Source organism: Capsicum annuum, unplaced genomic scaffold (assembly GCF_002878395.1).
Source record: "Capsicum annuum cultivar UCD-10X-F1 unplaced genomic scaffold, UCD10Xv1.1 ctg78695, whole genome shotgun sequence".
In the NCBI taxonomy this organism is placed as follows: Eukaryota; Viridiplantae; Streptophyta; class Magnoliopsida; order Solanales; family Solanaceae; genus Capsicum; species Capsicum annuum.
In genome coordinates this window covers 98,910-170,998 of record NW_025889208.1, presented here as the reverse complement: position 1 = coordinate 170,998, position 72,089 = coordinate 98,910, and the positions used below count along the sequence as shown (strand labels likewise).

Below are 72,089 nucleotides of genomic sequence, written 5' to 3'. Positions count from 1 at the left end.
TCATATTTATACATTGAAAGATATTGTATAGTCTTTTTCTTTAATATAATCTTTTCTTTTCATACGTATGCTTAAATAATTTTATTTATATATCTCCACATACTTTTATATATCTTTATGATAATATAGATATTATATGTAATAAACATTATATATTTGCATTTACAAATATTAATTTTTCCTTTTTCTTTTAAAATAAATCTAAGTCTGGCCGGGAACCACATTTGTGGATTCTGAAGGGTGTCTAATCTCTTTCCTTCAGAATAATTTGAACTCTTAACTAGAATCTAAAATCGTTTCGTAGATTAAATAAAGTCATACTTGCTAAGCAAATAAATAGGTTTCCTATTTTTCCTTAAAAATAGGTGGCGACTCTGTATAAATTAATTCCTTTTTAGAGTCCACAATGTCGTGCTTGTTTTAACCTTGGGTAAAAATCGGGTATGACAGTTTGGTGACTCTGCTGGGGATGCAAGGTCCTAACCATTACAGATTCAGGTAAATATTTATATTTTTCTACATTATTATTTATTTTTTTCTAATTATCTTGATTTATCTTGTTTGTGTGGTATAAACAAGACAATTTATGAACGGGAAATCAAGAAAGTCTAGCAATTCGGGAAGAAAGTTTATTGCTTTATATAAACTTTCTTCCCGTTCATATTTCTTTCATTTGGGAAAAGCTGACACAATCACACATGCAACTAAGGTGTGTGTTGTGCACCCGCAAATTTCTTTCAAAATCCTAAATTTTAGGAGAGTTGGCGTATGTGCGGGGTGTCCGGATCTTTTTTTGTGTGCCTGTGTAGCTTTCTCACTCGAGTAGTCTGATCGGAAACCATAAGTCTAGCAAATCCACTCTTCATAGAATAGAACTAAACCAAATCTTTTTAGGTACATACATTATTAGTCATCTTTATCCGAATGCCCAAAGGGTTCATGACCCAAGTGGGACGTTATGATAATCTCTATACATATTTGAAAAATGATTATGTATATAAATTAGTTATTTGCTCTAAATTGATTTTACTTTAGTAGGAAGGTGTAATCCAACCTTTGTTTTACATGACGGATCAGTTAAAAGATGCACCTTAGCAATATTATCGATAACTATGTATAGATTTGAACTACGTTTTGACCTGATTCTTGTTCTGACAAGATACGTAGGCAACCCTACATTAGGGTTCGGTCTTTTCACTATTTCTGAATAATTTCTCTGGAATTCAACTGGGGCAATTTTTTTAAAACAGTTCAAAGACGCTCTCCAAAAGTCTTCAAGAGCGCAAATTTCCAATAACATTAGTGCCTAGACGGCCTACCTCCAAATCCTCACCCAATTTTGATTCGAGAATACCTTGCTTCTTCTTTCAAACATCGTAAATTATTAAATTTACGACGTATCAATCCTTACTTTCAAAGCAAGGGTTCCATACTCTTTCATTCATAATAATCCTACCAACTGTGGCGAAAAAATGTCATAATTCCTTCAATGTCTGACTTTCTCAATCTTGCCAGCATACCGAAGATGTGTCAAAGCTCTCCTCATGCTTGACACCCATTCTCTTAATTATCTGATTAAAATAATTTTGATGCTAAAAGCAGTTCTTTCTTGATCATCTTTCACATTACTTTCATAGATGACCATCACCTTTTTACAATTATACATTGCACATATAAATTTACAAATTTGTCTGAACTATGCAGACCCGATTCTTATTTTTACAAGATACGTAGGCAACCCTCATTTGGGTTCAGTCTCATTATTTTTTTTCAAATGAATAAAAATTCAAAATTTTAACTTAGTTGGTACCAATACAGCTAAGAGTGTGCATGAGAAAGAATAAATTGATATGATGGAGAGGATCAACTTCGTGGTAAACCATAGATTCCTTTGGTACCTTTTAATCAAACCTGAGTAATACTCAAAAATTTTCTTGCATATATCTAAGACAAGAACAAATCCAACCTCATCGTTTTAAGTGCATTGTGTAGTGAGCTTTAGACTAGTTCATTGCATTGCATTGTTGATTCATAACTTGGCCTAAATGTCTGTTGAGGCAAAATTTTGAGTTACACTTAGTTTGGGAAAGGATTGTAGGCCTTCTTTGATCCAATTGTGTCTTTCACAGCCCACCAAATGACATTAATCCCTAGCATTCCTCCTTGAGCTTGAAACCTTTTCTTGGACAACCGCATTTGCACCTATACCTTTTTGAGTGCTTACATGCACTATCCCCCTCTTGGCCCTACCTCCTTGAGTGCAGTAAATACGTACAAATTACAGACAATGATTCAAGATCAAAGACGCAAAAGACAAAGAATATACTATCCTAGATAAACAAAAATGAAAAAAAATAACTTCAGAAGGAGCAAACCCCCTACAAAAAATGAAGAAAAGATAACTCTGACAAAGGCGGAGAATCATCATCCAAAAAAGGAAGTAAAATATGTTGAAAAAAAAGGAAAAACTCCAACACAAGTCGAAGAAAGTACAAAACAAGGGGCAAAGAAGCACAACAAAGAAGATCGAGTGTCACAGCACAACAAATGTCAAAAGCACGGATACAGTGCAATGCTCATTGAGGAATTAGTCACTTTCAACCCAAATATCTTTCTATCCGTCTCCAAACCTACATTACAAGCCGATAACAAGTCCTACAAGATCCTACTCTAAGTGTTCTCACATTAGTAGATACTTACATGAAGGCCAAGCCTATGGTATCACAATTACATTCATTGAATTTCTTTCTGAGAGTAAGTGTATATCTCTAGACATCTCTACATTCAAAAAAAAAATACTCAAATAGGCATGAGGATGAGACATTCTTTCTGGAGAGGATACTTGAAACATGAGAATAGGCATAGTTCAAAATCTTTATTTGAAGCAAAATGAACAAATCTTATCGATACTTAGGCATGTATGAGGTTCCACGTGAAACTATAGGTGTTATCCTGAAGTCGATCTCGGTTAGCTGGGAAAGAGATGGGGAATTCTTATGCACACTACTAATTGTAGGTACCAACTACGATCAAGGCACATTGGACTGTCACTCCGTTCAAAGTGATATGTTACATTTGATATAGGTAGTCCACCTTTCAATGAGACACATTAAACTGTCACTCCATTCAAAGTGACATGTTATATTCAAAATAGGTCATTTGTCTTTCAATGAGACACATTGGACCGTCACTCCGTTCAAAGTGACATGTTACATTCAAAATAGTTCGTCCGCCTTTCAATGAGACACATTGAGTCGGCACTCCTCTCAAAGTGGCATGTTACATTTAAAATAGGTTGTTTGTCTTTCAATAAGACACATTGGACCGTCATTCCATTTAACAGGGCATGTTACATTTAAAATAGGTCATTTTCCTTTCAACATTGGATCGTCACTCCGTTCAAAGTAGCATATTACATTCAAAATGGCTATCCGCCTTACAATGAAACACGTTAGACAATGGACCGTCACTCCAAATACTAGTCATGAATCCTACACTAAGGCAAATTTTGGGAAGCGCCTCAAATTTTTTTATATTTTTCACATTTTAAACTACACCGACCTGATCCTCACACAACTAGAGGTATGTAGGCAACTCTAGGCTATAGTTCAGTTGAATTTTCATTAAAAAACATCATTTTTTATCAAGCAAAATTGATTACACGTCAACGTTTTCATTTGAAGACTTTTGGACCGCCTTTAAATGAAAAAGGGCCACTGTTGACACCCAATTTTTGCTCTCCGTGCTTAAAATTAATGTCTTCAAGCCTCCTGATCGTTAAAGAGCACAAAATATAATTTTCACATATTATTTACAATTGATAATTTATTATTGATATTCATCCTTACTTTAGAATTTTATCAATTTATCTTCATATTTTTACTTCTTATAATTTATTGATAATTCTCCGTATATTAGGATTTTTATCAATTCATTATCATCTTTAACATTTTTTTCACAATTATGACATCACTTTTTTTATAATATTTTCAAATTAGTTACATTTCAACAATTTCAATATTCTTTATATTTTTCTGTAATTACACATCAATACCTATATTTTTGTGTATTTATTACAATTCGCAAATATTGAGTTGGATTAATTATTTTTACAAAGTATAACACAAAAAAAAAAAAGACAAACTTCGGAGGGTAGGTTTTAAATTTCTACCCTCCCAGCACAAAAAAGGGGAGACCCACAATTTCTTTTGAAATAACAATATATATACACCCAAAAATACACACAACACACACTAATCAGTCGTCCATCCCTCACTCTCTCTTTCCTCTCTCTATAATTTCTCTCTCAACCAGTCATTCCACCACCGGCGATCCGTCGTCGATGGACCAGCCACCTTCTTTTTCCCTTTGTTTTTTCTTCTAGCTGCCAGCGAAACCCCAATTCTGGTAGATCAGTCGCCGCCTCTCTTTACCCACTTCCTGTTGCCTCGCCAGAGTTGATAGCCAGCGAGTCCAAGCTTCCGGCCACCGCGCCGCCACCACACAGTGGCCTCCGCCACACCCCTCGGCCTCCGCCACACCCCTCTTCTCTCTTCTCTTATTTCTTCTTTTTTTTCCTTACTCCCAAAACCACCTCTTCAGCCACACCACCGTCGCTCCACTGTCGCTGCTGAACCACCACCGTCACAGCGTCTCATCCCATCTCCATTGGGTTCATTTTTTCTTGTTTGTAGGAAAAATGGTTTTTATCACACATGAATATTGCTACTTTTTTACTTTTGCCACTAATTATTGTTGTTTTGTTGAGGTTTTCAAGTTGTCTGTACATCATTTATTGATATTTCCTAACAGACTCGTGGTTGTTCTGTCATTTTATTTGCTACTTTGTTGTTTTCTTGGTTGCTAGCTGCTAATGTCTTTGCCTTCGTCTGATTATCACATGACATTGTTCATTTTGTTTTGTACTTTTATATTTTATTTTTTGCTCATTATAATTTTATTAAACAAATAAATACTACAATACTCTGGCCAATGAGAAAAATTTTCATCGATTTTTGAGGTCTTTACAAATAAAAAACGGATATTACGTATATAAATATGTAATAAAATAAATATTTTGGCGATGACGAAATTTTTATAACAACGGAAAAGGTTTTATGATTCGTATCATGGCAACGCGATTTAGGACAGCCAACAAATTGAGTGACCACTTTGTAGCCATGGAGTATCTAAAATTTAATCTGAGCCCAACTTTTAGCAAAAATTATATATAATCTATAATATATTAAAAGTGTGAAGACCCTTAGAAAAGTGATTTGAACTTTTTGTCCTTCATTTAAAGATTCTCCGTAGACAAAACCGTCTTTTTATTATTTTTAAAATTTATGATTTAATTATTTTTATTATATTAACTAAACTCCTAAAATATATGGGACTTCTAAAATATATAGAAGGAGAATCAATTAATATTTTCTTTTGTACTGATCAATTAGAAAGATACTCCTAAAATAGGATAGAAAAATACTCCTAAAATAGGACTCGATTAAGGAAATACTTTTATAAATATTGAGATGCATGTTAAACTAAAGAAAAAACGGGTTTACTTATTGAAAAAATATGATTGAAGCTCATCTAACTTGATTCAGTTGTATGTCTAGATTGGTGGATGCTTAATTTTCTAACCCTCAACTTCTTCTCTATTTTTGTCAACATAATAGAATTCAACGTAGGTGTGTGTGTGTGTATCTTTTTTGTTTTCATTCAAGTCGTTCTTTAGTGTCAAAATTTTTGCTTAGACAAGAATTATTTTCATCAAAACTGAAGCTTTGTGATCACTATTGTAGTATTTTGTTGTAGTTTATAGGTCGTAGATGAATTTACAGATGGTAGAGGAATGTCGGTCAGCGTCGTAGATGAATTTACAGATGGTAGATGAATGTCGGTCGGCGTCGTAGATGAATTTACATATGGTAGATGAATGTCGATCGGCTTTGAGGAATTTCTTTAGGTAAAGGTTAGGTTTAATTGTATTATTTTTATATCTCTGTTTTGAAATTATTATTTTTTTGTGTAAAGGTAAAGTTTAGTTGTATTATTTTGATATTTCTATTGTCGTATTATTTTGTTATAGTTAGTTTACAAGTGATAGGTGAGTGTCAGACGGCTTTGAGGAATTTTTTGTGTAAAGGTTAGATTTAATTTTATTATTTTGATATCTCTATCATCGTATTGTTTTGTTCCAGTTTACAGGTGGTAGATGAATGTCGATCGGGTTTGTAAAATTTTTTTGGTAAAGGTTAGGTTTAATTAAATAAATTCTCCAAAAGATGTTGAATTTAATTATTGTATTTATCTTTATTATTTAAACAAATATCCTATTTAGTATAACGTTTGAACTCAATAAAGTGAGGTACACGTGCAAGGGGCGTACATCTAAACTATTAATCTTAAATACATATATGCACACATACCTTTAAAATTTATTTTGATAATTATTTATTTGTTACTAACATTTTTGTTACAAGTGTTTATATAGGTGTTTGGAATACTCGTCGGTAAAGACATTTAAAGAAGACTTTAAATTGTGTTGTACTTTTATATTTTTATACTTGTACAAATGTTATCATAGTGAAATATTTATTTTTGGAGCGTTGGGAGGGGATATTATTTATTTATACAATCTTCACTGTGCATTTAGAAAAATTTAGGTCGTTAATATTTGTATTAAAAAATTATATTAATTTATATACTTAATCAATTAATTCACATTTATACATTGAAAGATATTGCATAGACTTTTTCTTTAACTAGTCAAATGTACGTGTTTTGCATGTGGTTCTCACGTAAATTAATAATAAATTTTTATAAGAAAATAAATTATTATATATATGTTATAGTATTAAGTAAATAACTTTTTTTAAAAATAATGTAAAACTTTTAAGATAAAACTATACTTAAAAAAAATGATAACTCATCACCACATTTTTTTCTCATTCGTTATTTTTCGAGAAGTAATCTTTGTTTCTATAATTTTGCACTTAAATAAATAGTTAGCAACATATATAATTTGTAATAAATTAAATCTACATATGATTGATATAAAGAAAACTATAATATTGGGAGAATAATCTCTTTACGTTGATGTGAAAGGAATAATAATCAATTTATAAAGTTCAAATTATTTTCTTTTAAGAAAAGGTTTCTTAATTATGGAAAAAAGTTATTTTTATTTTGGAAAAAGTGACAAACAATTATGCTATTTATTTAAGGTATTATTTTATATAACAAATTATTTAGGATAGTTTCTTTTTCTATTTACGTGAAACATGGAAAATAGTTTTATATGTTTTAGGAATTTATATTATAAATGTAATTATATAATAAATTAATGATGTGAAAAGACGATTTTATCTATTGCGGAGACTTTTAATGAAGGGCAAAAAGTTTAAATCACTTTTCTGAGAATCTTCATATTTTTAATATATTATAGATATAATCTTTTCTTTTCATATGTATACTTAAATAACTTTATTTATATATCTCCACATACTTTTATATTTTTATGATAATATAGATATTATATGCAATATACATTGTATATTTGCATTTATAAATATTAATTTTTTCTTTTTTCTTTTTTAATAAACCTAAGTCTGGCCGAGAACCACATTTGTGGATTCTGAAGGGTGCCTAATCTCTTTCCTTCAGAATAATTTGAACCCTTAACTAGAATCTAAAATGGTTTCGTAGATGAAATAAAGTCATACTTGTTAAACAAATAAATTGGTTTCCTATTTTTCCTTAAAAATAGGTGGCGACTCTGTATGAATTAATTCTTGTTTAGAGTCCAAAATGTCGTGCTTGTTTTAACCATGGGTAAAAATCGGGTATGACATCCAATATCCCACAAAATTATGGATATTCATAAAGAGATCATCCTATGTTCGAGAAATACATTCCTAGCGTCTCTTGAATTACGAAGAAAATCAAGATCATAAGTTCAAGAAATACGCTACTAACGGCCATCGAATTGCGAATAAAATCAAGGAAGACAAAAATCACGAGAGAAGAATCAAGGGCGGAACATATTTGCGTCATATCGTTTATCAATAAAAATATTATTGTTTTTTCATATTTTTATTTGTGGTTGAATTTTATTTTACATGAATTAAAAATTTGTAGTAAAAAAATTGGCACGCCTAGTAGGACCAAATCTGCCCTTCATCTCTTCTCTCATAAAATAAATCTGCAAATATGTAGTCGTAAGATCGTAAGGATGGAAGCTCTATGGGTACTTCAAGACTTGTATTTGAGTTTCATCAAGTCTACACTTCGACAAGCCTTGAAGTAGGGGGCATTTGTAGACATCGAAATTTTATGGACTCTACAAGAAAAATTCAATTTCTGTTGGAGTTCTTGAAAGATACTATACCCTAAACCTAGCTAGGTGGCTACTCTCCTCTAAACCCTAAATTACGCCTATATAAAAAGGCAAATATTTTCTTAAATAACCATCTCCAATATCCCATAAAATCATGTATATTCATTAAGAGATCATCCTAAGATCGAGAATTACACCACTAACGGCCCTCAAATTACGGAGAAAATCAATATCCTAAGTTCTAGAAATACCTTACTAACGACCCTCGAATTACGAAAAAAATCACTAGAGAAGAATCAAGGGAGGAACAGATTTGTACCAACGTTGTTTATTAATAAAAATATTCTTATTTTTTCATATTTTATTTGTGGTTGAAGTTTATTTTTCATGAATTAAAATTTAATGAGAATAAATTGTCATGCCCAGTAGGACCAAATCTGTCTTTCATCTCTTCTCTCTTAAATTAGATCTGCAAATTTGTAGCCACAAGACCGTAAGATGAAAGCTCTATGATTAGTTCAAGACTCGTCTTGAGTTTCATCACGCCTAAACTCTGACAAGTCTTGAAGTAAGGGGCATTTGTGGACATTGCAATTTTGTGAACTTTACTAGAAGAATTCAATTTCTATTAGAGTTCTTAAAGGCCACTTTACCTTAAGCCTAGCTTGAATGATACTATACCTTAAACTCTAACTCATGGCTATACAAAGGGTAACATATTCCCTTTAAGTGACATCTTCAGTATCCCACAAATTAATGGGATATTCATAAATAGATCATCCTAAGTTCAAAAAATACACTACTAATGACCCTTGAGTTACAAAGATAATTAAGATTTTAAGTTTGAGAAATACGCTACTAACGACCCTCGAATTCCAAAGAAAATCAAGAGAGAGGAAAATCACGAGAGAAGTTTCAAGGGAGAAACATATTTGGATCATATCGTTTATCAATAAAAATATTGTTATTTTTTCATATATTTTTTTATGGTTGAAGTTTATTTTCCAAGAATTAAAAAATTGTAGTAAACAAAATGGCACGCCTAGTAGGACCAAATCTGTCCGTCATCCCTTCTCTCATAAATTAAATCTGCAAATCTGTAGCCGCAAGACTGTAAATATGAAAGCTCTACGGGTATTTCAAGACTCGTCTTTGAGTTTCATCAAGTCTACATTTCGACAAACCTTGAGGTAGGGGTATTTGTAGACATCGACATTTTGTGAACTCTACAAGAAGAATCCAATTTCTATTGGAGTTCTTGAAAGATACTATACCCTAAACCTAGCTTGGTAGCTATTATTCTAAACCCTAAGTTGCGGTTATATAAAGAGGTAAATATTCCCTTTATAAAGAGTTATCTCCAATATCCCATAAAATCATGGATATTCATAAAGATATTATCCTAAGTTCAAGAATTACGCTACTAACGATCCTCAAATTACAAAGAAAATCAAGATCCTAAGTTCGAGAAATACACTACTAACGGCTCTCAAATTACGAAGAAAATCACGAGAGAAGAATCAAAGGAGGAACATATTTGTACTCACATTGTTTATTAATAAAAATATTCTCGTATCTTCATATTTTATTTGTGGTTGAAGTTTATTTTTCATGAATTAAAATTTGTTGGAAATAAATTGTCACACCTAGTAGGACCAAATCTGTCGTTCATCTTTTCTCTCATAAATCAGATCTGCAAATCTGTAGCCACAAGACCATAAGATGGAAGCTTTATGGTTTCTTCAAGACTCGTATTTGAGTTTCATCAAGTCTAAACTCTGAAAAGCCTTGAAGTAGGGGGAATTTGTGGACATTGAAATTTTGTAGACTTTACGAGAAGAATTCAATTTATGTTTGAGTTCTTAAAATGCTACACTAGGTTACGCCTAACTTAAATCTTAAAATCTAACTCATGTCTACTGCCTACATAAAGGGTAACATATTCTCTTAAAGAGACCTCTTCAATATTCCACAAATTAATGAGATATTTATAAGAGATCAAACATCTCCAATATCCCACAAAACTATGGATATTCATAAAGAGATCATCCCAAGTTCGATAAATACGCTATTAATGGCCTTCGAATTACGGAGAAAATTAAGATCCTAAGTTCAAGGCCCTCGAATTACGAAGAAAATCAAGAGTGGAAAAAATCACGAGAGAAAAATCAAGGAAGTAACATATGTGTATCATATCATTTATCAATAAAAATATTGTTGTTTTTTATATTATTATTTGTGGTTGAAATCTATTTTTCATGAATTAAAATTTGTAATATTTAAATTGGCACACCCAGCAGGACCAAATCTGCCCTTCATCTCTTCTCTCATAAATTAAATCTGCAAATCTTTAGCCGCAAAACCATAAAGATGGAAGCTCTATGGGTACTTCAATACTTGTCTTTGAGTTTCATCAAATCTACACTTCGACAAGACTTGAAATAGGGGTATTTGTAGACATCAAAATTTTGCGGACTCTACAAGAAGAATTCAATTTCTGTTGGAGTTCTTGAAAGATACTATACCTTAAACCTAACTTGGTGGCTATTACTCTAAACCCTAAATTACGCCTATATAAATAGGCAAATATTTCCTTAAAGAGCCATTTCCAGTATCCCAAAAAATCATGGATATTCATAAAGAGATCATCTTAAATTCGAGAATTACACTACTAACAGCCTTTGAATTACGGAGAAAATTAAGATCCTATGTTCGAAAAATACGCTAGCGAAAATCACAAGAGAAGAATAAAGGGAGGAACAGATTTGTATCCACATTATTTATCAATAAAAATATTCGTGTTTCTTCATATTTTGTTTGTGGTTAAAGTTTTTTTCATGAATTAAAATTTGATAAAAATAAATTGCCATGCCAGTGGGACCAAATTTGTCCTTCATCCCTTCTCTCATAAATCAAATCTACAAATATGTAGCCGCAAAACCATAAGATGGAAGCTCTAGGGTTACTTCAAGACTCGTCTTCGAGTTTCATTAAGTTTAAACTCTAACAAGCCTTGAAGTAGGGGGCATTTGTGGACATTAAAATTTTGTGGATTTTACAAGAAGAATCCAATTTCTGTTAGAGTTGTTAAATGCTACTTTACCTTAAGCCTAGTTTGAATGCTACTATGTCTTAAGCTTTAACTCATGCCTATATAAAGGGAAACATATTCTCTTAAAAATACATCTCCAATGTCCCACAAATTATTGTGATATTTATAAAGAGATCAAACATCTTCAATATCCCTCAAAATCATAGATATTCATAAAGAGATCATCATAAATTCGAGAAATACGCTACTAACGACCCTTGAATTATCATGGATATTCATAAAGAGATCATCCTAAGTTTGAGAAATACGTTACTAACGACCCTCAAATTACAAAAAAAAAATCAAGAGAAGGAAAAGTCACGAGAGAAGAATCAAGTGATGAACACATTTGTACCATACTATTGTTTATCAATAAAAATATTATTGTTTTTTTATATTTTTATTTGTGGTTGAAGTTTATTTTCTATGAATTAAAAATTTGTAGTAAACAAATTGGCATGCTTAGTGGGACCAAATGTGCCCTTTATCTCTTCTCTCATAAATCAAATCTGCAAATCTATAGTCGCAAGACCGTAAAGATGGAAGCTCTATGGGTACTCCAAGATCCGTCTTTGAGTTTCATCAAGTCTACACTTCGATAAGCCTTGAAGTAGGGGGAATTTGTGGACATCAAAATTTTGTGGACTCTACAAGAAGAATTCAATTTCTGTTGAAATTCTTAAAGGATGCTATATTCTAAACCTATATTGGTGATCACTCTACTCTAAACCCTAAATTACGCCTATATAAAAAGGTAAATATTTCCTTAAAGTTACGGAAGTAGTATATATTTGGATTTATTTGATTAATTATTAATTGTGACTTATTTGATAAAACTAGATTTAGATATTCCCCAAAATTTTATTTAGATGAATAACGTACCAAAATTATCAAAATATAAAGAATTAAAGCAAATAATATCTGAAAAACGTAAAGAATTAAAAATAAGGATAGAAAGACTACAATATAGCATAATTGGCGGAGTTAGTAAAAACTCAATAAATGCACAAAAAGAAGAAATATCAAATTTAGAATCAACAATAGATAGTCTAGAATATACATACCAACATGATCTATTAACAATTAAATAAAAATGAACAAAGAAGAATTTATAATAGATGAAAAAATATATGAAAACCATGAAGGATTAAAAATAAAAATAATATTTTCTAATGTAGGAAGAAGGTATAAGACAATAGGTGAACATTTATATTTAATGTTAGAAAAAGAAGAATTAAAATTAGAAGAAACTAAAAATAGCAGGATTGCTGAATTAGAAAAAGAACTACAAATGCTAAAAGATTTGTATGAAAAAAGACAGAAAGAAAAAGAAGAAAAAGATAAAGAACAAAAATTATTAAATGGGATAAATCAATTTAAAGAAAAATTAGAAATAAATACAATAGATATTGAAGAAACAGATAATTATGATTCAAAAGATAGTGAAATATATACAGAAATCTTAAAAAACACAAAAAATTTAGAAATCAATGAAAAACAAGAAGTAATTAATGAAGAAAACTTAGAAAATAGAAACACAAAAATAAATACTCTAGATAAAAAAGAAGATGAAAATATAATACCTAGAACATCAGAAATAAGAAAACCTACATATTATAAGAATAAGTTTAAAAAACATAATCTAAAGGATGAATATGACAAATGGACACCAAAACAAATAGTTAATAAAAATTATAACTTTTTAGACTTAGATTGTGTAATAGATACAGAAAAAATAATACAATTATGGATAGGATATATGACAAAATAATTATTAGATAATAATATAAATATAACAGATGTACCAGAATATATAGAAAGAACACTAATAGAAATAGTGAAATTATGGTTTTCAAATCTAACTGAAAATAGTAAAAGGGTATTAAGAACTGACAAACCTACAAAAGAAACATCATCAACAACTACAACTAAATTAACACATATAGAATTATTAAAAAAATATGAAATAGCTATAAAAGACGAATTTAGCAGCATGACAACAACAGAAGAAGAACAAAATGAAGAGAAAGATACAAATAGAAATTTAATGTTAAAATTAGCAATATGTAATATGTTTTACATAGATGAATATACTTGCGCATTTAAAGAATAGTATTATAAAGGAACATATAATACAGAAGAAAGTAAAGAAATAAGAAAATTATATTTTAATAAATTACTTGAACCATTTAGTTCAAAAATAATAAAAAGTTGGGATGAAGTAAAAATAGTAGATACTCTAGGAGCAAGAATAAAATTTTTACAATAATAGTATAGAAACCTATGTGAAAAATATAGAGAAGAAATAAAAATGGAAAAAACATTAATAAGAAATTTAGCATGTTGCAAAGATAAAATAGCACCTCAATTTGGATGCGAAGAAAGATATTATAAGAAAAGAAAAAGATATAAGAAATATAAGAAATACAAAAAATCAAAATATAAATATAAGAAACCAAGAAAAAGATATTATGTAAAAAATTATAAACATAAAAGACCATATAGGAAAAAGAAATCTATAAAAGAATGTACTTGTTATAATTGCGAAAAATTAGGACATTTAGCTAGAGATTGTAAATTACCTAAAAACTTAAAAAATAAACAAATATCAGAAATACAAATAGGAAATACACAATATATGCAGATAGATTATATAGATTACGAACTAGAAAGTGAAGATAGTATATATGAAATTTCAGAGAATGAAACAGATAATGAAATAGATAGTGAATTAGATAAATTAGATGATTGAAGAAGATATAAGAATAAATCAAATAACTGAAGAAGATATAAAAATAATAACAAAGGAAGGATATTTAAATGAAGAAGGAACAGATCAAAAAATAATATTTGATAGTCATATATTTGATGAAATAAAAGGAAAAAATTAGATTTAAAATATTTAAAGTACCAACAATAAAAAATATATTTAGTAGAAGAAAAGAAGAATACTACGTTGTAAGTCAAAAAGAACATGTAATAGATTGTAGATATGTAAAAGGAAGAGCTAGTATACCACTAGTAACAAAAAAAATAATTAATAAAGAAATAAACGATATAAAAAGTAAAGACCCAATAAAATATGTACACCTTGGAAGAACAGATATATTGATAAAAGCATGTTTTAGAGAAGGAATAGATACACCAATAGAATTATACCTAGCAGATGATAGAATTATAAAACCTATAGAAAAAAGTATAATAACTGCCATAAAAGAAATTTAATATACCAAAAATTTAAATTTATAATAAGTGTGAATTATTCAATAGCAATAATAGATAAAAATATAGATAAATCATTAGTATTATATTGAAAAATATCAGGAATAGAACTAACCCATGAAGTAAAATATTTACAGCAAGATGTAAAAATCTATATGTATTAACAACAAAACATAAAATAACGGAAAAAAATAAAATTAACAAAATACAAATAGAAAGTCCTTTCGAACAATTTGTAAAAACAATTGATAATAATGATTATAGTTATAGAGACATAGATATAGAAGAAAATTTAGAAATAATAAATGATAGAATAAGTACAACAAAAAGAATAGCTTATGAAAAATCAGAATCATCAAGTTCATCAAAAAGAACAAGTTATGAAATAAGTTCAACAACTAATTTAAACCAATATTACATAACAGGAACAATAAATGAAAAAGAATATTTAATTCTCTTAAATACAGGACAAGAAGAAAATTATATAGCAAGATATCTAGTAAAAAATGAGGAAATAAAATCTGACAATAATATATGCCCAAATCTACCAAGAAACTTAATAAACACTAAAAATATAGCAGAAAAAAAAAATAACAATAGGAGTTAGAAAAATAAAAATAGAATTTAAAATAAAGGAAGAAATGCAAAAAGCAGACATAATATTAGGAATAAAATGGCTAGAACAAGTAAAACCATATAATATAGAGCATACACAATTATCTATAACATATAACAGAGAGAAATTATTCTTAAGAAGAACTTTAACATGATATGAAAATATATGTATTAATGAAGATAGTAGTAGAAGGAAATTACAGTAAATATTATACGCCTATGATAGATACAGGAGCATAAGCTAATTTATGTAGATATAATTGTTTACCAAAAAGTAAATGGGATAAATTAAAAATACCAATAATAGTTAAAGGATTTAATAATGAATGAAGCTTAATTACTTATAAAGCTAAGAATGTAAAAACACAAGTATGAGATAAAATATTAACAATAGAAAAAATCTATAATTATGAGCTAACTTCAAAAGATATACTTTTACGAATGCCGTTTTTAGATAAATTATACCCACATATAATAATTAGAACGGATTGGTGGTTTACAACACCGTGTAAACAGAAAGTAAGAGCAAAAAGAGTTACTAATAAAATAAGAAAGAAAACTGATTGGATAGAAGGAAGTGAAAAAAATTACACAAAAATTAAAAAATATAAAAAATACTGAAGATACAATAGAACTAGTCGTATTTTCAATAAATAAAAAGGAAATAACTATATTTTCAATAAATAAGATAGAAATAATTAAGAAAAAATTAGAACAATTATATAGTGAAGATCCATTAAAAGGATGGGAAAAACATAAAACTACTATAAAAATTGAATTAATAGATAAAAATAGTATAATAACTCAAAAACCATTAACATATAATTTTGACGATTTAAAAGAATTTAAAATGCATATAGATAAATTATTAGAAAAACAATATATACAAAAAAGTAATAGTAAACACAATAGTCCAGCATTTATAGTAAATAAACATAGTGAATAAAAAAGACGAAAAAGTAGAATGGTTATTGATTATAGAAATTTAAATGCAAAAACTATGACATATAATTACCCAATACCAAATAAGATATTAAAAATAAGACAAATACAAGGATATAATTACTTTAGTAAATTTGATTGTAAATCAGGATTTTAGCATTTAAAGTTAGAAGAAGAATCTAAGGAATTAACCACATTTACGGTACCACAAGATTTTATGAATGGAATGTACTACCATTTGAATATAAAAATGCACCAGGTAGATATCAACATTTTATAGATAGTTATTTTAAACAATTGCCTAATTGTATAGTATATATGGATGATATACTATTATATAAAAAAACCAAAGAAGAACATTTAAAATTATTAGAACAACTTACGGATATAATAGAAAAATCGAGAATAAGTTTAAGTGAAAAGAAAGCTGAAATTATGAAAAAATAGATAGAATTTTTAGGAATACAAATCGATAAAAGTGGAGTAAAAATGCAACAACATATAGTACAAAAAATAATAAATTCAAAAGAAGAAGTAGATACAAAAAAGAAATTACAATCATTTTTGGGATTAGTAAACTAAGTAAGGTAATATATACCAAAATTTGCAGAAAATCTAAAGCCTTTATAGAAAAATTTAGAAAGGATGTAGAATATAATTATAACGAAGAAGATAAAAAACAAGTCCAGAAAATAAAAACACTTTGTAAAGAATTACCAAAATTACAATTCTCAGACGAAAATAGAAAATTTATATATATAGTAAAAGCAGATACTAGTGAATGTAGTTATGGAGGAGTACTTAAATATAGGTATGAAAATGAAAAAATAGAACATCATTATAGATATTATTCAGGAACGTTTAATGAAACAGAAATAAAATGGGAAATAAATAGAAAAGAATTATGTTCATCATATAAATATTTATTAGCATTTGAGCCATATATTGTATATAACAAGTTTATTGTACGAACAGATAATACACAAATACGTTGGTGGCTAACAAAGAAAATACAAAATTCAGTTATAACAAAAGAGATTCGGAGACTAGTATTGAATATATTAAATTTTACATTTACAATTGAAGTAATTAGTACTAACAAAAACGTTATTGCAGATTACATATCAAGACAAAGCTACACAGACTGATATCATTCAAAACCCTAACTACACTTTCAATGAAAGTGGACAGTATGGGTAATGAAATAGAAAAGCTAAAGACTAATGAAGATAAACTGAAGTCTATAGCTACAAATCAGCTAACTCAGCAGTGTGCAGAGCTACGTCGATCGGAAGACATTAAAATTTCAGAGCTAGAAGGAGACGTTAAGACACTCCGTAAAATTCATAACGTTTATCAGTCTACAATTGCAGGTACAAGCAAAGGAGTTATTGGACAAAGATACCAGAATATGAATTTAAATAAGACATTTGAAAAACCATTTACACCAAAAATACAAAAAGACCTCTTGAACATACCCCCACAAATTACCACATATCGAGATAGTCTGAACCAAGATAAAAAAGTTTATAACTACATAGCCCAAAAATACATAGAAAATATTTACCGAGTACAAACTTTTCTAAACCTTAACCCCAGAGCAACAGATATCAAAGAACCCAACACAAACTATATAACCCAAAGATTACAAGGTCACAACAAGCTAATTGCATTACCCAAAACCAACCCAAGCTTAATAAAAACTTGTTTTGATTATGGATTATTAAATACCATATACACCTAAGATGGAGAAGAACTATCAGCTATGGAAGAATTACAAAAAATATTCAACACCTATAAAAGAGTAACCAAAGAAAATCTATTTTATATAAAGTGTTATACTGCACCAGCAGAGATATTATACGACAAGATAAAACCAGTTATACAAGTTGTAAAAATAGGATTAACCAGAGATATAATAATACCAGAAGATATTTTGCAGCAGCCAGAGATACCCAGAATCGAGATACCTAATTTTTATGCGAACAAACGACTTATTGGACTAGCTACAATTATTCAAGAACTAGCAAACAATTATACCAATGGAAACCGAATATGGAGCTATTATTCAAGAGACCATCAGATGATTTATTTAAATTCAAAAGAACTACGACAAACAGATATGGAAGATGTTAGACAATGGATAATGACATTACTTAACCCAGAAAAACAATCTACTACAAGGGCAATTAAGGGAGGATTTATTTCAGACGGATTATTGACAAGATATTGCAAGATAATTGGACACAAAATTCAGACCATCAATGTTCGAGATATAATGGAGAAGATAATATTGTCCCAGATGTACAGCTAGAATGAAGATAAGCATGCCATCTGGAAAGAAGATAAAAAAAAAGCAGATACGATAGAAACAACAACGAAGGAAAATCAACTACGGATAAAGAAAAGAAGACAAAAGTTATCAAACTCATAAAAGATATGAAAAGGACATATGACTTATAATTTTCAACATGTGAATTATTATAGCTTTTGATTTCTTTTACGTAAAAGACATTGTATAGTTAGTCTTTACTAGGTTAGGTAGGTACCATTATTAGCCTACTATAGACTTTTTGACTTTTTTAAGTTTGTAAGACTTTGTGTAAAAGATTAGTCTTTTCTAGGAATAGTATGTAGATACATGTAAAGTTTTTAGGAACGTGTAAAACATTAGTACGAAAAACTATGTAAATCATCCATTATAAATGAAGACATCGAAGGCAGAAAGAAGTAAACTTTCATGCGTTGAAACAAAAAACTCTCTCTTGTCTACAACAAATAATTTGATTATTTAAAAAATAGGTATATTTCAATGGAAAAATCTATGGAGGAACAAAACTTAGAATTATCAAAACTACCAGAACAGGTATATTCATTTACTAGTATGAATAGCTAAATTCATAAATTCCTAACAATCATGATATGATAAAATAAGTTCATGTTAGTTGTTTTATAGTAGAATTATTCAAAAAAATAGCATGTCAAGAAGTTTATTAGCAAAGTGGAAAATGAGAAAAATCCCTAATAACTATGTCATCCTAATGGTGAAACCGGTGAGGCAAGAAAGTCGTGATTAGGGGGTAACCAGAGTAGAGGCGCTGTTTAAGGGAAAAGTATCCAGATTACCATGCTAATAGTGACTGAAGAATATGTTATTTAAGAATAATTTAGTATATAACAATCTAAAGTGATCATATTTTGTTAGGTGCATGATTGAAGGGAATATTTTGAAAATAACAATTTTATGGAAGATGGATAAGTATTTATCTGATGCAATGGTAGATAAATTTAAAATACTCGTTTTATATGTACTTAAGGATATAGAAATAGTATATATAAGAAAAATCATATTGGAAAAAATATTTGATAGATATTTTATGACTAGAATTAATTATATACCACACCTACCGAACTACTCTTATAAATACTTACATACCAAACCCACACACTAACTATGATAAATTATGTATATTTAGAATTTTGAAAAATAGATATAAAATACATATAATTTCTTAGTGAAAATATAGAAGAATTAATGAGATTAAAACAAACAACTAAAAAATATTATAATAAAGTATTTAACCAATTTTAAATGATAGATAATCTTAAAATATTAATCTTATATATACTTAGAGATATAAAAATTATAGATATTAAGAGAATAATATTAGAAAAAGTATTAGACTATGAAACTGAAACTATAAACTGGATAGAATAGTTATACCTGGATAATTACTCAGATGGATATTATTCAGATTAAGAGATGTTAGAATATATTAGAAAAACTGGAGAAAATCAAGATAATCTAAATGAAGAAACTAATTATAGAAACCGAATTAGAAAAATAATGGAGAATCTAAAAGAAAAATTAATATGGATAGAATGAACCCTAGAAAATTTAGAAAAAAGTACATGTGATAGTTTATATAATTTTAAAAAACTCGCTACGAGAAGAACAACACAAGATAATAAATAACATTGAAAATCTAGAATTAGATCTACATTACATTACAATTAGGATAAATTATTATACAGAAATTTGTAAATCCACAATTACTACAGGATAAAATGATAGATTATGAATATTTAAAATATTGGAGAGAAAATATGGAAGAAATAATATTATTAGAAAAAATTATGAAAGATAATCTAATTGGATATTTTGAAACAAAAGATATAGAATATTTAGAATACCTTCAAAATAATATAGAAGAATTACAAAAACTAAGAGAAAAAAAATAAAGAATACTATAGTAAAACATTTAACCAATTACCATATAATCACCCCCAAAATATAAATATCGATAAAACTAATATAAATAAACTCAAAATAAAAATATTTAGAGAAATTAAGAAATATTCACACATAAATACAAATAGATCTATTATATTTATAATAGATATATTTTACTATATAAGTTATCCGCACCCCCTACAATTATTTACTATATTTGAGTAACAAGGAAATTAAATTTGATATGACTCCCACTTCGTGGCAATAACGTGGAAGGTCAACAACTACCAAACCACCCTACTTTTCGAAAGGACGGTGCCCACGTAATTAATCTATTACCCCTTTATTTTTACTTAGAGATAATTTATCACTTCATTACTGACTATAATCATTTCTCAAGTATGAATGTTTTATATTTCAAGGATAATATCTAAAATTAATATTCTATTTATTATTTTTCCAGGAATGTCAAGTTAATAATGAATAAATAAAATCTAATTTTGGAGCATGTAGTTAGCTAAGTCTTCTTACCAATGCCTTCTCAATTGGCTCATTACATTAGACTTAGTAGGGGTAACTTACATGAATTTTGAATTGTTTAAGAGTTATAACACTTTATTCTAATAATATGTTAAATTACATCATATTTTGGATTTTTAAATTTGTGACACATATTTCTAACTTTGATACATATGCATTATGATACATTTGTGTTTTAGCGGTTAGTTAAATAAGGAAGTAACTAATTTTCAATTATTAAGGTGAGTAAAATTAGACACAAATCATGAAAATGACACATCTAGTTCCAGATGTATCACAATGATACATTTCGTAAAATTACTCACTAATCATTGAAAATTCAATTTCACACCAAAATAAATAATTTACATTTGTCAAATATATGTTAAATGTATCAAACATTTATAAATAAATTAAAAATATGAATCACTATCACAAACTATATGCCACATTGTTCAATTTCTTCCCTTTTCCTTAATGGGTAATGACTTAAAAATTGAAAAAGAATTCAAAATTGATAAAAGAAAAGTTGATAAAAAAAATTAAAAAAGATTATGAAATTGGTGAATCAGTAAAGGAGATGAAAACTGAACCAATTGACGATAACTTGGAAGGGATTTTTTGAGATGAAATATTTGAAAAAAAAATCTTCAAAGGAAAATAGATTGCATGCATTAATTGTGAAGTAAAAGTAGTGTGAGTTTTTATTTATATGTATGGGGAATAAAATATAAAATATGAAATTTTAAGTAATTATTTAAACGATAAGTAATTTTGGGTAATAAGGTCTAATATGAAATTTTAAGTATTTATTTAAATGATAAGTAATTTTGGATAATAAGGTTTTAGATTTGTGATTTTATGTAATTATCCAATTAGAAGTGTGTTTTACGTCCAGGGGAGTTAAGTTTGATAGTGCAGTAATCCTTACAAAGATAAACCAAATGTTGTGAACATTTGGTAAGGTAAGAAAGTTTTGGTTAGAAATAAGTGATAATACTCACAAAAATATCAGAATTTTGATCGGATTTTTAGTTGAGCATTCTAAACTTTGAGGGGATTCTATTACCCCCTAGACTTTTTTAAAGTAGAATTAATTCTCCCAAAACACTATTTTCAGTTTTGGAGTAGAAAATGTAATACACGCGCCAATCTCGCATTGATACGTGTATTTTTTATTTAAAATTATTTTTTATTTATTTGCTTCTCTATTTTTATTTTCTTCTCCATTTAAAATTAATTCCTCTCCATTTTGGTCCACAACAGCAATATCTCCATTAGAATTTTAAAATTCTCCATTCTTCTCGATTCACTATGGTTTGTAAAATCATGTTTTTAATACATTCACATTTGGGTTTGTAAACATGGTTTGTAACCCCATATTTTTAATACATTCCGTCCTTGCATTTTTTACAAAAAGTAAAGTTTGGAATTTATTGTCGGAAAAGCTCAAAATTCCGGCGACTTGCAAGGTTCTGATGAAATCACAAATTCTCAACGCAAATTAATAGCTGGGGATACAGGAAATAATTCTATGGCAAAATCCCCAATTATTACAACTTTCACTGATTTCAATTTCAAAATTCTAATTTGACAAATTCAAAGAAAATTGATAATTTGTCGGCTTTGATTCAAAATTTTCAACAAGTTTTAATCGAAAATGATGTTGGAAATGTTGGTAAGTCAAAAGCTCCTTCAGAAAATGATCATAATTCATCCAATTACGATTTTTTTACTACTACTTTGATTAATTTGGTCGGAGATGATGCTCGGGTGATCGTAAATCAAATTGGTCAAAGGAATTTGATTGAAAATGAGATGGGGAAATTGAGGACCGGCCTGGTTTCCTCTCTTATTTTCTCTCAATTTCTCACTGTCTCTCTCCCTCTCTCAATTCTCCCCACTTTCGATTCTCTCCGATAGTGTGTGTATGTATCACTGTGTGTGTAGTGTTCTCTGGTATGTGAGTGTGCGCGTTCGTTTTTCGATGGCAGTGTGTGTGTATGATCAGTGTTTTCCGATGGTAGTATGTGCATGACAATGTGTGTGTATATATATGATTATGTGAGTATTTTAATGAAAATAAATATAAAATAAAGGTTTATAATGAAAATTGTGGGGCTATTTGACAAAAAAAAGAAGTTTATAATGTTTTTTTTTAACACTTTCACTATATGCAATGGTTCAAGAAAGTTACACAATGGTTCAAGAAAGTTTAGTATACATAATTAAAAATTTGATCAAAGTTCAAATATTTTTGTGATATTATGCTAGAAATAAATATACTATGATAGCACCTAAAGATCTGGTTGACAAAAAGCCAAGATACTTTGCTTGCGGACAAGAGGGCCAAATTGATCTTTTATTAATTAATCAGAATAATTGGATCAAAGAAAAAATAGGATTAGTCAAGGATTGACTGAACTGACAAGTCGTCGTTGTGCCAAATATGATGTGCTAATTTATTTAGGCAGAGCCACTGGATTTGAGTCATGCTTAGGAGTTGTGAATGTTAAATCATGCTGGGGGTTGTGGGCCATCTCATGCCTTCTGCGGAATTCTCATACCTTAAATTACTTATTAACCAACCAAGTATCCTTCCTTCATTTTCTTACTTCCTTTGACTCACAAATACAATGTCCATTTTCCCTCGTCTCATGTCTCTTTCTTCTTGTTTTCTTCACATAAATGGTTTTTAAGGATTTGAAGTTGCCAAGAATTGGTAAGAGAGGTTTCTCAATTCTGGGTCGTTTTGATTTTGTTCTCCCCTCTAAATTCTGGTTTTTTAAGTTGTTTCTGGTTTTGTTTGTAAAAATATTCATAGGCATTTTCAAGAACTGTGTAGGTGTTGATTGAGTTAGTACATGATGACTTCTAAAGGTATTCAGAATAGTTCCGTTTGGTACGCGGGATATGGGGAAGTGGAATATTCCAAAATTAAATTTGGAAATAAAATTTATGTTGCATTTGATTGACGGTAATACATAATTTTATACCGTCAACCAAAAGCAGTATAAAATTTGTTTCAAACTTAACCATGGAATTTGAGATTATTTTATCTCATCTCCAAGGTGGTATAAATTAGTTCACAGATTATAATCTCAACATAATTTAGTCCGCATACCAAAAGATAAAGATTTAATTAACGTGCTTGTTCAGTCATGGAATCGTTTGATGTGATATGTTTTTCTCGTTAATTTCTCTGCTTCCAGTTTGTCTTGATTGCTAAGGTTAACTGAATTTCTTTGCTGAATGTATATGAGTTTCAACTTCTTGGTTTTGTCTTTGTTGTGGTGTAAACAATACACATAATTAAGATATTTCCTGTTTAATAGCTACCAAGTTTGGTAAACGCATATCTGTGTGCTAACCAGTTATTTCTCATTTGTGTAATAGAGCCTTCCCCAGACCCCACTTGGTAGGAATATACTGGGTTTGTTGTTGTTGTGTAATAGAGCCTCGACAACACGTGGTTAGGTTATGGAAGAAAAAGATGAAGCGGTGACAAAAGTGGAAGGCCTAAGTGCTCTGCCTCCATTAAACTCTTCCACCATTGCAGTAGCTATCAATGGTAAGAAAAAAAGCAAACATGTAGTCAGGTGGGCTTTGGACAAATTTGTTCCTGAAGGAAAGGTTTGCTTCAAGCTGTTACACGTCCGTCCACGCATAACTGGTGTGCCTACCCCCAGTAAGTTGTTTTCCTGCACTCTATTGTGTTTAAATATTGACTTAGTCAAAAGATTTATGGTGTATGAACACTTGCTTGCAGTGCTGCTAATTCTAGTTTAATATTTGTGATTATGCAATATAAGTTTAGGCCAGAATATGGAATATCCTTCTAGTCTAGTGCTTTAGATAACCTTATCCATTATGACGGTTTATCTTGCAAGGGAGATGTTATGTACTCAGTCTGTTTCAATTTGTTTGTCCTACTTTCTTTTTTAGTTCATTTAAAAAAGAATACTTCATCCTTAATTTGACATCTCATTAATTTCAACATCTACAAGACATGTTAAAGGATAATTCGACATATCTTCGTTTAAAATGGCGATTCAAAATCTTTTTCACTTGCTTAAACTCCGTGCAAGTCAACCCAAGACAGACCAATTGAAATGGAGGGAGTAATTCATAAATATCTGATGCTGTGGTTTAGTGGAGCCAATTTCAGTTTTGTAGTTTAACTATCCTTCAGCCCCACTCAAAAAGGAAAAGGAAAGAATAAGAAAGAACTTTGTTTGCACACCCTTTATACTTGATAAATTAGCCTCTGAATCCTGGAACAACGAAAATATGTTGTACTTTTTCTTTTTGGATGGTGGGGATTTTAGGCCCTTTTTTTGCTGGAGCATGCCATGTCACCTTTCGTATCTACATGCACCCTAACTTGTGGCAATATAAGAGATGTAGTCTTGATTCCTTCTCAAACAAGACCTTCTTCAGAAACAAAAGGCAAGGAGGAGGGAAACTATAAAAAATAACATCTAACAGCTCCTTGAGGAAGTAACTTCACCAGAGCTTCCTTCTCATATACTATGTCACATGAGCCCTTCATTTGCCTCATTGTACCTGTGTCAGATATTTATGGTGTATTTTCTGCAGATAGTCCAAAATGCATACACTTAATATTATCATGAAGCTGCACGTACCACTGCGAGATGCTTGTTTACACACACTTCCTAAATACGCCCTGTGAATGAGTTCACCTAACATGGTTCATATGCTATTTCCATGAGAAAACTGTCAATTTTCTTTGTACATCAGTGCTCATTAACTCAAAAATATGGAAACCAGAATTAAGTCCTGCGACTATTATATGTTAGGACTATGACGTCTATATTTATCCTTTCTACGTCTATATTTATCCTTTCTTTAGTGGGAAACTTTATTCCAATTTCACAAGTGCGGGATGATGTAGTTGCTGCTTTCCGGAAGGATGTCGAGTTGCAAACAAGTGGAAATCTTCTTCCTTACAAGATGTTATGTACTAACCGAAAGGTACATATAAATATCAGAAAGGAGGAAAATCTCCTAAAGTTAAATCACTGATCATCCAAAATACATGCAGGTCCAAGTAGAAGTTTTACAACTTGAATCAGATGATATCGTGAAAGCTATAGCACAGGAGGTCACCAAGCATAATATCATCAAGCTTGTCATAGGTGCTTCATCTCGTAGCATCTTTTCTAGGTATAGAATTTATGCTGTTTCACATTTTTATTATAAGCTACCGCCCATTGCCGACACTCCAAGTGGCAATCTCTTTATTTTTATTTTAGTTATTTCTAAGGTATATATTTTCATCAACTATATCCTTGTGGTCGGGCCCTTCCCCAAACCTTGCGCATAGCGGGAGCTTATATATATATTTATCGACTCAGATTATGTAGTCCTTAATCCTTATTGCCACGCTGCAAATTTGCGATACTCAAGAAATGCAACAACCTGTGGGTATCTTAAGATACAATGCAGAAGAGAGGAATGGCACATAATATGGACAAAAAAGTTTATTTATTTGACATACATGCCATCTTCAGAAATGTACTTGTGGTCATTGACTTGTAATATCAAGAGAAATATTGATTCTAGAATAGGGGGCCTTCATATGGACTCACTTCTTATGAGCTATGAGATCCCCTCTCTGAAATAAACCTGACATTTTATCTCCTTAGATCATATGGTTGTTTTGTTCTTGATAAAGAAAAGGACCTTGAGCCTAACTTAACCTCAAAAGCTAGCTCATGAGGGGAGGATTGCTTAGATCATATGGTTGTTTTGTTCTTGATAAAGAAATGGACCTTGGGCCTAACTCAACCTCAAAAGCTTGCTCATGAGGGGAGGATTGCCCAAGACCATATAAGGAGACCAAGGACACTTTAACCCATCGATGTAGGACTCCAACACTCCCTGCACGCCCAGGGCTGGACATCTGGAGCATGGACAATATAAGATGGGGGTCCAACATCGGAAACAATAAACTCGGTGGGCCTGGCTTTGATACCATAATAAAGAAATGGACCTTGGGCCTAACTCAACCTCAAAAGCTAGCTCGTGAGGGGAGGATTGCCCAAGACCATATAAGGAGACCAAGGACCCTTTAACCCACCGATGTGGGACTCCAACAGTTCTTATTTGCAAAATATCCAAGTACCTTCTTCCTATGTGGATGAACTCTATAGAATTTCAGTAGTTAATTAGGACAATGTCAAACTAAAAGAAGAATGCAAGAAGTTCATATTATCCAATAGTCAAGTATAAAGCAGATAATATTCAACATCATAAAGCTATTCAAAATGATACGAGACACATTAATATGAAAACAAATAAAAACTTCAGTTGGTGATGCTTCTAACTAGGTTGAAGAAGCAACAAGGAGTTCACTAGTAATATAAGGCCTAAGTTTTCTTATATTCAAGAGTAAAGGTTTATTTGTCCTTTTGCATGGCTTTTTGCCGGGCACGAGTAAGTTATGAATGGGATGTAAACACAAACCATGGCGGGAGTTTGAAATGTTATTTTTTCTTTTTGGTAGATAGTTTTAGTGAATTGAAATTGAAATAGGTGAAGATCTTACCAATTTTTTTGGAAATCTGTGTCATCTTGAGGTGTTTTTACTACTACACTGGTTAGCTCCTTCGGAGAGGATACTTTCTAGCATCATTGTCATTTTCAATTGTAAGTTTAAACTGTTTATTTAATGTTTAGGGGACAAAGCTTATCCTCAAGAATCTCAGATGGTACTCCAAGCTTTTGTACCATCTATGCTGTTTCAAAAGGAAAATTGTCATCTATACGTCCTGATTCAAAAATAAATGGAACCAGTTTGGCTGGAGATAGTTACACAAGCTGCTCAATCACCAGTTCAACAGGCCACACTTCAAGTTCGCTAACAGGTAAAAACTAATTGTTTTGCGTTTATTTCATTGTTATTATATGTTCCACCAAACAAAATACTGCAAACTGTCAGCCAGTTTTGCGTACCTTGGCTGCACTTGTTGCTTTCAGCTGGAGAAACTTCTTACTTCTTCTGGTTTTATGCAGTTCTTTGCTCCATTTCTTGGTATCTGTGATTTAGGAGTGACATGATGTAACTCCCCGGAAATACACCCTAGATGCCACACGGTGCTTATGGCTTCGAAAGGCCACAAGCTAACCATGAACTGGTACCTGCTGTGATCACTGAATAATAATAACGAAATACATATGTGCGGAATAACTGAATACGCCTTAAGGTTTTAAATCTGAAAATAATACAATTGATAACCCAAAAGTCTGAAACTTATGCGAAAATATTAAAAATCTGACTGAAAAGATCAACAACTGACTGCCTGTCTAAAATGTCTGAAAGCCTTTAAAATTGTCTGAAAGAGGGTTGATGGGACAGGCCCCAACTAACTCCAACTGTCTAACTGAAATAAAATACTGAAATGAGCTGAAATAACAATCATGTCCTCGATAGATGAGGACTCACCACTGTTGATGCTGCTGATGCGTTGGAATATCTAAGTACGGTCGGGAACCTGAGCGTCTGAACCTATGATATCAAACATCATAGTGCAAGAAATGAGTATGCGATCAGTACTTTAAATGTACTGGTATACTAGATGAGGTTAGGCTAATATGCAGGGGTTCATGTGCATGAATAATAACTGACTGAATGAATAGCATGAGGTAACTGAATATAAATGCATGAAAACTGTAAAATTTGAGAATGCAAGACCAAGCATAAATCTGTAATCTGAAATAAGTCTATAATCTGAAATACTGAAAACTGGTAACTGTATGCTATGGTCAAGCAAACCTGAAACTGAACTTTATACTGAATACTGGTCTGAGACTGTGGGAGCTATCATTTAACCGACATGCCCTAATATGAGCTAATTGGGGTCCAACCTGTGACCCCAGTTGGAAGGGTATCAGTACTGTGTCACGGGCCAATGGCTGTGTGGATCCACTAAACTGATATCCCGAAAGACCAGGGTATCAAGCTTAAACTGACGGGTGACCCTGAGAGGTAGCCAAGCCTAAACTAACGGGTGACTCCTCATATCCTACGCTGGTTAGGTAGTTCTGGAATACAAGGACTGCTACTAACGACTCTGCCTAACTGACGGGGAAGTCGCCATCCCTGTATTCGGTCGGTGCTAAATCCTACTCCCAACTGAACTGACTCAGAATACTGAACTGATTTAAGTTTAACTGATTATGATGACTGACTGAGCTGATAATGCTCATAACATATCTGAAACCATTTTGAAAATACTGAGACTAAGAAAACAGCTAAGTTTTCAGGTATTCATAACTCCAAGACTTGATAACAATAATAATAGACCCATAGTACAACTTTGAGAATATCATAAGTAGTCATTGTACAAAATAATAATAGACCCATAATACAACTTTGAGAATATCATAAGTAGTCATTGCATAAAACCCATTTATCTAGTCATTTCATCAAACACATAGGGGTCATGAGTTAAAGCATGGGAATAGTTAAATCATGTAATAATCACACAATTTCGATATTAAATACATGGGTTAAGGATTTAACGTGTGAATATCACCATTCGAACGTATCAAGGGAATTTCAACCAAAATAATTTGTAAACATGATACATAATCGAAATTCATGAAATTTCATGGATATAATTCATGTTAACACCTAAAAATCATAACTTTGAACTTGAAAACGGGTTCTTGGACTCCATGGGTGATAAGGACCCATGAATGAACATTTGACATTCCTTAATCGAAGAATTCGTGAAGGTTCTTGGTGATTTCTTTAAGTTTGAGCTTGAATTTTGAAGATGCTAGGGCTTGTTCTTGAAAGAGGATTGCTTTCTCTTGAGAGGATTTGTGAAAAATGGGCAAATAATGCACCTAGGGACCTTAAATCTCGTGTTATGGATGAGTTTAGGTGGGGGAAATTGACCTAAATGCCCTCAATGATGAGGATTTAAGAAGCTGGAGGAGGCCACCTAACGCGGCGCGAGTCCTGGCTGGGTCAAGCAGCCAACGCGGTGCGACCTTAAGCCTGGGTCAATTACCCATCTCGGCGCGGCTCCATCGCGATGCCTTACTGTTTTGGTCATCCAAACACGGTCTAAACCTCGTCTAAAAATTCTGAAACTCACCCGAGATGTACCTTTGACATTCCTGATCATGAATCAACCTTAAGAAAGGCTATCCTGAACATCTGCACTTTCTAAAGGAACAACCATAGATGGGTCACCAATACACTTCTTTAACAAGGACACATAGAATATTGGATGCACTGATGCCAAATCTGCAGGCAACTCCAGCTCATACGCTACCTTCCCAAAATAACTCAAGATTCTGTAAGGGCCAACATATCGGGTACTAAGCTTCCCCTTCTTGCCAAATCACTTCACTCCCTTCATGGGAGAGATTTTCAAATGGACCAAGTCACTAACCTCAAACGCAAGATCTCGCCTCCTCACATCTGCATAGGATTTCTGTCGGCTTTCGGCTGTCTTAAGCCTATCCCTGATTAACTGAACTTTCTCCATCACATCGAACACTGAATCAAGCCCTATCAACGCAGTCTCACCTACCTCAAACCACCCAATAAGAGATCTACATCTCCTCCCATAGAGAGCCTCAAACGGAGCCATCTAAATACTGGAATGATAACTGTTATTGTGGGCAAACTCGATCAAAGGCAAGTGGTTATCCCAACTTCCTTTAAAGTCAACAACACATGCTCTCAACATATCCTCTATAGTCTGAATGGTCCTCTCTGCGTGACCATCTGTCTGAGGGTGAAAAGCTGTACTGAGACGAACTTGGATACCCAGACCCTTCTGAAAAGCTCTCCAAAAGTGAGAGGTAAACTGAGTACCTCTATCTGAAATAATAGACAACAGGACTCCATGCAACCTAACCAACTCTTTTATATAAAGCTTCGCATAATCCTCAGCTGGTAAGAAATGGGCTGATTTGGTCATTCTATCTACAATGACCCATATCGAATCATGCTGAAGACGCAAACGTGGTAACCCTGTCACAAAATCCATGTTCACCTCTTCCCACTTCCAAGTGGGAATGACGAACTCCTGCAAAGTGCCACTAGGCCTCTGGTGCTCAACGTTAACCTGCTGACAGTTAGAGCACTGAGCAACAAACTCTATAATATCTTTCTTCATACCACTCCACCAATAGATTTTTCGCAAATCACGGTACATCTTAGTGGCCCCTGGATGAATAGAATAACGCATACCATGCGCTTTTGCAAGAATCCATTGCCTCAAATCATCAACACACGGAACACACAGTCTACCCTGACAATACAACACACTATCTTCCCCTTGGTAGAAAACCTCAACTTTATGATCTCTTGCTGATTCTTTCAGCTTAACTAAACTAGGATCTCTATCTTGCTTCTCCTTTACTTCGGCAACCAAAGGCGATTCCGAACTACTCTGAACCCAAGCATTACCCTCAGCTGAATCAACCAAATGAACTGCTAATCTAGCAAGCTGATGAACTTCCCCGATTAACTTTTTTTATCATCCTCAACATGAGCAACACTACCCATAGACAGTCTACTAAGGGCATCTGCTACTACATTGGCCTTGCCCGGGTGATACAAAACGCTCATATCATAATCTTTTAACAACTCCAACTATCTTCTCTGACGAAGTTTCAAATCTTTCTATGAAAACACACACTGCAAGCTTTTGTGGTTCGTGAACACATCAACATGCACCCCATAGAGATAATGCCTCCAAATTTTCAAGGCAAAGACAACAACCGCCAACTCAAGATCATGGGTAGGGTAATTCTTCTCATGGTGTTTAAGCTGTCTAGAAGCATAGGCTATGACCTTACCTTTCTGCATCAACACACAACCAAGACCAACTTTGGAAGCATCACTGTAAACAATAAATCCCTCTGAACCGTCTAGCAACGTCAAAACTAGGGCTGAGGTAAGTCGAGTCTTCAACTCCTGAAAACTCTTCTCACAAGAATCTGACCATCGAAACTTGACTTTCTTCTGAGTCAATCTAGACATGGGGATGCAATAGACGAAAATCCTAATGTCTGACGGAGAAATGGGTCTGGGCCAGTTTCTCACTGCTTCGGTCTTTTGAGGGTCAACTCTAATGCCATCACCGAAAACAATATGGCCGAGGAAAGCTACTGATCTTAGCCAAAATTCGCACTTACTGAATTTGGCAAATAACTGATGGGCTCTAAGAGTCTGTAATACAATTCTGAGATGATTTGCATGATCATTTTCACTATGGGAATAGACGAGAATGTCATCAATGAAGACTATGACGAACATGTCCGAGTACTATTTGAACACTTGTTCATCAAGTCCATGAAAGCTGCTGGAGCATTCGTTAGTCCAAAGAACATGACTAGAAATTTGAAGTAACCATACAGAGTTCTGAAAGTTGTTTTCGAAATGTCACATTCTCTGGCTCTGAGCTGATGATAGCTGGATCTGAGGTCTATCTTAGAGAAATAATTGGCACCTTGAAGTTGGTCGAACAAGTCATCGATTCTAGGGAGTGGATATTTATTCTTGATGGTGACTTTGTTCAACTGACGGTAATCGATACACATCTTAAGAGAACTGTCTTTCTTACGCACGAAAAGGACTGGAGCGCCCTATGGGGAAACACTGGGCCTGATGAATCCCTTATCTAGGAGGTCTTTCAACTGTTCTTTCAACTCTTTAAGTTCAGCTAGAGCCATTCTGTATGGCGGAATACATATGGATTGGGTATCTGGAAGAAGGTCTATTTTGAAGTCAATTTCCCAGGTCTATTCCGAAGTCAATTTCCTTTTCGGGAGGAACTTCGGGAAGATCTTTAGTGAACACATCTGGAAATTCCCTTACTACTGAAACTGACTCGAGATTGGGAGTCTCAGAACTAGAGTCTTTGACTCGAACAAGATGGTGAACACACTCCTTGGATATAATTTTTCTCGCTCTAAGGTACGAAACAAGTTGACCCCTAAGTGTTGAAGTACTACCCCTCCATCAAGGACTGGTTCATTCGGAAACTGAAAATGAACAACTCTGTTTCTACAATCAACTAAAGCATAGCATGAGTGGAGCCAATCTATGCCGAGAATGACATCAAAATCGGTCATCTCTAATTTCTCAAGATCAACTGAGGTGACTTTCTGGGATATTGTGACCGGACAGTTCCTGTATACCTGCCTGGCTACAATAGAAACACCTACTGGGGTGGCCACTAAGAAGGGTTTTGCTAGAGTCTCAGGACTGACACCGAAATTAATAGCTATGTAGGGAGTTACAAAAAAAAATGTAGCTCCGGGGTCTAACAAAGCGTATACATGTAAATGAAAGACCTGCAACGTACCCGTAACCACATCAGGAGAATTTTCCTGATCCTGTTAGGACTGAAGTGCATATAGTCTGTTCTGGCGTTGACCGCTGGTGGCACTGGAGGTGGCGCCCTGCTGATTTGGGTGACCTGTTGGAGTTGATGATAGATGGGACTGGCCCTATTGGCGTAAATTCCTTCCCTTCTGAGCAACTACCCGACATTCCCGGATCCGATGGCTGGCTTGCCATACCCAAAGCGTACATCACTGCTAGCTCTACACTCACCCTGGTGGTTTCTACCACATTTCTAGCAAAGAGGATTTGTGCAACCACTGTTTACACTGCCTTGCGACTTAGAGCTTGGCGCCCTATCCCGATTGTCATTTCTGAACTTTGGCACAGAAGCACTAGCTGAAGATTTCTGACGGAATTGGGGACGATTACCACTCTCTGACCTCGGCTGAGCAAAGTTGAAACTACCTGTCCTAGCCCTCTTGTTCTCGCTTTCTTTCTCCTTAACCTTCTCCTTCTCAATCTGTTGAGCATGGACCATAAGCGTAGACAAGTCCATCTCCTTAATCAACATTGTGGTCCTACACTCTTGACCACACTATCATATACACCAGACACAAACTTGCTCATCCTAAACCTATTATCAGCCACCACATGAGGAGTATACCTGGCTAGCTGAGTAAACTTAAGCGAATATTCCTTCACACTCATATTTCCCTGCTTCAAATTAATGAAATCCAGCACCTTAGCTTCCCTCAACTCCAAAGGAAAGAATCTATCTAAAAAGGCTGTAGCAAACTCCTCCCATTCTATAGGCCCTGCATCTGCGCCTCTATCCCCCTTCCACTGCTTATACCAAGTGTGAGCTACATCCTGCAACTGGTAAGCAACCAACTCTGCACTCTCACTAGAAGTCACACCCATAATGTCAGTTACCTTCTGAACAATGTCAAGGAACTCCTGCAGATCCTCATCAAACTTGGATCCCAAAAACAGAGGAGGGTTCATTCGGGTGAAGTCCTGAATTCTAGCTGCGACAGTATCAGCCACTAGAACGGCTGGGACAGTAGCCTGCTGATTATTCTGAGCTGCTACAGAGTAAGCTAAAGTAGTGAATGCAGCTCTGAATTCTACATGAGAGACATACTTGTTCAAGGGATCTTCCTGAACAGGCGGGGGTGCAGGCAAATTTCCATTTCTCCTTCCGTTATTCTTTCTGGGAGGCATGTTCACTGTAAATGAAAGGAAGATTGAATTAGAGAGTTTAAATTGAGCTCATACTCAATCGCACGACACAAATGCTGGAAGAAGGGAAACTTTTCCTAGAACGTTTTGTAGCCTCTCGCCTATGAGTGTGGTGCGCTTCACACCCATGCACAAGACTCTACTCAATGCGGCTTTCTAACTCCCTAGGAAACTATAAAACCTTAGGCTCTAATACCAAGCTTGTAATGCCCCGAAAATATACCCTGGATGCCACAAAGTGCTTACGATCTCGAAAGACCACAAGCTAACCCATGAACTGGTACCTGCTGTGAGCACTAAATAATAATAATGAAATACACATGTGGAATAACTGAATACGCCTTAAGGTTTTAAATCTGAAAATAATGCAACTGATAACCCAAAAGTCTGAAACTTATGCGAAAATATTTAAAATCTGACTGAAAAGACCAACAACTGACTGGCTGTCTAAAATGTTTGAAAGCCTCTAAAACTGTCTGAAAGAGAGTTGATGGGACAGGCCCCAACTAACTCCAACTGTCTAACTGAAATAAAATACTGAAATGAGCTGAAATAATAACCATGTCCTCGATAGATGAGGACTCACCACTGTTGATGCTGTTGATGCGCCGGAATGCCTACGTACGGTCGGGAACCTGAGCGTCCGAACCTATGATATCAAACATCATAGTGCAGGAAATGAGTATGCGATCAGTACTTTAAATGTACTGGTATGGTAGATGAGGTTAGGCTAATATGCAGGGGTTCATGTGCATGAATAATAACTGACTGAATGAATAGCATGAGGTAACTGAATATAAATGCATGAAAATTGTAAAATTTGAGAATGCAAGACCAAGCATAAATCTGTAATCTGAAATAAGTCTATAATCTGAAAGACTGAAATACTGATAACTGGTAATTGTATGCTATGGTCAAGCAAACCTGAAACTGAACTCTGTACTGAATACTGGTCTGAGACTGTGGGAGCTATCATCTAACCGACATGCCATAATATGAGTTAGTTGGACCCTAGTTGGAAGGGTGTCAGTACCGTGTCACAGGCCAATGGTTGTGTGGATCCACTAAACTGATGTCCCAAAGGGCCAGGGTGTCAAGCCTAAACTGACGGGTGACCCTGAGAGGTAGCCAAGCCTAAACTGATGGGTGACCCTGAGAGGTAGCCAAGCCTAAACTGACGGGTGACTCCTCATATCCTACGCTGGCTACGTAGTTCTGGAATACAGGGACTACTACTAACGATTCTGCCTAACTGAAGGGGAAACAACCATCCCTGTATTCGCTCGGTGCTAAATCCTTCTCCCAATTGAACTGACTCGGAATACTGAACTGATTTAAGTTTAACTGATTATGATAACTGACTGAACTGATAATGCTCATAACATATCTGAAACCATTTTGAAGATACCGAGAGTAAGTAAACAACTAAATTTTCGGGTATTCATAACCCCCAGAACTCGATAGCAATAACAAGACCCATAATACAACTTTGAGGACATCATAAGTAGTCATTGTATAAAACCTATTTATCTAGGCATTTCATCAAACACATAAGGGTCATGAGTTAAAGCATTGGAATAGTTAAATCATGTAATAATCACATAATTTCGATATTAAAAACATGAGTTAAGGATTTAACTTGAATATCACCATTCGAACGTATAAAGGGCAATTTCAACCAAAATAATTTGTAAACATAATCGAAATTCATGAAATTTCATGGATATAATTCATGTTAACACGTAAAAAATCATAATTTTGAACTTGGAAATGGGTTCTTGGACTCCATGGGTGATAAGGACCCATGAATGAACATCTAACATACCTTAATCGAAGAATTCGTGAAGGTTCTTGAAGTTTGAGCTTGAATTTTTTAGAGGCTAGGGTTTGTTCTTGAGAGAGGATTTGTGAAAAATAGGCCAATAATGCACCTAAGGACCCTAAATCTCGTGTTATGGACGAGTTTGGGGTGGGGTGAAATTGACCTAAATGCCCTTAATAACGAGGATTTAAGAAGCTGGAGGAGGCCACCCAACGCGACGCGACCCTAAGCTTGGGTCAACTACCCATCGAGGCACGGCTCCATCGTGATGCCTTGCTGTTTTGGTCATCCAAACACAGTCTAAACCTCGTCTAAAAATTTCAAAACTCACCCGAGATGTACCTTTGACATCCCTGATCATGAATCCACCTTAAAATCAACATTCTATAGCCGGGAAAGGTCGAAACTAAAATCATTGAAGTTTGAGGGGCTTTGGAAATGACTAAGTCTTAACACTTAGTGAAATTTTTTAAGTCTTGGACCCCAAAACATGCAATAGTAAGCTGAAATGAACTAGGATCATACGGGGTCTTACATATGAATTCACATTACCATCACCTTTAATCTCAGAAGGAGCAGACGTTGGTTAGTACTGAGCGTTTGAATGTTGTTTTTGATGGCTTTAAACGAAAGACGTAGTAGCAACTGGTTAATATGCCCTGCTGTACCTTTATTAAAGCATGTCCCAGGATGGTGATAGCATGTGCTGGATCTTGATTGAAGAGTTATTTCTGGAATAAATCTTCTACTAATTGTGGAAACAGTTTATTTCATTCGTAAAAGTACATTAGGTAGTCATCCAACTGTCACTGCTTCATTCTCATAATTTGACACATCATGAAGGTCGGATTTTAGTTTGGGTGATTCGTTTTAGTCATTGCTTCATTCTCATTATTTGACACATCATGAATGTCGGATTTTAGTTTGGGTGATTCGTTTTAATATGCCTATTCCTGAAAATACACCACTTGAAATACTTGTCCATTCATATTACATAATCTCTCTCTGGAACATGTCTATGAGTTTAAGGACACATCAATTCATTAAAGAGTATTTGTTGAAAATTGATTTAGTTACTGCAGTAAATTTTAGTTAATAAGTTGTTTAGAATTAAGATGAGTTTGAATTTTAAATTTTAGATTAGGTTGTTTTAGTTGTTAAGATATTTTAGATTATTTTGAAATTCAAATTATGCTGATTTTTGTTTTATGTTGGCTATTTAAAGGCCCTCAATGCTCAATAAACTCATTGAAAGCTATTGAAAGATTTCAATCCAGTGAGAGTCATTTTAACCCTTTTTTCGCTGTCCCATCTTCTTTTTTAAAAAAATCAACAGTGGTATCAAGAGTTTCATTGATCTTTCGGGACCAGTGAATTCTTCCTAAGCGCTACCATATCGTTTTTAACCCGTAAGGGCTACCTATTTTAACCCGTCAGGGCCACCATTTTCAACCTGTGCTTATTTTCAAAGCGTAGGGCTATTTTCAACCAAAAGTATGTCAAACAACAGTCTCTCATTGAATGCCCCAAAAATTTACTGGCGAAAACTACCAAATTTGGTCAGTGAAAATGAAATTATATCTTCAAGCCTATGATTTGTGGGAAGTTGTAGCGGAAGATACACCATTACAACCACTCCCTGAAAATCCTACTGTTGCTCAGATTAAATCTCATTAAGATGAAAAGCTAAAAAAATTCAAAGCCAAAATTGTAATTCAAAATTCAGTTGCGGATACGATATTTTCTAAAATTATTGCTTGTGAGACAACAAATAAAGCTTGGGAAAAACTAAAAAGGGAATATCAAGGAAGTGATCGAGTTAGACAAATGCAAATTTTGAATTTGAAAAGGAATTTTGAATCTCTTAGGATGCAAGAGGATGAAACTATTGCCAAGTATTCTGACAAGATTTCTTTGCTTGTCAGTAAAATCAGGTTGCTTGGTGAGGATTTTAAAGATGAAAGAGTTGTAGAAATAATTCTTGTGACAATTCCGGAGAGATTCGAGTCTAAAATCTCATCTTTGGAAGAGTCTAAAGATCTCTCTACTATCTCTATTGAAGAACTAATAAGTGCTCTTCAAGCACAAGAGCAAAGAAGAGCCTTCAGACAAGACAATGTTATTGAGAGTGCTTTTTATGCACAAAACAAAAAAGGAAAAGGTAATTATCCTCTTTGCAGACACTGCAAAAAGAAAACTCACTTGGAGAATTTTTGTTGGTGGAGACCTGATGCAATCTGTGGAAATTGCAAACAAGCAGGTCATGTTACAAAAGTGAGCAAGCTTAAAAACAATCCTCAAGTCACTACTAAAAAAAGGCCAAAAACCGACGGCTAAAAGCGACGGCCTGCGTCGCTTTTTAGTCCAAAAGCGACGGAAAGGCGTCGCTTTATTTTGCGTAAAAAAAAGGGTCCTTTTTTTGAAAACGACGGCCTGCGTCGCTTTTATTACAATGGACCATGTCGCTTTTAGAAAAAATAACTTTTTAGGTTTTTTTTAGAAAAAACGACGCTGTGCGTCGCATTTTGTTCTTAGTGAAGAACACATGATGAACAAAAAGTGACGGACAACGTCACTTTATTTTTTTAGAAAAATTTACACGATCCGTCGTAATTTGAATTTTTTTTTTTGAAAAAAGCGACGTTGATCATCGCTTTATGTTCTTCATACTGAATGAAAAAACGACGTTGGTTGTTGCTTTCTTTTTTTGTAATGAATTAAAAAGCGACATTGGTCGTCGCTTTTTGTTCTTCATAATAAATATAAAAGCGACGGCGGTCATCGTTTTTTGTTCTTCATAATGACTAAAAAAGTGACGGCCATCGTCTTTTTTTTAAATTACTGATTGAAAAAATGACGCAAAGCGTTGCTTTTTTGGAAATGTATTTTAAAAAAACGACGAACAAAAGGGACCCGATCCGTCGCTTTTCTGCACTTTTTAATTTTTTGCATCCCACCTGCCATATATAAAATACAATTTGTTAGATAGAACACTATGCAACACACATTACGAATCATACAACAAACTACTCATCAAAACATTTAAGTCATTTAAATCATCAATGCTTCAACAACATCCAAAAAACTTATCCAATATTCAAAAACATCTAAAACACTCAAGTCTTTAAGCTTTTTAATTTAAAAGTTAAAAGTTAAGTTCAAGAATTAATATCTAAAAAAAGTCTAAAATCCAAATAACACTAAGGAGCAGTGTCAACAAACTATCACTTTCTGTTTCTTCTTTGCTACTTGAATCGGGAGATGGAGAATGGTGACGACGACGACTCATGCAAATCATTTGTTTCTTGAGTTGCTCGACAGTCTTGCTCATGACTTCATTTTGAGCAACGAATTGTGCGAAGGCACGTGAAAGATCTATAACCTGTTGCGACATAGCAGCAAGCTGAACACCATCAATCGCCTCAGCCTGGCGCGAGGAACCAATACCAACCCATCCAGCACAAAGACGTCGTAAATTATTTCGAGAACCAAACCCATAGGTTTTCCCCTTCTTTTTTTCCTCCTGCCACTTTTTCGATCCAAATTTGATTTGATTCTTCCTGTGTAGGCTGGGTTGAACCAAACTCAGACAAATAGCGTATATATTCATTCTGCATATTAAAAAAGACACATCAGTAAATTTTACTAGTAGGATATAAGTAACTTAATTGCGATGTAAGAGCATGCAGATATAAATGCACCTAAAACATGGTTTCTAAAACTAGAGAAGTACGTAGATTGTAGGTGAGAAAATTTGGGCGCACACATAAATGCACATATTATTGCTAATGTCAGACACCTTGGTGGATACTATATAGGGATGGAATAGTCTAATAGAAGCAGTACCACCACTTTCTGAAAATAATAGAGTAAAATGATGAAACCAACAGAAGCTAACAAAGGTTTTGATCAATATAAAACAAACTTTAGAGAAATATGATTCTTAAGAGGTATGTAGCAAATAAGTCCACCACCTTCTTTAAGCTCCTAACTTTCAAATTGTTGGTGTTGTCAATAGAACCAATAATTTCTTGTTTGCTAATGAATCCAATGAATCCATATTGACGTCTTCATTTGTGAGTTTGAGATGATGAAAAAATCAATAGATGCACCCTGCCAACTATATTGTAGAAATTACTAAAATGAAGGACAAGATCATACATCATTCTCAAATTTTTACTCGATAATTCGAACTCTACAATACTCATAATGAGCACTTGTCAAGCACTCTATCTACAAACCATCTAAATGGAAATCCACTTGAGTTAGATAAAACTTACAAGAATGTAAACACATATAATATGTAAAAGTAAACTTACGAATATCTAAATAGGTGATCCATGAGTCATTGACATATACTACTTAAACAAATACAACCAAATTGGGTGACCTGTAGGTAAATAATCCATAAAGACTATAATCTATAGATAACTAAAAAGAAAGTAGAATTCTATGCATTAAACATGTAAACAACTGGCCTATAATGTGACATTTACAATATAATAAAATATACAAGAAAACTATGGAAACACTTAATTCCTGAATCTTATAAATTGTTGAAATATATAGCATGCAAATGACTTAGTAATGAAATATGGGCACATCAATGATAACCACTAAATATATATCCTTAAAATCTATAAAAAAATTAATCATGTCATTTGAACAATTTAATTTGGCAATTATAATTAGCATCAGAACGTAAATCCAGATAGGTAATAGAACGTTGCAAAAATATGAGTAGCAGTTCATATACGTTTACCAAGATTAGAGGAGTGGCATTAATAATTAAGGAGTTGGAAAATGACACCTCGAAGGACTTGGCAATGACATTAAAGAGGTTCATCAATTGAGCTTCAAATTTCCAGTCATTGTAGCTTAACATACCAACTTGGTGCTTCTAATGTAGTTGTGACTGAACTACTATAAACAAATCTCATACAAGTGTCAATGTTCAATTATTAATAACATTACTAACAAAATAGTCTCCATGGTCTTTTCACAACAACAATAAACTCAGTATAGTCCCAAAAATATATAAAGAACTTGAATTTAGACGCAATACAATATAAGAAATTATAAGGGAGAGATATAAGTATAACAAAGTAAAATATAAATGTAAGTCTTACATTGGCATTTTCAGCCCTGGGCTCAACCCACACATCTGGGTCTGACTCATTCGTCTTTTTCACGAGATGAGTTCGTCTGGAGATCTCAAGTTGAGTTGATTCGCGACCCAACTCCTTTTTCTGTAAACACAAGGTAAATACGCGTAATCAAGTAGTATTTAATGAACTTTATATAAACGCCTAAATTAAAACCTAAGATTTCTACTTACCATTTCTTGAACTATGACGCTGACACTCTTTGCACCTCCGGTATGCAATGAGCCACCCTTTAAACTGGTTCTAACTTTCTTATTTTGCTCACTGAGTGCCTTATATTCAGGAGTATCCGTATAAATACACAAATCATCATATACCTCTTTGAGAAGCCATTGTGCAACATTGCCTGTACGCCTAACACATTCAAGCCAATTGCGTAGTCTTGTACCAGCATTCCTCTCAAAAGTAGTGCATATAGCTCTATTGTACTTTTCTAACCAAGTACACATTGTCTGAAAATCAATTGAGTAACGTTATATGATATATATATACATACAAATATATATTACTATTAAAGTTAACTAAATAAAAATTAAATGTACTAGACCTTGAACTCTTCAAACATTGCTTGTCTATGGTCTTCTGGAATCTCCGACCAACTGTGCCAAGGTTGTGTAAAAAGCCTTCTAACACTCTCCTTCACTGCCTTATTAACTTCTTTTGATGCGGGATGCCACCTGTAAAGAACAAAATAAATATGTAATCATGAATATTTTATTAATGAAAAAATAAACTTACTTAGATCCATCAGGCTCGATGAAGACTCTACCAAGCCTGTCCTTATCTCAATTAACTAGACCAATCAAATGTGCATCAGTATCATCTGCTATAGGTTGAGGTGGAGGTGCAGATCCAGATGCAGATGCTACTCTCGGGAATACCAAAGGTTCACTAAATGGGGGTGGGGGTGTGTGGGGGGGAAGATGTCTGCGTATCGGAGTCAGAGCTGTTTCTCAGTCGCAATCCTGAGAGGTGGGGGGATGAATCGCGAGGGGATGGAGTACCAGATGAAAATCTCGAAGTCCTTATAGCTGTAGGAGACCTGAAAGTCTGTGGAGCATAAGAAGTGCACACCTGTCGCTGCTTTCTGGGACCATGATAATCTACAGGATTACCAGTGCCAAATGGGACATAAGACCTCTCTGATGAAGAGGTGTGCATTTGTGGCAGGAATATCATTAGGATTTATTGGCGTCCTAGATTTCTTTTTAGCAGTTGACTTCAAATTCTTATCAGAACCAAGCTGATCACCGCTATCACCGGATGCCATCTGTATGCAAGATTACATTAAACTACCTACTTCTGATAAGACTACTGCAGAAATAATAATTTCAGATTTTTTAAAGTAATAGAAAACACCCAGTTTTTTTCTGAATATAATGCCTAATTGCTGGTACAAAACCCATATGTTCTGATTGCTGGTACAGAACATATATGTTCAGATGCCTCAGCCACTCAACATTTTTCTTGTCCATCTAAAGTTAAGCATTCAATTAATACTTGTGAAAGAGTAGAGAGGCTCAAGAAATTAAAGGATCTCACCTCAGACCAATCGTACTTAACTTGATGTTTTTGTTGTTGTAATTTACTTGTGCAATAGAGGGCTTCTTTAAGATCCAAGAAACAATCCACAAATTGATACCACAAATAATTATTATCAAAACACAACAATTAAAATATAAACTTAGACAACAACCAAATTAGCAAGAACCCCGTTCTTAGTTGCATCATTAGAATACATAAAAAAATTATAAGTATTAACAAATAAGTAGTGGTAATAAAAAAACTAACAATCCTATCTATATTCTCTCAATCTTCCTCATCGCTTGTTTCATTTCCATCATTTTCCCATTCTTCCTCATCCGTTGTTTCATTTTCATGGTCCCATTCATCCTCCCAGAATGATTCATTTCCCTCATTTATTTCTTCCGCAGTATTTGAAATGTCAATGATCCCATCATCAGAAACTTCTTCTAATATGCGTTGAGGATGTTCTAGATTGTTTTCCAACTTATCATCCACTATTTGATCAACAACTGCGACTTCGTTCTGGTATGCCACATCTAATACATTCTCAATCTCAATTCTCCCCCAGGCTTACTCTTTATAACCACCCACCAATTGGCTTTATTTCTGCGCAATGGATATGTAGCATAATATGCTTGCCTAGCATTTTGTGCAATGATAAAGGGATCATAGAGATTATATTGCCTCGTGTGCTTCACTTCAATTATATTATGCTGTTGATTCACCCTGGTTGTGATGGATCAAACCACTTGCACCGAAATAGAATTTTCTTCTTTTTTGGCCAACCAGGGTACCTGATTTCTAATATCTTTTGTATGACACCAAAATATTCAACGATTTGACCATTACCATCGACATCACCTTCAACACACACGCCGCTGTTATTAGTTTTCTTATACAACTTTCTCGGTTTGAAACTTGAAACCGTTCACACAATATTTATTCATTGTTCGAATTTGAGTTGCAGGACCAAATATAATATCTCTCACCAATGGCAAATGTTCAATGGTACTATGTTATTAAATGACCTATATAAAATTTTATTAAATGACCTATATAAAATTTTAGTAAATACATATATGATCTTTTGTACTTACATATTCTTTCAGCCAATTGGAAAACCTCGTATATATGGCATCATTACCCCATTTCCCAATGAATAAACTGTCAAGTGTACATCATTAAGATTTTTTTATTAGTGAAGTATCCTTAACAAATTAATATAATTCGATAACATCATTAACACTTACTCAAGATATGGTTGAATCTCTGGACAATTGAGCAAAACATGTGTTACAATAGATTTTCTTTCCATACTAGTGAAGGCTCGCGTACAATGACTTTTAGACCCTTTACCCGAATTGTTAAAAATTGATATAGGTGGAAACATAGGATCACCATCACCTTCATCATTACGATTGGACCTATTTCTCTTACATGGCAGTTCATCCCCAAAGTAGTACGAACAAAAATAAGCAATTTCTTTTGCAAGATAAGCTTCACAAATCGAACCTTCAATCTTTCCCCTTTGCTTAATAGATTGTTTACACTCACCAATTTTCCTGCATAATATTATCTTAGGTAGATAAAAGAATTTATTTTTAAGAAAATGATGGAATTAATTTTAAAAAATTTACCTCTCTCCAGGATACATCCACCTCATTTGAACTGAGCCTCCAAGACGTGCCTCTTCTACGAGGATTGGAAGATTCTCCATCATATCAAAAAAGCCACATGAAAATATCTTCTACAACTTCGTAGTGATGACAGGAATATTCTGCTCCATTCTGTCTAAGCTACTCTCCAACAACTTTCCTGAACATAAATCTTTAAAGAACAAACTTATCTCTGTGATTGGTTTCCATATCCTCTCGGGAAGGTGGCTAAATGCGATAGGAATCAAGGTTTCCATAAAAACGTGGCAATCATGACTTTTCATTCCAATCAACTTCCCTTCTTCCATATTCGCTCGTTTTCCTAAATTCGAAGCATACCCCTCGGGCATCCTCAAATTCTTAACCCACTCACATATTTCCCGTTTCTCATCTAAGGTGAATGAAAAACTAGCCTTGGGCTTAAACAATTTACCATATTCTTTTTCCTTCAACCACAATTCCTTCCTCTTGCAATACTCCTTTATATCTATTCTAGCTTTTGAATTATCTTTTGTCTTGCCCTTAACATCCATGATTGTGTTAAATAAATTATCAAAATAATTTTTTTCAGTGTGCATTGGATCAAGATTATGTCTTAGTTTATTGTCTCCCAATAAGGCAACTCCCAAAATATGCTTTGTTTGGTCCAATTATGTTCAACGCCATATCCAGGAAGTCTAGAAAGTGGAGGTGGCGGATCATTCTTAATCTTATTCTTTCTAAACGCATTTTTCATCCTCCTAAACTCGTGGTCCATGGGTAAGAACTGGCGATGATAATCAAACCAAGAATTTTTTCGACCATATTTTAAAGTGACTGCTTTGCTATTTTTCATGCGATATGGGCAAGCTAACTTTCCAGCAGTCATCCAACCAGACAACATCCCATATGCAGGAAAATCACTAATAGTCCACATTAAATTGGCACGCATAACAAAATTCTGCTTAGTTGATATATCATATGTCACTACACCTTCATGCCATAATTGTAGTAATTTATCTATCAATGGTTGGAGATACACATCGATCAAACTTTTTGGATTGCGGGGACTTGGAATAATACAACTTAGAAATATGTGGGGACTTGTCATGCACATTTCAGGAGGAACATAATATGGAGTAATAAATACAGGCCAATAAGAATAAGGTGTGCTAGAATTAGAGAATGGTGTGAAACCATCTGCACACAACTCCAATCTAACATTTCTTGGTTCACTAGCAAAATTAGGATAAGTTCTATCGAAGTGCTTCCAAGCTTCTCCATCTGATGGATGAGACAAGACACCTGGTGGCCCCCTATTTTCATGGTGCCATTTCATGTGTGGGGCAGAACTCATCAAAGCATACAACCTTTTTAGCCTAGGTATAAGAGGTAAATAGTGCATCGCCTTAATAGAAACTAGGTAAATAGTGCATCGCCTTAATAGAAACTATCTTTCCACCGGGAGTCCGCTTATAACGAGCATGTCCACAAAACTTACAATTTTCTAATTCAACATCATCATTATAGAACAACATACAACCATTTATACAATAATGGATTCTATTATATGACAATCCCAACTTGGAAATCAATTTCTTTGCTTGATAAAAATTCTGAGGTATGTTCAATTCTGAATTTACTAGTTCACCCAAAAGACCAACCATAGAGTCCATAGCAACTTGAGCAACATTCCAAACAGATTTGATATTCAGTAATCTAACTACAACAGATAAAGCAGAATGCAGACTGCCTTCACATAGTGGGTGACTAGCCTCTTCTAATTGTTGATAGAAACCTCTTTCTTCTTCATTGGGATCTTCTTCTAAATTCTGTTCGGGTTCAATCCCATCCCCAATACCAAAAGCATCATTGACCATTTGATGAATCCTATCCTTCTGTTGTACTCTATCCTGTTGCACCCTATGTTGAACTCTAGCATGTTGAATCCTAGCGTGTCGACCATGTACAAGCATGTCATATTCATCCACAGGCAACGAATTATAAAATATACCATTCAAACCATCTCTTTCTCCATGATCAATCCACACAAAGTATCTTGGCTTAAATCCATTACGATAGAGATGAGTCATCACTATATCTGGTTGAAAAAACTTCAAGCACCTACATGAACTACAAGGACACCTAACCACTCCATTTTCTTGAAATAGATCTAGTGACATTGCATGATCGATAAAACCTCTAACGCCATCAAGATATTGGGGTTTTAAACCACCAACATTTTCATAATCCATATCATACATCCACAGACGATGATCTATCTATAAAAATATAGATATTCAATAATATGCAACTTTACATTAAAACATATAAAAATCAAGTCATTAGTTCAGATATCAAGTGAATACACTTAAATCATTTTCAAGTAGATACGCTTAACCTTTTTCAAGTCATTAACTTCACATTTTAAGTAGCAACACTTAAGCATTTTCAAGTCACAAGTTCACAATTAGTAGTAACTACATTTGAGCATTTTCAAGTCACTAACTTCACATTTCAAGAAGCTATGCTTAACCATTTTCAAGTCATAATGTCACAATTTCAAGTAACTAAAGCATTTTCAACTCATTGACTTCACATTTCAAGTAGCTACACTTAATCATGTTTAAGTCACAAAGTTACAATTTCAACTAACTACACATAAGTTTTTTCAAGTCGTTAACTTCACATTTGAAGTAGCAACACTTAAGCATTTTCAAGTCACAGATCATTAACTTCACATTTCATCATAACTTAGAAAGATCAATAGATCAACTGATATTCAGAAGTGCAACACTGATCTTACACCAAAATTAAGAGAGTTTGGATTTAATTTATTTCTTTAAGATCATGTAATAATTAGTGCTAAATAGGAAAAAGAACTATTGGGCTCTTAAAAGAAAAACTTACAAATGATATCTCTCATCATTATTTGGAAACTTATAGTCAATGTTACTTCTCGCTTAATATCCCCGTACTTTCCACAATGGAGTGATATGAATACCAAAGTCTCATTTCGATTGTGCTATATATTTTTTTTAACTAAAGACAAGAGTCCAGAAACACAGTGGCCAAGATAGCAAAAAAGTTTCAAACTTGATGTAAATCACAAATCTTTCTAACTAAAGTTCAAACAACTTATTTACGAAAAAAATTGAAAGAGAAGAAAAATGTTTATTCAAGTCTTGGAATAAGGTGTTTCTGAATAAAGTTCTGAGTTTTTTTATTTTGAATTCATTAAACTGTGAAAGATAAGTTATCCAAACTTAAGTTGATCTTCTCTGCATTATTTGCTTTTATTACTTTCTTTTACTTTTAAGGCATGAACTTATTAACTAATTTGATTAATAGTGTCTAATTCTTTCCATAAAGAAGAGAAATAGAACAAGCCTACTTGTCACAAACATCGATATTTTGTTGAATAAGTAAGCTGCTAGACACTTTTGACTAAGCACAATTTGAGTACCTACAATAAAGCTACTTTCATTGAAACATTAAAATCCTTTCAAAATTAGGTATTGAAAACCCCTTTTTATCCAACTACTATACTTCAAAAAGTGGAAATTAGTCAAGCCATTTAGCTGAGAGAAAATCAAATTTATAAATAAGAGGAACCAATTAGTTGGATTCACATTGAAATAGAGAAACAAATAAAAGAAAAATATTAAAATCTTTAGTAAAAGGAGCTGAAATGTGACCTACAACGAAAAAAATAAAATGGGGATAGAAGGAAGTCTTGGGTTTAAGAGCAATGAACAGAATTAGATAATTTCACTTACCTCAAAACTTAAAGAGCAAAAATGGCATAACCTTAACAGATCAAACCTATTGAAGAACTTCAAGATTTATGAGCTCCAACTCCAATCACTAACATAAACAACTAAAAGCTTAGAGATTCATCTACAACTTCAATTAAAATCACTAAAAAACCAACTAAAGTAACACAAATCCTCAAAGAAATGAGAGGGATTTACAGATTTAACCCTAATAGTCAAATGCAAGCAAATATTAGTAAATATATGAGAACATTATCTCAAATTTAAAGTGGAGCTAGATTTAGAGAGAGAGTGTGTGAGAGAGATAGGAGTTTGAGATAGCAGGATGAGTTTTTTTTGGTTTTTACACTTCATATTTAGGTACTCTAGTCTTAAACAAAATACAAGAGGCCATTATTAAACCTACTGTTGTGAATCATAGCCTTCAATTGATCTCACTAACTTCCTAGATCATGACAAACAATGACAGCACATAGTGAGAGTTGAATGAAAGTTGAACATACCTTAAAGTGTGAATATCACTGATAGCGAACTCGTCGATGACAATCTCGAAGTGTCACTAATAGCGTTGCAAGAGAGAAAGAGAGAAAGGAAGGAAGAGAGAGAGAAACAAGCGGTGCTAGAGAGAAAGAAATGAAGAGAGTGAGAAAAAGAAAATAATAGGTCTTTTGCCTTAACACAGTGGACTAAAAAGTTGAATTTATTCCGACGGCCAACGTCGACGTTGGTTGTCGCTTTTTAAAAATATATGTACTTAATTTAATTTTTTAAAATATAAAAATTATTTATTTATTATTAAATTAAAAATATCAAATATCGACGGCCAATGTCGCTTTTCAAAACATTATTTTTTACGTATTTTATTTTCACAAAAGCGACGTTGTCCGTCGCTTTTTTAAAAATTGGAGAAAATTAAAATAACTACAAATTGCGACGGATGGCGTCGCTTTTCTAGAATTAATATTTCAGAAAATAAAAATTATAGTGACGCTGTCAGTCGCTTTTAATAAAAATAATTTTTTTTTTTTAAAATTGATGAAGTAAGTCGCTTTTGAAAAAAATAACTATTATTATTTTTAAATAAATTACGACGCTATCCGTCGCATTTATTAAAAAAAATTATAAAATATTTTTTAATTAGTTGGCGCAGTAATCCGCGAAAAAAGGCGACAGATATTACGACGTTGGCCGTCAATTTTAATAAAAAATAACTAAAAATTAAATTTAAACTAAAAAAGGGACGGCCAACGTCGCTTTTCTCGTTGGTTTTTAAAGCGACACAGTTCGTACCTTTTTTTTGCGTCGCTTTTTGGGCATTTTTTAGTAGTGAGTACAATTTGCGGAAGCAGAAATTGAGAAGGAACAACTTTTTTAAATTGCAGTAACTAAACCAAAGGAGGAGTGTTGAAAATTGATTTAGTTACTGCAGTAAATTTTAGTTAATAAGTTGTTTAGAATTAAGATGAGTTTGAATTTTAAATTTTAAATTAGGTTGTTTTAGTTGTTGAGATATTTTAGATTGTTTTGAAATTCAAATTATGCTGATTTTTGTTTTATGTTGGCTGTTTAAAGGCCCTCAATGCTCAATAAACTCATTGAAAGCTATTGAAAGATTTCAATCCACCCTTTTTCGCTACCCCATTTCTTTTTTTAAAAAACCAACAGTATTTCTATTCATTAAAAAGGAATATTGGTGATGGTTCACTATCTATAATTAACCATCCCGACTAATAAGAATCATAACTTCATTCTTAGGATCTTCATCTAATTCACTCTCCTACAAAATTTATTCTTCATTCACCCTGTTTCCGTCAAAACATTTAAAAGCTTTATAAATCTTGGATCTTCTATTTGAGCACACTATGGAGATTCTTTAGTAGTTCCTGGTGTCTTATGAGTAGAACTTTGCATTGCTATTTGAACCAAGGTAGCATGGAAGTATACTTTGAAACAAAGTCGTACATATAGCGACTGGTTTTTCAGATTCGAATCTTTCTTTTGTTATGCATTGTCTATTGATTTAATCTTTTTGTTAGTGTTTTCATATTTAGCTATTTTCTAATGATAAATCCCATTTTCTTGAGAGAACACAATTACTGGGACATTTTTCTATACGTAAGTGCATCATTTCTTGGACTGAACAATTTATCTGTATTCTGCTTTTCAGAAAGGTCGGAACCAGACTCAAGTACTTCATACAGTCACTTCCATTCTCCTTCACTGCCAATGCAAAGATTTCGAGCTCTTTCACTTATTAATCAGAACTTTCCACATAGAAGAGCAAGTTCAAATGTACCAGTCCACCATAAAAAGTATTCTCTTGATTTTGATGACGGTGAGGATGATGCCAGTTCTTGTCCCCAAGGAACATTTCTTACTGATGGAGATGACCTTGCTTCTAGTTTTAGGAGCTTGGTAACAAACAACTATACAACGGCAGATGATCAAGCTTCAATTTCAGGGGCTCCAACAAATTCATCATCGAGATTTGAGGTATATTCTGCCTCAGTTTGTTATGTTCATTACTCATCAAATGTGCATAGCTCAAAGTTCTGATAAAAAACAACTGATGATGACTTGTGATTTCATTTCACTTACATCAGGAAGGCTTCCTGTTTTTTTTCTTAATTCTGGACCTGTCAAAGACAATCTAGTGCACATCCTAGATTTTTAACACTGTTCAATCTTCTAATGCAGGCGGACATCAATTTTGAGCTGGAGAAGCTAAGAACTGAATTAAGAAATACTCGAGGAATGTATGCAGTTGCACAAACTGAAGTAATCGAAGCTTCTAGAAAGGTATGCTTCGGCAACAATGACTTTTATTATTCATCCTTTTATGTCTGATTCATATTGTATATTGGTTATAAACCTGCACGCAAACAGATAAATGAGCTGCAAAAGCGCCGGTTGGAGGAAGACATTAAACTTAGGGAAATTTGTCTAAAGGAGGAGGAAGTAAAAGAGTTAGCCCGAAAAGAGAATGAGAAGTACGAAGCTGCAAAAAAAGAAGCTGATTATGTGAAGGACTGTGCTGAAAGAGAGGCTGCACAAAGAAAAGAAGCAGAACTACTAGCCTTGCGTGAGGCAAAAGAAAAAGAGAAGCTTGAGCATGCCTTGATGGGTCAGGCACATCAGTACCAAGAATTCAGTTGGGAAGAAATTGTATCTTCCACCTCTTCTTTCTCTGAAAATCTTAAAATTGGTACGGGGGCATACGGAACTGTTTATAAGTGCAGCTTGCATCATACTACAGTCGCTGTCAAAGTTCTTCACTCTGAGGGATCTCACCTAACGAAGCAGTATCAACGAGAGGTATGACAAGTTAATGAATGAAAGAATGACCAAATTGAGTTAGCTTGAGTTTCAAAAGAAACTGTGACACTTGTCTGGTCATAAAGACCATTGTACCAAGGTTACCTACCAATATTAGTACCCTCTATTCTAGAATTCTCAGGATCTGCTCTTTTGTTGTTTCAGCTGGAAATATTGAGCAAAATAAGTCATCCACACTTGCTAATCCTTCTTGGTGTGTGCCCCGATCGTGGTTGCTTAGTGTATGAGTTCATGGAGAATGGTAGCTTGGAGGAGAGGCTTCTTAGGAAACATGACACACCTCCAATTCCATGGTTTGATAGATATCGAATTGCATGGGAAGTGGCCTCTGCCCTTGCCTTTCTTCACAGCTCCAAACCAGATCCAATTATTCATCGTGATCTAAAGCCTGCAAACATATTGCTTGATCGTAATTTTGTCAGTAAAATTGGTGATGTTGGCCTCTCAACCATGATAAATTCAGATGCTATGTTATCCACCATTTACAAAGATACAGGTCCTGTGGGAACACTGTGCTACATAGATCCTGAGTACCAAAGGACCGGATTAATCTCTCCAACATCGGACATTTATGCATTTGGGATGGTTCTCTTGCAGTTGCTAACAGCAAAAGCAGCAATGGGACTTCCCCACATTGTTGAAACAGCAACGGATAATGATAATCTGACTAAGGTACTAGATCCAGAGGCTGGTAAATGGCCATTAGAAGAGACCAAAGAACTAGCTATTCTAGCCCTTAAATGCACAGAGCTTTGTCGAAGAGACAGGCCCGATTTGAAAGATGAAATTCTCCCTGCGTTGGAGAAATTGAAAGAAGTTGCTGATAAGGCTCGAGATTCTGCCTCGCCTGCCCAGCCTCCTCCTCCTAACTACTATTTGTGTCCTTTACTCAAGGTGTGCCATTCTTTGCTTTAAATAACTCTTACAATGTGATAATGATGCATGTTTGATGTGGGCACAAAATAGTACCAAAGAATCAATTGTTACGTACTACAGACTAAGTTTCTCATCTACATTTCTAAGGCACGGTTGGTTCTTTTTGTCGCAGAGCATAATGGAGGAACCTTGTGTAGCAGCTGATGGGTATACTTACGACAGGAAGGCAATAGAAACATGGATAAAAGAGAACAATGTATCACCAATGACGAACCTTCCATTAGCTCATAAGAACCTTCTACCAAATTACGCACTGCTTTCTGCGATTCTGGACTGGAAATCAAGGTAGGCTGGAAACATTTTAGATTGATAGGGTAGTTATTTTTGACTTATAATCTAGTTGAACATAGCATAACAAATTTATGTACCGTCACACAGTGAACCAGCCGATAGATTTGGATGTTTCTCTACCAGTGTAAAATTTGGAAATGTGAGATTGAGCAACCAGTTGTATGACATATAATCATGTAGGTAGTATAAATGTGTTAGGCAGTTAGAGAAGAGTTGTGCAAGGGAGAGGAAGAGAGTTGCATATGAAACTATGTGATGACATGCATCCTGTTGTCATCGCCGGAGTTGTAATGGTCATGTTAAGACCTTTAATATTAAGCAGTGCGTTCTTTGCAATCTTCGAAGGAAGTGCGGGTTTGAGCCCTATCAGTCCCGAAGGATTCAATAAATATATCAATTCATCTCTCCATTTTTTGTGAAAAGGCGGACATGGAGCATGACTTCATTCTCAACAGGTGATCTGCTTTAGCTTCAAAAGAGGCTCCCGCTTACTTCAAGCTCATTTTAACATAGGCTGATCTAACTTGAGTTATTAGCGTTGAACTCATTGTACTTAATTGTGTAAAATTTTGGTAGGTTTTCACATGTATATCTATGCTTCCTGTTGAAAATACATGTGCTTGTGGCCAAAGAGCTGCATCGGTCATTGCGTGTGAACCCTCCTATCATTGTTTTTCCTTAACGATTGGAAATATGAAAGAACATTTCAATTTAGTAAATTATCATATTTTGCACACTATTCAAGTTTTTAGGTTTCTCATATATTGCATGCCAAGTGGGGCTCAAAAGGTAGATTTACGAATGGAATAAGTCCACATTTGTTAGATCTGGTTCACAACATATGAAGGTCCAAGCCCATGCTACATATTCAATAACATGACTTATTACAATATACGAATGTTGAAGCTCATGCTACATATTCAATATCATGACATATTATAATATATGGAGATCTAAGCTCATCAAGATCGGCTTGACAAGATTAGGAGTCTAAAGCCAAATTTCATAAACAGGCCCTCAAAAAGTTTGTATGTGAAATTTTCTATCTTGTTTAGATTAGAAAAAGTCATATTTTCTAGTTAACATATTTTAGTTGAATGAATTCTAATAGTAACTGAAACAATAATGTACACTTATGAACTAAGAATATCAACAACGCCAACATTTTAATGAAAATCTTACGATATAATCTTTTAAGATTAATTTTTGGTGTCTGATTAGGCCATTTATTAATTATAAGCAAAAAATAGGGAAAAAAACAGTCTAACCCAAGGCACAATAGCAAAAAATAGAAAAAATCTGAAAAATTGACAAAAGCATAACCCGCTTTCCATAGTTGACCTATCTATAGAAGTGTCTGCCTTTCCCCATTTTGAGCTCACTATCTTATCATCTATGTTGCCTCCTAGCTATCGTTGGAACCAAACTCTTCGCCTCTTTCTTCTGTGGATTGGGTGTTCTCCGATTCCTGATGCTTTGTTCCTGCTTATCTTCACACACAAAATGTATCACTTGACCAAGGTAAAGATTCCTCCATTTTATGTTCTATCTTTGTTTTCATTTTCTGTACTGACTTGATGCTGATCTTCAGGAGAATGGGTTGTTTTTATTGGATGAAGTCGAAGGAGGTAGCCATCTGGTGTTCACAATTGTCACGACCCGAGACTACCCCTAGCCGTAACATGGTGCTTAGAGTCATAAGTGATCCCAAGTTAACACATGATCTGGTACCTGTTGTGAACACTGAAGATAATAAAAAAATAACATAATATGTGGAAGCTTAACTGGGGAAAACTAATAAGATATAATACGGAAATAGTACTCAATGTATTTTGTACATCTGATAAAACTGAAATTAAGTCTGACTATTTGAAAGCCTCTAACATAAGGAGTTGATGGGACAAATCCCCAACTAACTCCAACTGACTGTAATGAAAAGTATTAAAAGAACTGCCTAAGTACGATTGGGAAACTGAACGTCCGAATCTATGTTATAAGACAACATAACGCAAAAGAGAGTATGCGATCAGTACTTTGAATGTACTGATATGAGAGATAATGACTAGCTGATATATATACATATATAATGATACTGAACATGAATGCATGAACGTGTAAATCGAATGCAAGATCAAGTAAAGCATGTGCTAAAATAATCTGTAAAATTGATTAACGGAATAACTGATAGACTGGACAATTGGTCATGCAAACCTGAAATGGTACAATCTAAATACTCTGAACTGAGACTGTGGAAGCTAACTACAACTGACACACCCCAATCTAAGAAAAACCGAGGTCCAACTAGTAACCCCAGTTGGATGAGTGTTAGTTCCTTGCTAAAGGTACTAACACTGGTTGGCGTAGATCCACTAATTTGATGTCCCGAAGGACGAGGGTGTCATGCGTCTACTGACGGGGAACCCCTCAAAATATATGGTGGCACCGTAGATCTGAAACTTAGGAATTGTTACTAATGAGAACCTCCATCTTTGCATTCACTCGGTATCAAGTATTACTCCTAACTGAATGACACTGGTATTATTTTTTATTTAACATGATATGATTCTAACAAGTGCTCATTATGCTAATGCTATGAATTTGATGGTACAAGCATGGTATGGATGTCTTTTAACCTGAAAACTGTGACGCGTGAATATTTAGATATCGGGTGTTCATAACCCACCAATACTATATCTATTGCAAGATAATCTTGGCAAATATTGAACAATCCATGGTATGAAAAAATCATGAATAACATCCCATATTTACATAACTAATCATGATGCAGACATTTGCATTATCAATGATATGGAAACACAATTATCATGAGGGAACATAATTTCATGGTTTAGAATCAAAACAATTGAGAGGAGATTCATAATATTCATGGTTAACTTAGAAACTTATAAAAGAGGAAAGAGTTTTACACTTGAAAGATTGGAGAGTTTTCTTGGGACTTAATGGGTGGAAGGGACCCACTAATGAATATCCCATATGCCTGAAGTAAAAGCTCTGGTGAATTCCTAAGAGTTGATCTTGTTCTTGTTAAACTCTAGTTTGCTCTTGAGGAAGAAATGAATCACCTCTTTGATTTATCTTGGGTGGAATTGATGATTATGTTATGAATTGGGGCTTTGGGTCTTTTATACCATCTCTTGGAAAGACAAAATGACACGGGTTTGGCTTTTAGGAGAGTGGGAAAAGACATAAAAGCCATTGAAAAATTATGTAGGAAACTGGGTTCCAAGTCGTCACGATTCATCCTACGATTCATCACGTTTGGTTACAAAATGTAGTCGAAATCGTAGGCTGGGACTCTAAGTTTAGGTCCTTTACTATCTTGACTATGATTCCACACCTTACGACTCGTTGGGTGGAATCATAGTCTAAAACTTGGTTCATGAATTCCTTATTAGTCAGGCTATGAGTCCATTATACGACTCATAATGTCTCACTACAAGTTTCATGCTGGACTCGTAACCACTGGAGGGGGTTCTTGGGTAGCACACTGTTGTGTCTATGAATCCCTTCATATGACTCGCAACTAGTAATTACGGGTCGTAGGGAGGATTCGTGGTCACTGGCTATAGCTGAGGGTCCTTCATTGAAGTGACTACGACTCACTCGTGATGACTCGCCATGAGTGGATACGACTCATATCCTGAGTTGTAGTCATGACAGTGTATTCGGGCCTTTAACAAAATTTTTCATAACTTTTTGTCGTGACATTGGATTAAGGCGAGACTTGAAGTGTTGGAAATATAACTCCATGGCCTATATTTTAGGAGGTCCAAAGTTCGAAAATTAGGTGTATTATAATATCTACCTTTTGAGATCATTCGTCCTCAAATAAAACTAGCTGAATTGGAGTACTAGGAAGACTGAGATCATGCACTGAGTACTTATGAGTTGAATCATGATTAAATAACTAAATCTAAAAACATGATGTATGGACTGAATTGAATTCATGAATGCATGCTATGACATAAGAATGGATGAATAGCTAAGATAGAATGCGAGAGGATTACTTTAAGGAAATCGTTACCTTAAGCTGAACCTAAATTCATAGAGAAGAGATAGGTACTTGGCTCGCATATCGCCTTTTACTTCCTGAGTAGCTCCCTTAACGGACTGATTTCTCCATAAAACCTTTACTAAGGCGACCTCTTTATTCCTCAACCTATGAATCTGGTGGCTAAGAATTTCAACTGGGACTTCCTCATAGGAGAGACTATCTTCCACACCCATACTCTTTAACAGAATGACTGAAGCTGGATCACCAATGTATTTCTTTAGTAAAGAGATGTGGAACACCAGATGTACTGATGCTAACTCTGTAGGCAACTCTAACTCATAGGCTAGCTTTCCAAAATGGATCAAAATCCTATATGGGCCAACATAATGGGGATTAAGCTTCCCCTTCTTATCGAATCTCTTCACCCCTTTCATGGGCAAAATTTTCAAATACATAAAATCACCAACTTCAAATTCAAGTTCCCTTCTCCTCATATTTGTATAAGATTTCTGATGGCTTTGGTCTATCTTCAGCCTTTCTCAAATCAACTGAACTTTTTCCATTACCTCAAATACTGAATCTGGACCCAACAAAGCAGCCTTACCTACCTCAAACCAATTAATAGGAGATCTACTCCTCCTACCATAAAGAGCCTCAGACGGAGACATCTGAATACTGGAGTGATAGTTGTTATTGTAGGCAAACTCAATAAAAGTTAAGTGATTATCCCAATTACCCTTCAAGTTAATAACATAAGACCTCAACATGTCTTCCAGGGTCTGAATCTCTGCCTGGCCATCCGTCTCTGTGTAAAGCTGTACTGAGATGAACTTAAAGTACCAAGACCCTTTTGAAAAGCCTTCTAAAAATGGGAGGTAAACTGGGTACCTCTATCTGAATTGATGGTTAAGGGAATCCATGTAACCTTACCAACTTCCTGAGATAGAGTCTAGCATGATCCTCAGCTAAATACAAGGTATGAACTGGTAAAAAATGGGCTGACTTGGTCATTCTATCCATAATGACCCAAATAAAATCATGATGACGATGCGTATGTGGTAACACTATAACAAAATCTCTATTCACCACTTCCCACTTCTAAGTGGGAATGGTGAACTCTTGAAGTGTACCACTAGGTATCCAGCGCTCAACCTTGGCCTGCTTATAATTGAGACACTTAGCCATGAACTTTGTTATATCGTTCTTCATACCATTCCACCAGTAGACTTCTCATAAATTTTGGTACATATTAGTGGCTCTTTGATGATTAGAATATCAAAAACCATACTCTTATGCTAAAATTCACTGTATTAAATCAGCCACATTCAAAACACATAACCTGCCCTGACAACAAAGCACACCATCTCTCACTTGGGAGAAAATCTCAACCTTCTGATCTCAAACTATTTTTTTTAACTTAACAAGAATAGGATCTCTGTCTTGCTTTTTCTTTACCTCAAAAACTAAAGAAGATTCTGAGCTATTCTGAACCCACTACCTTTGGCCAAATCAACCAACCGAACACCTAATCTAGCTAGCTGATAAACCTAGTGAACAAACTCTTTCTTATCATCCTCAACATGGGCAACGCTTCCCATAGACAGTCTACTAAAGGCATTAACCACAAAATTTGCCTTACTCAGGTGATACAATACACTCATATCATAGTCTTTCAACAATTCAATCCACATTCTCTGACGAAGATTTAGGTCTTTCTGCGTAAACACATACTATAAATTCTTTTGATCTATAAACACATCAACATGAACACCATAGAGGCAATGCCTCCAAATATTTATGTCAAAGACAACCACTGCCAACTCGATATCATAAGTTAGGTAATTCTTCTCATGGGGTTTAAGTTGTATAAAGGCATAGACTATGATCTTACCTTGCTGCAACAACACACAACCAAGACCAACTCTGGAAGCATCACAATAAACTACAAACCCATCTGAACCCTCTGGTAGAGTCAATACTGGAGCAGAAGTGAGTCGAGTCTTTAACTACTAAAAACTCTTTTCACAAGAATCTAACCATTGAAACTTGAATTTTTTCTGAGTTAGTCGAGACATGAGAGAATTAATAGAAGAAAACCCCTCAACAAACCATCTATAGTAACCAAATAAATACAAGAAACTTCGAATATCTAATGAAGAGATGGGTTTGGGCCAGTTTCTTACTGCTTTGATCTTTTGGGGATCAACTCAAATACCATCACTAGAAATGATGTGACCAAGGACATCTACTGATCTCAACCAGAATTCACACTTACTAAAATTAGCGAATAATTAATGATCTTTAAGGGTCTACAAAACAATCTCAGGTGGTCTTCATGATCACCTTTACTACAAGAGTAGGTGAGAATATCATCTATGAAAACTGTGATGAATATGTCCAGATATTGCTTGAACACTCTGTTCCATAAAAGCTGTAGGAGCATTCATTAATCTAAAATACATAACTATAAATTTGACGTGACCATACCAAGTTCTGAAGGCTGTCTTTGGAATGTCATGTTCTCTGACTCTAAGCTGATGATAACTGGATTTGAGGCTTTACTTAGAGAAATAGTTTTCACCTTGAAGTTGGTAGAATAAGTCATAAATACTGGGGAGAGGATTCTTATTCTTAATTGTGACTTTGTTCAATTGATGATAGTCGATGCACATTCTCAGAGAACAATCCTTCTTACGCACGAAAAGTACTGGGGCAGCCCACGATGAAATACTAGGACTAATGAATCCCTTATCTAAGAGATCTTTCAACTGTTCTATCAATTCTTTAAGCTCAGTTGGAGCCATTCTGGAAGGTATAATTGAGATAGGTTGGGTACTTGGGAGGAGGTCTATTCCGAAGTCAACTTTTCTCCCGAGAGAAACTCCGAGAAGATATTCAGGGAATACCTCTGAAAACTCATTCGCTAATGGATCTAACTCAAGACTTGAGATTTCAGAACTTGAATCCTTGACTTAGGCGATATGATAGATACTCCCCATGGAAATTATTTTCCTCGCCTTAAGGAATTAGATAAATCTGCTTACAGGGACTGAGGTAGTACCCCTCCATTCTAATATTGGATCATTAGGTGATTGAAACTAAACTATCCTATTTCTATAGTCAAATAAGTCATAGCAAGAGTGGATCTAATCCATGCCAAGGATGAAATCAAAATTGATCATATATAATTCTACAAGATCAACTGACGTGATTTTATGAGATACTGTGATCGGATAATTTCTGTATACCCTCCTAGATTGGATAGAATTACCAACTGGGGTAGATACTAAAAAAGGTTCTGCAAGACTTTTTAGGTTGATGCCGAAGTCTACAACAATGGAAGGAGTCACAAAAGACAGTGTGGATCCGAAATCTAATAATGCATAAACATAAAGGTGGAAGACTTGTAACGTACTAATAACCACATCAGAAAAACTCTCCTGATCCTATCTAGTCTGAAGGGCATAGAGTCAATTCTGGCGCTTTCCATTGGTTGCACTATAAGTAGTACCCTGCCGAGTAGGGTGACTTGTTGGTGTTGCTGAAGAACTAGTCTGGCCATATTGACGATCATTCCTGCCCTTCCACATACCTGCTGGGCAATCACTTATCTTGTGGCCTATCTTTCCACACCCAAAACATGCATCACTGCTAGCCATACACTCATTCTTATTATTCTTACCACGCCTTTTGCAAACTGGGTTTTTGTGACCACTATTCATGCTACCTTGGGACTTAAAGCCTGGCACTCTATCATGAGTATCTGGATAGAACTTAGGCGCTGAAGTACTATCAAAGATAGAGCTGGGGCTGCTGATTTTTGGCGGCACTGAGAATGATTTCCACCATCAGATCTTTGCTGAGAAAAGTTAAAACTACCAATTCTGGCCCTTTTATTCTCCCTTTCCTTTTCTTTGAGCTTCTCTTCCTTAATTTGATGAGCTTGAACCATCAGCCTAGAAAGATCCATCTACTTAATCAACATAATTGTTCTGCACTCTTTGACTACATCTTTAGAAACTCCCAACATAAACTTACTCATTCTGGCCCTAGCACCGGCCACTATAGCTAAGCATACCTTGCTAGATGGGTGAACTTGAGTGAATACTCTTTCACACTTATGTTATCCTACTTTAGATTGATAAAATCTTGTATCTTGTCCTCCCTTAATTCGAATTAGAAGAACCTATCCAGGAAAGCAGTGGCAAACTCATCCTACTCTACAGGCCTTGCATCGACACCTCTATTCTCATTTTATTACTTAACCTAGGTGTATGATACCCCTTGAAATTGGTAAGAAACTAAGTCAACACTCTTGTTGGAAGTGACACCCATGTATCAGTTATTTTCTGCACACAATCAAGAAACTCTTATGGATCTTTCTCAAACTTGGATTCGGAGAACATTAGAGGATTCATCCAAGTAGAGTCACAGATCCTAACAGCTGTTATATTCAGTACTGGATTGGCTGGGACAACAGCCTGCTGGTTAATTTGAGTAGCCTAGACTTGGCCAAAACTGTGAAAGCAGCCCTGAATTCGGCATGGGAGACATATTCGTTCAGAGGGTCTTCCTGAAAAGTGGTGGTATAGGCTGGTCCTTATTCCTCCTTTCATTATTCCTTTTGGGAGGCATTTTATGATTTGGACTTCTAGTTCTTAGTTTAATGATGGAATTTGTGACTTTTCAATATTTATGATTTTTTTTCTTGTCACTAGTAATTACTGAAATAAAGTGAATATTTGTATATTAATGTTGCCAGTAGCTCCAGCTATGTAGCTGACCAATTTATTACCTTCCTATAAATATGTTAAGTAGTCACCTCAAACTTTGTTAATGCTTGTTTAAATATCATCAACATACTCTGCTAGTTACCATGGAACTTTCTACATATCATTTATAATATTAACCATTAGTAGAGAATCCGAGGATTACTTTTCTTACCTCATTAGTCACACAATACTTTATGGGCTCTAGAATAACTTTCATCTTTAATTCTACGTTGGTTGTAACACCAATGTTACCTGTCTTAACATACACTAAATCACCAATACTATTTTTCAAGAAAAAACTATAAGAACCCTTTGTAACGATTCAAATTGTCGTTACATTGAAAGAGGGGACAAAATTTACTTAGTCTTTCCTTAGTCGTTTTTTGAGAAATTCAATGCTAATCTAGCATTGGACTATTTTAGAGGGTGTGTTAGTCAAATAAAATCTGACAGTAGTGTGATGGTTGGTAGTGGTGTTTGATGTGATAATTAGATAGAGAATAAGTTTTAGGAGCTGCAGTAACTTCCAACACCAGAAATAAAGTTATAGAACTCCTGCTATAGTTATTATCATGGAGGAGTTGGTTCGCAATGTCATAATTCATAAAATATGTTATAAATGAGCATAGCTAAAGAGAGGTCATGAGTTCTTATCGTAAACCATTGCATCAAAAAAATTAGTTGTTGCATCGATATTGCTGCAATGGAAAAAGGTACCATTGTAGAGGACCTCTATCTTAAGGCACAAACTGCTGCAAGGGTGAGTTAGTCTCTCCAGTGGTAATATACAGAATTTGATAGTTTTAAAAATCTAAAATATTCTTTATTTTGTATTTTTTTATAAAACACAAGGGAGCTCTAGAGAAATTAATTTCTCAAGGAAATTTGGAATTTTTCATCCTTGGAGTAAACTATTACATCTTAGACTTGAAGTTACTTCTTATAACCCTAGAAAAATCATTATAGACAAACTCATGGTTGAATTTGGAGTTTATTCCTAGTTTATGAAATTGGGATAAAAATGTTGGGAATAAGCAAAAAATCAATAAATAATAATTCTAAGGTGTTAGAAAATAGTATTGTGTATATAATTATGATTGTTTATGTGAATTCAAATAGGATTCATGAGTTTTAAACAATAGAAAGCCCTAAGATGATATAATAAGACAAGTTTATGGTTTAAATCAGTGAATATTAATCCATAGTAGTTAAAAGAGGATGAATTATTGAAATGGGCATGTGTTCTTGTTGTTATAGATCAAGAATAAGTTAAACAAGAGAAAAAGAAAAAGGTGTGGCTTAAGGTGACTTTAAGCAAAGATTGGAGGTAGGTTACAGTTTATTGTAGGAATTCGACTTGCTTGACTCTATGCTTATATGTGAATTAAATGTCATGATGTCTTTTGAGCATTACTCATAGTTATTGACTGCATTACATATTTATTCATACTGATATGGTTGAGTTGATGGTGATAGTGATGATGTTGAAATATAACTCATGATGTTCATGAGGTTTGTAATCATTATGATATTGATGAGATAATGTTGATGTTGATGAGAACGAGAAGATAAAGTGATGATGTGCATATCTTGCATTCATACATTCATTCATATATTTTGAAAGTTCAATTATGATCATATTGGGATGAACTTGATAACCAAATTTGATTAAATGTAAATGTATATGATTGCAGGTGTAATGACCCTCTAGGTCATTTTCTGTATTTTTTCTTATTTTTGCCATTTAGAGCTTTCCCATAGCTGCCCTAAGTCATTTATGACTTGTTAAAACTGACATTTTGGTTATTGGGCAGTTCGTTTGATTTTTAGAGCTAATTCCCTATTTTAAAGTCTTTACTAGTTAAAATTGGCTACCGAGCAAAAATTCAGTCAATCGACCTGATATTCCAATTTTGATAGTTCCAAAAGATCTAGACAGACCCTTGGTTCGAGTCCCAGAGCTTCCAAACTCATATTGGGATATCGATCAAAAGTTAAGAAAACTTGCACATGGGTGTGAGACCTACTTTTCATCAAAACAACCTCAGATGGAAACTTTGATTGTACCATTGAGTTCGAAATATCAAATTTGGTAAGGTGGCATAGTTTGTTTGCGTATTATGGGATTTTAAATGAATTTCAAGGGGTCATTTAAGACTCAAAATAATTTTAAGTCTTAGTTGGTGCTGGTGCATTTGCTTAAGTGGCCGACCGATTGCTTAAGCAACCTAGCTTGCCCAGAAGGTACCTCTTAAGAGATGCCTTTGATGATTAACCGATGACAACTTAAGCTACCAATTGTCTCTTAAGTGATAGTGCGCAGACTTAGCCAATATCGCTAAACCAACACTTGGCCACTTAAACGATGATCGTTTAAGCAACCCACTGTCTGCTTAAGCGACACTTGGACATCTAGGAACCTTATAAATTCTCCACTTATCCCCTTTTTTCCATTTTTTGCCCATTTCCAAGAGTGTAATACCCTAAAAAGTGTGAAACTTGGGGGAACTATTAGCAGGTGATTTTGGAGTGTTAAGAAGCTCGAGTAACGCATTTCTTCTATGAATTTTTGATAAGTTTCCATCAATTTCATAGACTAAATCCTCATAATTTCCCCAAATCCCGAGAATATTGGTGTGTTGATTGTCATACCATTTGAGATGGAAATTCACCCATTCTTAAGGGTAAATGTTCCTTGATCATAGAGGGACGTGTTGCCGATTTTAAAAGTGCGATTCCATAAATTGGCCCCACATGATATTTTTACATGATTTTTTATCCAAAGCACAAAAGTTCAATATGGGTACCAATCTTTTTTTGATAAGTATACTATGATTTTGATAGCGTGACATCTTGCTGAAGCTTTTTGAAAAGGAAAATTGATAGTTTAGCGAATTCTTTGAGCTTTTCTTCAACTTCTAGGTAGACTAGGCTTACCCTCTTCATAGATTGAGATAATTCATTGTATAATTGTGATATTATGCTAGTGAGGAGATGGGATTTAGGTATTGGAGGTATGATTGGTATAGTTAGTATTATTTGGGTTGTTTAGTTTGTTAAGGAATCGTAATTTAGGCAAAATTAATTCAGTTTCTCATGATTTAGGTAGAATTTCTATCTTAGGGATAATTGTGGCTTATTTAACATCTATATACTTTAGCCTAGCTCGAGACAGAATTTGCCTTAGAGCATATCTCAAGGATTAAAGTGGGATCCTCCGGTCCACCTTAGGCCAAAATTCATTTTAGCTCTTGTAGACTTATACACACATGTTATATCCTTTGAAATGCTTATTTTTGGGTTTAAGGAAATTAGATACATAATGACTATGATAGTTTGGTACTTGGGAGTTGGTGCCAATTTTAGGCCAAATCCGTTGCTTTACTGATAGTGAGTTTCAATTCAAGTTTGGCAATTTACGATGATATTGATAACATGAATTTCAATTCAAGTCCAACAAATGATGATAATGATGATGATGCCATTGAGTTTCGATACGAGTCCTACATTGAGAGTTTATTCATGATATGATACAGTATGGATAGGTTTATAGTTATGGCTTGGTATTCGTTAAATTTATGAAACTTCAGTTATTTAGTATCTTTTGATTGTGCCCTCTGGGATTATAGGGGCCACATTGGTTTGTTTTTTTGCACTTACTGGCTTATGGGAGCCATTCTTGTTGTATTAATTATGCTTTTTTTTTTTCATATTATATCTATTTTGATTATTTATTTATAGTGTTGGATCTTATTTTCAGGTTTGCCCTTTTACCTTGCTTTAGCTTATTTATCTTGCATCTTTGTCGTATTTATATCATGATTTAACTCAGTCAGCTGATGATGCCTACTGATTACCCATAGTTTTGGTACTCACACTATACTTTTGTACCTTTTTGGTGCAGATTCGAGGACTAGTGACTATCGCTAATGTGACGATTGTGCTGAGTTGATTTTAAAGATAGGGTGATCTCTCAGAGTTGGAGTTTCCCCTTTTTAATTCTATTATCTATGTATAATCTTCCACTATTTGAGACGGATTTGTATTTGACTATTTCAGTACTTATGTTCCTTTTCTAGTAGCTCTTGTACCGACACTACTAGGTCATGGGATAGTTATTGATGTTTTATCTATCTTTTAGACTATTAATATTGTTTTATTATTATTGTAAGTCTTTACTTGCAAAGTTCTGGCTTTTATGCCTTTTTCCACCAAATTAGCCTATTGCTTATGCTTTGGGATATGGTTTGGTTTACCTACTGGTGAGGTAAAGTAGGTGCCATTATGACTCGTAAATTGGATAGTGACAAATTTGTATTAGAGTGCTAGGTTCACCAGTATTGTTAGTACAAGAGCAAGTGTCTAGTTGAGTCTCACAGAAAGGAATGATGACGTTCATTTCTTAACAGTGGGAGGCTATAGGATATTCTTAGGAGTTCTTCACTTCTTTTACTTATTTCGTGCTAAGAGTTTGAGTTTCTTTCTAAAGATTCCTTTGGTTTCATTCTTTCACAGATGGTTAGGACATATGACTGCTATATAAGATGAGGATCTCAAGTCTGAGGGCTCTATTGGGGTTTATTTCTTATCAGTGGTTAGGGATGCATTGGTTTAGCTCTTGGGTTTGGTTGGTGGTGCACCATCTAATGATGCAAAATATATGGATTAGAGTGGTATTGAGGCGAGAAAGCAACCTATAGCTGGGACTCCTAGAGTTGAGGTTCTCCTACATCGGTGGTTTCTCAGTCAGTAGTTGTCCAACCTTCTATGTCTTTTGAGGAGAAAAAAATATTGGGTAGATTTTTTATATTGGCTCTACCTATGTTTTTTGGTGCACCGGGTGAGGATGCTTATGAGTTCTTGATTGCTTGTGAGGATACCTAGTTGAGACTCGTGGTATGGATTATACGACTTTTCAATTGGCAACTCGACATTAGTGGAGAGGTCATATTTATGTCACTCCTTTTGGATATCCCTTATTGACATAGACTCAGTTCTCTGAGATCTTCTTAGAGAAGTATATGCCTCGTAGTCTTGGGGATTGTTTGAGAGACCAGTTCTTGAGGTTAGAGCCGAGCTCCATGACTGTTGTAGAGTATGAGGCTCAATTTTATGAGTTGTATAGGCATGATACTTCTCTTTTAACTACTGAGTATAAGAGGTTTCATTTTTCTGTTCGGGGATTAAGACTTTCTTTTTGCATGTCTACATAGAGTTAGTTGTTGTGGGTAGGTCTTTTTTTGAGGTTTCTGATCATACTTAGGTTATGGAGGAGATACATTATGAGGCCCAAGGGGACAATGATAAGAGGCTGCAATATTAGGGTAGTTTCAGTGGGAGCCATAGTGCCTCACTATTTAGATATAGTGGTTCTCAGGATAAGTATCCTTTGCATTAGCTATATCAGTATCAGGGCCAGTCTAGTAGGCCTATTTAGGCCACACTTTAGATTACTGATAGGGGCCAGTCTAGTTATACTGATCATCCTGGCCAGAGTAGTGATCAACCTTTAAAGGGTTCGTCTTTTAGTTATTGTAGGTATGGTGGTTATTCCTGGTCATCCAAATATTCTGGTTTCAGTGCAACGACTGGGCATATTATGGTTTTGAGGATTATGGCCATTTATTGAGAGAGTGCCCCAATCACGGGGTGATGGTTCCTTCATCTTATAATATTCTACCAATTTGGGCAGTTCCACCCCCCGAATAGAAGTGGTATAAATAGTCATTGAGGTGGTCCCAAAAGTGATCATGGAGGTTCTTAGAAAGGTAGGACTGGAGATTGATTAGTAGCCCAACTAGGTGGTGGGAGTGGTTAGTGATATGCCATACCTTCTAAACCCGAGGCTGAGACTTTGAATATTGTTATCACAGGTACAATCTTGGTGTGACATCAATCAAATTTTGATTTATTTAATATGGGATCCACTTATTCTTATATGTATACTTATTATGCCCCATGGTTAGAGTTATCTTGGGATTCCTTATCTGTGTTATTTTGTGTATCTACTCTCGTGGGTGATTCCTTAGTAGTTGATCGAGTTTATAAATCATATGTTGTGATTGTTTGAGAGTTTCATGCTCAAACTTATCTTATTATGTTAGATATGGTGTATTTTGATGTGATTATAGGCATGGATTGGTTATCCAACTATCATTCAATCTTGGATTATTTTGCCTAGAACGTTACCTTAGCTGTGCCCCACATACCCCCAATTGTGTGGGAGGGATCTATTAGGATTATTTCTTATATTCACACTATTAAACTTATTTTGATTGTTTACAAGTCTTATCTTACTTTTATTCGTGATGTTAGTATTGAGAGTCCATCGTTTGACTCTATTTCTATAGTTCATAAGTATCTTGACGTTTTCCATACTTGGTCTTCCTCTTGAGCGTGATATTGAGTTTGTTATTGATCTTGAGCTGGGCGCCCAACCTATTTCTATGGAACCTTACTATATCGCTCATGCCGAGCTTAAAGATCTGAATTCACAGTTTTAGGACATTCTTGTTAAGGGTTTCATTAGACTAAGTGTGTTTCCTTATAAAGAATCGGTATTCTATGCCTCTCATTGATGATTTGTTTGACTATCTTTAAGGTGCAGCGGTGTCCTCAAAGATTGACTTGAGATTCGATTACAATTAGGTGAGAATTCAGTCTGAGGATATCCCAAAGGAAACCTTTAAGACCCAGTATGGTCATTATAAGTCCCTAGTGATGTCTTTTGGATTGAACAACACCTCAACCATATTTATGTATTTAATGAACCATGTTCAGGTCTTATTTTGATTCCTTTGTGATTGTGTTCATTGATGACATCCTTGTGTATTCGAGGAGTAGAGAGAAGCATATACAATATTTAAGAATTGTGCTCCTGACTTTAAGAGATCATAGGCTTTTTTCCAATTTCTCTAAGTGAGTTTTGGCTGGAGTCGGTGACATTCCTTAGGCATGTGGTATCTAAAGATGGTATTATGATAGACCTAGCAAAGATTGAGGCTATTCGTGATTGGACAAGGCCTACATCTCCATCTGAGGTTCTTAGCTTCATTGGTTTGGCCGATTATTATACACGGTTCCTTGAGAATTTTTCTACTATTAAAGTGTCGATGACTTGATTGACTCAAAAGGACGTTCCTTTTTGATGGTTTGAGAAGTGTGAGTCGAGCTTTGAAAAGCTCAAGGGACTTCTAACTTCAACTTCTATATTTGCTCTTTTTTTTAGCTTGAGAGATTCCTCATGTATTGTGATACTTCTGGTGTCAATTTAGGTTATGTGTTGATGCAGAAAGGTTGATTTATTGCTTATACATTGAGGTAGTTGAAGGTACATTAGCGAAACTACCCCACTCATGATTTAGAGATGGTGGTGTTAGTTTTTACGCTTAAGATTTAGAAACATTATGTTTATCGCATGCATTGTGTGATATTTATGGATCAACATAGTCTTCTGTATCTTATGACCCAGAGAGAGCTTAATTCTAAGCAGCATAGATGTATGGTGTTACTTAAGGATTAAGACATCTCTATTTTGTATCATCCGGGCAAGGTGAATGTGGTAGCAGACACCTTAAAGTGGAAGGCGGTGAGTATAGGTAGCTTGGCTGCTATTTCAGTTTCTCAGAGGTCGTCTGCTTATCCAACTTGATGGTGCGAATTGATATTTTAGACCTTAGGAGGATTCTTACTAGTGTTGAGTGAGGTCTTCACTATATAAGTAGATTTAGAGTCGTCAGTTTGAAGGTATGAGACTTTCCATCATTAGTGATCCGGTGTTGGGTGGTGAGTCCAAGAGGGATACCATATCTTCTAAGGGTGTTTTAAGATTTGATAGCTACATCTGTGTTATAAGGGTTGGATACTTAATTCGGTCAATTTTGGATGACGCTTACAACTCCATAAATTCTATTGACAACTTTCTTTCTTCTATTCGTTCTTTTACTTGGTTAAAATGGTATCTGTTGATCCAAATTGGTGCCTAACTCATTCACTCTTGTTTACAGATAGCAAATATTCATTCCATAGGAGCCACAATAGCTGCAGCTGTCGCACTTGTGGTAGTATTTGTATCGATCACTAGCGTCACAGTTTGGGGCAGAGCTAGAAGAGGGTGAAGGGTGGCACCTACTATAAATAGAGCCTAGGTAACTGAAAGATCAGCAGATAAAGATCATTGTCCCCTTCCTTATAGAAGGATTTTCCAGACTTTGTTTAGAACAAAGAAGTAATAATCTTGAAAGAGGAAACAGTAGCTCTAAAAAATATGGTGCCAATGCCAAATAATATAGCTCCAGTGCCTTTGACTGCAGATGTGATTCAATAATTGTTGGAATTCTCAGTTACCTTGGCTGGCATTCGATACTCTAGATATCCTAACTGTTCTACCCATAACATTTCCATATGTCACTGCAGTTGCACCAAAGATGAATGCAAGCTCTGGAATAGTAGTATATCCTCAATAGGTATAGGGTCAGTGATGACTAATGATGAACATAGATTCTTTTTAAGTTCATGAAAATAAATCCTCCATTATTCAAAGGTATAGAGTTTAAGGATGCATTCGAGTTCTTGATATATTTTCATGATTGTCTGCACAAGATGGGTATTGTTGTAAAATATGGTATGGAATTTGTTTCTTTTTAGTTGCAGGCAGAAGCCAAGCAACGGTGGAGGTCATTTGTAGAGTGCAGAGCTTCCTTACCTCCAGTTACTTTGACACAGTTTCAGAATATTTTTCTCAAGAAATACATCCCCATAATTAGCATTATCAAAATAATGATGAGTTCCTGATACTGGAGCAGGGAAACATATCTGTGGCGGTCTATGAGGCCAACTTTTATTCCTTTTCTCATTATGCCTTGTAACTGATCATCTCGGAGGTGAAAGGTCTGAAATCAAGGATTCAATTAACTACTCTGTTTATGGATCTACCGAGGAAATGGTCCCGGCGGTAGTTGAGTTTGCCAATAAAGAGAGGTAAAAGTGGAATAGAAAAAAACTCATACCTCAGGCCAATTCAACAGTACTTTATCAAAGAGCCATGGTTTTTATAAGCTTTACTATTTAGCAATGCCAGTGTCTATAAGGAGCCCCTCTGGGGTCAGTTACCAACCTTCTCAAATCGGCGGCTATACACCACTATCCTTTTTGATTCAGAGGCCTACTTTGGGCATTAGGTGATATGAGTATGGATGTTTGGGATACATCAGTAGGTATTATCCTATATTTTTATCTACAGGTCATTTAACTCCACAACCAGCTTTTACTGCTCTAGTTCCAGCCATTCATGATGGTGGGGGAAATGATAGGGATCATCCACAAGGTAGGCATGAGGGCTAGGCTAGGGGTGGCAACCTTTTCAACCGGGGTGGAGGATATATTTGTAGAAATAGTGATTGGGGTGGTAGAGGTGGCAGTCAGAGTGGTGATAAGGTACATCTTTTTGTAGTTTTTCCATATCCTAAAGCGGAAGCTTCTAATACTGTGATCATAGGTATCATTCTATTCGCTGGTCTTATGGCTTCCATATTATTTGTCTCGGTTCTTCTTTCTCTTATGTGTCTGTGAAATTTGCTATGGTATGTGACTTAGATTGTAATTATCTTGAGGCTCCTATGTATGTGTCTATGCCAGTGGGGGTGTCTATATATGTTGATCAGGAGTATTGTGCGTGTCCTATTATATTTATGGGGCTTATGACCTTGGAAGACTTAGTGATTCTAGATATGGAGAAGTTTGATATCATATTGGGGATGGGTTGGTTGTCTTCTTATCATGTTGTTCTTGACTATTATGCAAAAATCCTTACTATAGTTATGCCCAAAATAGAAAAATTAGAGTGGGAAGGTACTTTTAAGACTAGCATGTAAGGGTTGTGTCAGTAATTCATGCCCAAAAGTTAGTGAAGAAAGGGTGTAGGGAACTTTTGGCCCATCGTCGAGAAGATAAATATATTTTTTCTCCCATAGAGTTAATTCTAGTGGTATGTAAATTCTTAGAGGTATTTAAAACGATCTTTTAGGTATGCCTCCAGACTAAGAAGTTTATATTTTTATAGATCTAGAGCCAAGGGCTAGACTTACTTTTATCCCTCCATATCATATGGCACCGACGAAGTTGAGAGAGTTGAAGTCTCAATTGCAGGAGTTGATAAAAAAAGGATTTATTCACCTAAGTGTTTCTCTATGGGGTGCACCTCTTCTGGTTTTGAAAAATAAAGTTGGTAGCATGAGGATGAGCATACAGTATGCCAGTTGAATAAGGTGA

General features: G+C 34.3%; 2 protein-coding genes across 8 annotated transcripts; one reads left to right on the top strand and one right to left on the bottom strand.

Annotated features, from left to right (window-relative positions):
• Positions 1-23,381: 23,381 nt before the first annotated feature.
• Positions 23,382-53,752, top strand: LOC124894959 (U-box domain-containing protein 35-like). 2 transcript variants are annotated; one of them, XM_047405449.1, is made up of 10 exons: positions 23,382-23,686; positions 24,361-24,652; positions 25,880-25,959; positions 26,030-26,151; positions 27,667-27,854; positions 50,638-50,963; positions 51,168-51,269; positions 51,357-51,785; positions 51,951-52,700; positions 52,855-53,752. In XM_047405449.1, the coding sequence occupies exons 2-10, from the start codon at positions 24,445-24,447 to the stop codon at positions 53,029-53,031; spliced, it is 2,382 nt and encodes a 793-aa protein (XP_047261405.1). In that variant the 5' UTR covers positions 23,382-23,686; positions 24,361-24,444; the 3' UTR covers positions 53,032-53,752. The 2 variants fall into 2 exon arrangements, with proteins under 2 accessions (XP_047261405.1, XP_047261404.1); XM_047405448.1 differs by having other exon boundaries at positions 23,384-23,686; positions 25,838-25,959.
• On the bottom strand, positions 39,821-49,302 carry LOC124894960. Of its 6 annotated transcripts, XR_007051452.1 has the most exons (7): positions 48,974-49,302; positions 48,474-48,561; positions 42,081-42,210; positions 41,707-41,985; positions 41,498-41,617; positions 40,343-40,488; positions 39,821-39,979 (listed from the first exon to the last, which is right to left on the bottom strand). XR_007051452.1 is itself a non-coding variant. In XM_047405454.1 (6 exons), the coding sequence occupies exons 3-6, from the start codon at positions 42,096-42,098 to the stop codon at positions 40,468-40,470; spliced, it is 438 nt and encodes a 145-aa protein (XP_047261410.1). In that variant the 5' UTR covers positions 42,099-42,210; positions 48,474-48,561; positions 48,974-49,302; the 3' UTR covers positions 39,821-40,467. The 6 variants fall into 6 exon arrangements, 5 of the variants coding, with proteins under 5 accessions (XP_047261410.1, XP_047261406.1, XP_047261408.1 ...); XM_047405454.1 differs by having other exon boundaries at positions 39,821-40,488; XM_047405450.1 differs by lacking the exon at positions 40,343-40,488.
• Positions 53,753-72,089: the final 18,337 nt, after the last annotated feature.

Coding starts and splice junctions, on each gene's coding strand:
- LOC124894960 (XM_047405450.1), bottom strand. Junction 41,618..41,706: donor GCGTCATAGTTCAAGAAATG/GTAAGTAGAAAT, acceptor TTGTGTTTACAG/AAAAAGGAGTTGGGTCGCGA. Junction 39,980..41,497: donor CCAGGGCTGAAAATGCCAAT/GTAAGACTTACA, acceptor TTTAATATGCAG/AATGAATATATACGCTATTT.
- LOC124894959 (XM_047405448.1), top strand. CDS start 24,445: ATGGAAGAAAAAGATGAAGCGGTGACAAAAGTGGAAGGCCTAAGTGCT. Junction 51,270..51,356: donor TAATCGAAGCTTCTAGAAAG/GTATGCTTCGGC, acceptor GCACGCAAACAG/ATAAATGAGCTGCAAAAGCG. Junction 52,701..52,854: donor ATTTGTGTCCTTTACTCAAG/GTGTGCCATTCT, acceptor TTTTTGTCGCAG/AGCATAATGGAGGAACCTTG.